Here is a 72089-nt window from a genome sequence, read left to right as displayed (position 1 = left end):
TAAAGGTAAATTTTTTGTGTCAATTGATTAAAACTGATGCTTTGTATCATTGTATGCCAATAGCTCAGAAGGTTTCTATTCAACAAGAATATAGAAGCTTGGATTTGTTTGTCTTCGTTTTTTGTTTTAGTTCTGTTTTTTAGAAAACTAAAAACAAAAAACAGGAAACCATAAAAAAATTGGTTTGGACTTTTGATAAGTGTGCAGGACATAAAGACAGACTAAAGGCATGGAAGGGCTGCACACTTATACAGAGCGCATTTTAACAGAGAATAATCAAGGCCTGAAGAAGAACGGAGCTTCAGGCAGTCGAATGGTGAAATGCAATGACTAGCCTCTATTTCCACCTTGATGTGCCCTCAATTCAGTGATGCTGCTTTATCTATACTCCCAGTGACGTACACAACTACACACTGTAAAATATAGGCAGTTAAAAAAAAATGAGATGAAAACAAAATGAATTAGGCCTATATTTCCACATTGGGTTTTATGCCAAATACTTACAAGGAAACAATTGTGAATTTTGGAATCTGGCTGATGGAACTATTTCCATGTAGTATTAAAGGAAGATGAAAACAACACCGGAATTAACATATTATATACTAGTACTGGGCTGCTTTCACAACTCGGCTAGCATAATACAGGGCGTACCTATTACAGCTAGGACAAAAAGAGTAATGCAAACAATAGTAAAGTAAACTACAGGCTACAAAACATAACATTTCCCACACAATTATAATTACATAAAAAAAATCCGCAATCATAAGTGTCAGGTCTTCATATTGTAGAATTGCCACATCCAGCAGTCAGTGCTAAATCTATTCACAATCTATAAGCTATAAGATACAATGTTGAAGCATTGTACCACGGTGCCAGTGCACAAGGATGTAGGACTGACTACTGCATAAATTTTGGGAGAAAATAGTAAATTGAAGCTTTTGTACGGTTGTACCATTGGGATTGCATCCTACCTGTCCAAAACTTGTATTCGACAAGTATAATGTCCACTATCACTTCTTCAGATGCATAACTTAGTCTAATTCTTTCTATAATGCAGGATTGCCACATAAAAGATGAGTTCATTTAGGTAATCCATCAATGTTGATGTATTTGGAAATGAGAAGTGCCCAAGTTAAGTTTGCTAAATTATAAAACTTGTAGTGTTGCACTTCAAGAATATGATAATTAATGGGAAGTTAAAATCCTACCCAAATATCAGTAAAGATCCATATGGCTGTCATTTGAGCATGTTTAGCCTTAATCTATGGAACTTCACTCCTTTTGTCCAGGGACTTAAGGGGGCAAAACTGCAAAAGAATGTATTCAATCCACACATTTGCAGTCTTAGCACTCTAACAAACTATAGCAATCAATTGAATTGTGAAGTTTTGATGCAGCAAATTAATCAATTGATATGATCAGACTCTGGTAATTGCTAGCTAAATTACTTAATCCAGATAATCGAATATGAGCAAAAGGAAAATAAAAAAAACCTCTGAAGTACTTATTTCAAAACCACTGCATAACACATTCTGAAGCAGTTTGTAAATGAAAATTTTCAGAGGTACTTATATATTTCGTCAGCACAACACAAAAATAAAAAGTGATCTAGTCATAATATGAAGTAGCAGCCAAATAAATATTTTAAGGAATTTCATGAAAAGCTTAGCTCAACATTATTGATCCACAAGTACATAGGTAAGATTCATCAAAGCCAAGACAAGAGGAACTTAGTAGGACATATAGAGAATTCCAAAATTTGTCTCCACTGGAGTGGTCTCATGGACCATGTTCAAATAGCTGATATCACTTATAGTTTCCATGTTATGAAGGTCTGTAAAACTTTCATCGTCATTGACATGATAGACTTTAACAGGCACCATATTGCGACCGTCAACATATTCACAAATTCTTTGTAATGTTTCATATCTTCAATGCTTGTCAATCTGATCAGCTAGTCAATAGTCAACAACTTTTACTTCACAAAGTTGGCGAAGCAGTTGCCTTATGGTGAACCAAATGTTTTACGGCCACATACATATTCCAGTGCCATCATTGCAAAGCTAGACATGTTATATAGCAACACTTTACAATTTCCAAGCACAACAAACTCACACAATAGCAAGAAATAGATAATAAAGGAAGACAAGATGATTGATTGATAGACAAAAGTTAAAGAGAATACAAGTGACCGTTAATGGATTTAGCCCATAACTCTCCAGGGGTTCCAATTACAAACTTTCAAAATGCTCTCTCTTTCCTACTCCCATACTATTTAAATGACTTGGCTAAGGTCGTACACTTCATTACTACATTTACTATATAACTAATACACCTTGTCTTTTCCATAAATGCCAAAGTGGCAGCTAATGAGCCAAACACAACAGTTGCATCTTTAGGATGGTGCTGCCCCATGTAGTGGAGTGGTGGTATCTCCCATTTGTTGTTGTTGTCCCCTGCTTCTACTGCCTTGTCTCCTGCTGCAGTTGTAGAGTATGGGTGGTGTAGCTTGGTTGTGAGTTGTGAGTAGTCCTCTTTGCTAGGGGTTGGGTGAAAGTCAACCTTATGGTTAATTAAGTCATTTGGGAGAAGTGATTGTGATTAATTTGTAATTAAATTGATTATATAACATTGATTGTTGGTTCACATTGATAGGAGTAGCTATGTTAAGTTTATGTGAAGATATGATAATTATGTTAAGATATGATTTGGTATAATTCATATAGCTTACAAGCTACCTTTGATTTTGGGCTTGATAACTTGATGGCATGATGTTCTTGGTTTGGCATGGGATTGTGGATTAAATTTATCATTACTTATTGCAACTTTGATTATTTATCTCCTATTGCTAAACTAATGAGATATTTAAGTTTAAAGTTCGAGTTGTATTCTTAATTGCATGAGGTTGGTCTTACCATAGGTGAGTGGATCCCATTCCCTAGTGCTTTTAATTATTTGATTTAGAATCCATAGCTTGTTTGTCTAATTGACGAACCTAAAAAAACCTAAGTCTTTAAACTAGCTTGTGTGTTAAGATCCTTAGCAATTATATTCCGTTCATTGTGCTTGGTTTGTGAGGTGTTTGTTTATAAATGTGTGTGGAATGTGTGACCGTTTTAGCACCGTTCAAAATGACGCCGTTGTCGGGCAGCGGTATTGTTAATTGCTAATTGTTTTGCTTGAGTCAAGTCACCATTTAAAAAAAAAAATTAAAAAAAAAAGAAAAAGATTTGTTTCTTTTTTGCTAGACTTGTAGCCTTGTTACTAATTGCAACGGTTGAATGTGTATGCGCAGAGTCCATAACGGGATATTGATACCATTCAATCAAGAGATGGAACGAATATATAGAAGAATGAATGCCGTCCCTAGACCATTGAGTACTTCCCCACCTAGGGAGAGTAAATTCGAGAAACAACAAGAAGAAATGGGCGAATAACCACCACCACCATTACCAGGCCACCACAAAGACCTTTTAAGGAGTTGGGAACTCCGAGAGCCTATAGAGCTTCAAGTGGGATTGTTCCTCCAACGACCCTGGCAATGATTTTGAGATTCAGCCCGCGATGGCAATGATTTTGAGATTCAGCCCGCTATGATAAATTTGATCGAAAGGAGGCAATTTAGCGGAGCAAAGCATGAGAGCCTCCTAGCACACTTCAACGAGTTTCAGAAGTGTTGTAACATGATCAAGGTGAATGGACTCTCTCAAGAGTTTGTGAGATTGAAGCTCTTTCCATTCTCCATAAATTTGAAGAGTCCTTGAATGGCTTGAAAATGAGGTGAGACCCAATTCTTTGAGTACTTAGGATGAAATCCCTATGGCCTTCCTAGGAAGATTTTACTTACAAAATAAAACGGGCGAGACTAGAACATTGATCCAAAGCTTTAGGCAAAGAGCTAGTGAAACCTTGAACGAAGCATGGGAAAGGTACAATGAATATCAAAAGGAGTGTCCTTATCATTGCATCCCCACCTACCAAATCATTCAAATTTTCTATGGATACTTGTGACCCAAGGTAAGACTAGGTTAGATGTGGGAGCCGGTGAACCAATAATGAACAAAACGGAGGAACAGAGATCATAGAAGATGTCGTGAGACATCAAATGGATTGGCAAGAAGGAGAAAGAGAGACCCCAAGGGAGGAAATACGGTTTACTCTATTGATAACCTTAAAGCCATCAACAATTTGACATCTCAAATCGCAAATCTTGGTAAGGAGATGACATCAATCAAATCTAAGCTTGAGTCCCCCTCTTCACAACCAGTTCGTCCTTCCCAACCTAAAGGGACATGTATGAGTTCTAATCCATCTACTTCTAATAATATGCCTAGTGGATGTGTCTTTTTTTTATAATTGTGGCTCTTATGATCATGATAATCCTTTTGTACTTATGCTTCTCAACCCCAACCCTAATATGAGCATGGTAACGAATTTGAAAATGAACATGTCAATGCTCAATCTTACGATCATAGGCCTAGACATGACAACCAAAGATACCAACCACCTAATCAAAGAGGATACGCGGGAAATTTTTATGATTAAAGAAACAATGATTATGATTATCATAATAAAAAATCAAGGAGGTAATAGGAACCAAAGGGACCAAAATCCCCAAGGTAACTACAACCAACAAGGTGGTTATGGTAAGTTGGTAACCATAACCATAGCAATCAAGAAAATCATCGTAATCAAAACCAATATCACCAAAGGGGGAATAATATAGGAACAATTGGTACCATAACAAAAATATGGGTCCTAATCATAATGCATCAACTTCCAGCGCGAGAGGCCCTCCTGATTTTGGTCCAAGAGCTTCCTCTCCCTATGATAATTTCTACGCACAAGCACCTCCACGTAGATCTAATTTAGAGGAAATGATAGAAAATCAAACAAAATATTTCAATACTATCATGGCCACTAGTAATAAGAAATTCAATGAGATAGTGACCCATAATAAGATACTTGAATCACAGATTTCTCAATTGACAAGTGCTTTAAAAGAAGGGGCTAGTCCTTCTAAACTCCCACCCCATCAGTTAGACCCAAAGAGACCTATCAATGCTATATCAACTAGAAGTGGGAAGGCTTTGGAAGAGACTATCCCCAAAAAAGCCATGAGAAAGTGAACATGAGTGAGCCTCCATTTGAAAGTGAGTTTGTCCATGACATTGGGGAATACCATGAAGAAGAGAGACCTTATGAAAATGAGACAAAAAAAGAGAATGAGAAAGAGAAAGGGAAAGAAACCATACAATTGCAAAAACTTTCATATCCACATAAGTTTGTGAGAAACAAAATTGATGTGCAATTTGAAAAATTTCTTGAGATGTTAAAACACTTCATCTTTCGATTCCCTTCACCGATGCTATTAAACAAATGTTCAACTATGCTAGATTTCTCAAAGATATTTGAGTGGAAGAAGGAAGTGTGATTTAGTTGAAATGGTGAATTTCATTAAAAATTGTAGTGCTATAATCATGAACAAAATGTCACCAAAATTGAACTATTTGGGTAATTTTTCTATCTCTTGTACTATTTATAAAATGCAAATTGATAACGCCTTGTGTGATATAGAGACTAATGTTAGTCTTATGTCATATTTCGTTTATCAAATACTTAAAATAGGGGAGCTTTTACCTACTAATATTACCCTTCCATTGGCCGATAAAATTTCCAAAGGTTAAGATTGAGAATGTTCCTTTAAGGGTGGGAAAGTTTGTCATTCGGGTTGATTTTGTAGTTCTAGAAATGGATGAAGATGCTTACATTACTACAATTCTTGGTAGGCCTTTTCTTGCTACTCTAGGTGCTTTAATTGATGTAAAAAGTACCAAGATAACACTCAAAGTAGGAGATGAGGTCATAGAGTTTAATTTAAATGAAACCATGAAATATCCATGTTCAACTTTGGAAAACTGCATGATGATAGATTCTATAGATCATATTGTGAATTTTATGCATGAGCACTTGCTTACTTCTAACAATGCCCAGGAGTTGTAGAGTAGTACCTTTTTGCCCACAAGAAATGTTTTTTTTTTTCAATTCTTTTGTCATGCCATTATTTTGAACGAATCTTGTAGGTGCTAGCACAATTATAAGCATCTAAACAAAGCTCCTAAGGTTCATGTAAGTCAAGCAACCGTTGCTCACCCGCACTAGCCAAGTTAAAATTAATCTACTTTATAGCGCATTGAGGGGGCGTTTGGTTCGCAAACTGGTATGGGGTTGGAATCAGGAATGAAACCATAGTGGAATGGGTTTGGAACTTGACTCTTAATACCATATGTTTGGTATGACTATAAAATGCAATTTTTTTTTCTTTTATTTAATGCCTAAATGTATGGGAATGAGCCAAACCCACCTTTTCCCCAAAGGTTTCTAAACCCCATACCTTGGGGGTTTGAGGTATGGGTTTGAAACTCATAAAATCATAAAATAAACACAAGGTATGAGTTTAAATCATTCTAAACCCATACCTTATACCTTAATTATGTGAAACAAACACCCCCTGAGTACGATGCTCAAGCTATACCGGGAGATGGCAAGACTTACCATAAACAAGGCAATAGGAAGTCGTACCGATTGGGGTCTTAAAGGCCCAATGAAATCAATTCCCCAAACATCAAAAACTTCTAGCTCAAGAATAGGACTTTGGGACATCTCATTTCTTCTTGAAGCATTTTCTGTTCTTTGACAACAATCACAAGATTTGACAAATCCCCATGCATCTCTAAAGGTATGAGGCCACCACAAACCACTTTGCAAGATTTTCAAAGCTGTCTTGTTGGTTCACATACGGGATCCACAAAGATCCGAATGACATGGTTTCAACACACTTTGTATCTATTTTAGGGACTACATTCTCAACTACGGTTATTCCCTCCATTTTAAGGATCACATGATAAGAGAAACTCATTTAGAACTCTAAATGGGGAGATGATGCCCGCATCAAGGGGTTGGTGATTTCTTTCTTCACCACCTTCCCCATTTGAAGATTGAGTTTCCTTTGCCTTTTAATAGAAGGTTTAGCACTCTCCTTAAGTGTTATGTGGTGCATACATGAAGCGCGATTTATACCTTTGAGGTTATCGATGGTATAACCTAAAGCACCTTGGTGGTTTCTTAAGACACCACATAACATTTGAGTTTGGCTTCATTCAAAGAAGAATTCACATACCTTAAGTGTGATGGTAGAGGTTTGAGCTTTACCATTGAAGCACCCTTACCTTCTATTGTTTTTGCCACTTCCAATGCATCTTGGCTTGTGATTCTCATGTAAACTTGCTCATTGCTTCCCTCTATTTTTCTTATAAGCATTTGTTCATACAATGTCATTTCCTTGCTTTGATCACCTATTTTTTCCTTGTTCAATAAGACATTCTCAAGGGCATAATTGGAAGTGAGCAAGTGCTCATGCATAGAATACACAATATGATTTATAGAATCAATCTTCATGCAATTTTCCAAAGTTGAATATGGATATTTCAAGCTTTCATTCAAATCAAATTTTATGACCTCATTACCTACTTTGAGTGTTATTTTGACACTTTTCACATCAATTAAAGCACCCGAAGTAGCCAGAAAAGGCCTAACGAGAATTATAAACTTGTTAGCATGTTCATCCATCTCTACAACAACAAAATCCATCGGAATGGCAAACTTTCCCACCTTTAAAGGAACATCCTCAATCTTACCCTTTGGAAATTTTATCGATCTATCAGCCAATTGAATGGTAATATTAGTAGGTAAAAATTCCCTTATTTCAAGTCTTTGATAAACGGAATATGCACAAGGCTAACATTAGCCCCTAGATTACACAAGACGTTATCAATTTGCATTTCATAAATAGCACAAGGGATCGAAAAGTTACTTGGATCTTTCAATTTTGGTGGCATTTGGTTCATAACTATAGCACTACAATTTCCGGTGAGATTCACCGTTTCAACTAAATCACACTTCCTTCACCGCTCAAAAAATCTTTAAAAAATCTAGCATAGTTGGTCATTAGTTTAATAGATATGGTCAAGAGAATCGAAAGGTGAAGTTGCTTAAACATATGAAGAAATTTTCCTAATTGCATATCAATTTTGTTTCTCACAAACTTATGGGGATATGGAAGTCTTTGCAATTGTGTAGTTTCTTTCCCTTTCTCTTTCTCATTCTCTTTTTCTTTTTCATTTTCATAAGCTCTCTCTTCTTTATGGTTTTTCCTAGTGTCATGGACAAACTTACTTTCAAATGGAGGCTCACTCATGCTCACTTTCTCATAGCTTTTCTTGGGGTTATCCTCTCCCAAAATCTTCCCTATCTAGTAGTTATAGCATTGATAGACCATTATGGTTTGCCACCCGGTTATACCAGTGGGTCGAAAACTAACCCACCCCCCAGGTTAACTAGGGCCACTCTTTGCCCTTACCCTTTCTTGATTGTTTTGCTTCACACCAAGGACGGTGCTCTATTCTATCTTAGGAGGGTTTTTTTTTTTTGTATATTTATGGGCTTAGGTGCATGATTTGTATGGGTTGAGAGTCGTTGTGGTGACTAGGGGTAGGTTTTTTCCTATTTTCCTTCCATTTGTGTGGGGTTGGATTTTGGCTAGCTTGGGGTATGGTGATGTGATGATGAGTGAATATTGATTCTTGGTGGTTGATTGTATTGTGTTTTTCTGTAATTTGAAAATGTTAATGAGAAATGATGTTGTGTTGAGTGGATGGTTTTTGCCCCCTCTTGAAGCATTAACAATTTTGAGGTTTAAACCTTATCCAATGAAGCACTAACAATGATCGAAAATGTAAGAAATTTATACCTTAAGTTTGATGGTTGAGCTCTGCACTTGGAGGTTCCTTTTCATTTCCTTTCTTGCATTCCTCTTCTACCTCCTCTTTCCCAAAACATTAAGGCAATACTACAATGGAAAGTAACACCACTACATACATCACGATAGAAGCTCCTTGAAAAGCAGCACAATGACACTGTTAGCTACTTGTATTTGTTGCATATTAAAGTGATTAGGCACAGAGAGTTTTATAGTAGCATTATGTCTATGTGTGGTGCATTCCCAGCTTTTGTTTCAGAAACCATACGTAGGAATTCTTAATAAAATTTAAGTAAATCAAAGAGATTTTGCCACCCATAGAAGAATCTGAAATAGGTTTACAATGTAGCCACATACCATAACACATACATGTTTTGCAAGATTTGTTATACTTGACAATGATCAGGCTTCAGAGAAACTCAAAATTAAAAAGCTATCAATGCAGATAAAAGGACACTTAATAAACACTCACATAGTACTGAGCTGCTTCCTCAACTCTGCCGGCATACACAGTGCATTACCCTTGATCATTGATACAAAAGAAAAATGCAAATGAATGAATAAACTGCAAAAAGCACCTGCAAAATAACATTATTAGAGTAAACAGAATTCAAGACAGATCAAAGTATTATACGAAGTATCCACAATTGTAAGGGACAGCCCCTTCATAAAGTAGAATTATCGTATCCTGCATTCCTTGCTTATTTTATTATACTAGCATGATTACCTTGGATGTTAAAGTTTAAAACTAATAGCATAAGCCACCGCTGAAACAATCGGGAAAACAACTGAGCAGTTAAACAAAGTCAGAAGACAGCCCTCAGGCACCGACACAGAATTAACAGCAAAGAGTCGCAAAGCACATCAGCACTAAGATAATCCGCAAACTATAGTGATGTTACTTGATTGTAAACAGTGCATTATATAAACTTCTAATAAAGTTTAAAAACATCAGCAGTGTAGTACAAAATGTATGTCTATCATTATTCAATCTTCTTCACATTCTATTGTTAAACAGTAATCATCAATCCTCCTTGAAACAGTTGTTCCTGAGCACTTAAAAATAGCAGAGGGGAAATTCTAAAAGGTAAAAAATAAATAAACAATTAGAAAATGGGAAATAGTTTTATCAAAGAAGATTATAAAAAGGTAGTTAAACATTTAAGGAACTATCAGCAGGTAGGAGAACAATGGAGGAAGGGGGGGGGGTGAAAATCATGAATGGAAAAAGATGGCGAAACACGTGAAATGCCAAAATAAGTTAAATTATTCAGACCCAAATACATGTGATTAGCCATCAAGCAATGCAGCCCAAATGTTATATAAAGTAATAAAGTTATACAGTGACACAAGAATTATCGAAGGAAGCTCAAGGAGTCGCAGTATATGGATTAGCTAAAGCATTGAAACATCATGGAAATCCAATAGCTCATAATTCGAGGAAATGGCTGAAACAGCTAATGTCCAAGAATTGGTGTCAATATAATTTCCTTTGGCTAGAATATTTACTACTTCAAACAACAATTCCAAATCCCCTTCTTCACACAGAAGGTTCATAAATTTGTTAACAGTCAAAAGATGAGGGGCATAACCCTTGAACACCATTTCATCCAAAATAAATGCCACTTCCTTCAGTTTCATCCCAGAAAGAAGCCCCTGAACAACTATCCGATAAGACACAACATCAGGTTTACATCCTCGCCTAGGCATATCTTCAAATAAATCAGTGGCTTCTCTTATTTTTCCCTCGTTGAAATAGGCTTTGATCAACACATTATAACTAATGACATCAGGTTTACATGTTTTCCCTTCCATCTCATTTAAAACCTCCAATGCTAAGTCAAAACGCTTCTCGGCACAATATCCACTAATGAGAGCATTATAAGTCACGGTGTTAGGCAAACACCCAATTCTTTTCATCTCCTCCAACACAACAACAACCTCATCCTTTCGCCCAACCTTAAAAAGACCACTAATCAAAGTAGTATAAATAGCCGAATCCACTTCAACGTTCTTTTCTAGCATCTCATCCTTAAGTTTAAATGCCAAATTCAACTCTTTAATCTCACAAAACCCCTTGATCAATGAAGCATAAACATAAAATGTAGGTTCAACATTGTAAACCCGGGTCATATCTTTCTTCAACCTAAGCGCCTCCTTCACCTTCAAACTCGCACAAAGCCCCGTAATCAACGTAGAAAAAGTCACCTCATTAGGCCGAACCCTTCTCTCACGCATTTCATCAAACATCTTCCATGCACTCTCCATATCATTCCGCACCCTATAAGAATTAATCATGATATTATAACTACAAACATCTGGGGAAGCAAACCAATCAATACCCACAAAAACCCTTTCCAATTTATCAAATTCCCGACAAATTAATAATCCATTTAACAGAGTATTCAAGGATTTCACCGTTCTTGGACATCGAAACGAGGGAATTTCATCGAACACATGGAGTGCTCTTTCGGGCAATCGAGCTTGAGCATAATAAGTAATTACATTGCAGAAAATGATTTCTGTAGGTGTAAAACGAGTTTCAAGCTTCAATTTTGACAGGATTAGTTCCAATTCATCGAACATTTTTGCTCGGCCAAGTTTGGTAATGATGAGATCATAGGAAAGGAGGGAATATGGGTAGGGTTTATTGTTAGAATTAGGGTTTAGGAAGAGATTGAGGGCAAGTTTTGGGTCTTTTTGTTGTCGAAGAAGAGCAGAGAGTCGAAATGGAGAGAAAGGTTTCAATTTCTCCATTGTTTGTTGGTGAACGTTGAAGGCGGGAAAATCGAAAATGTATTGCTTCTTCCTCAAATTTGGGCTTATTGAAGTAAATTTTGGGAAATCAGCGGATTGAGGCAAATCCACTAATTCCTATCCGCTTATTCCGCTCCCCCACCAAACACAAAAAAATAGCTTATTGGTTGGTCAAGCCTCTAAGAGCTAGGGGTGTACAAAAAATAGACCGGACCTGAAACCCGACCTGAACCGACCTGAATCGGACCGAACCTGGACCGGACCTGCTGATTCAGGTCCGGTCCCGGTCCTTGAAAATAAGCGATTCCGGTTTTCCGGTCCGGTCCGGGTAAAACCCGGAAAACCCCGGTCTGGACCTGAAACCCTGAATTAATAATTTTTTTATATATATATATATAAAATAGCAACTCAGCAAAACCCTATAACTAATATCCTATATCAGAGTTTCTGATGGTTGTATCTCAAATTCTCTCCTCTCCTCTCTCTTCTCAAACCCTAGATCTAATCTCCTCTCCTTTCCCAACACCGACAACCACCACAAGAAAACCACCGGAGTAGACCAGCAGCCATTATTGCAACTTCCGGCAATTTGGCGTCAACCACAGTAGCCGTTAGCCTGTTACCACCATTTAGCATCGCAAGAAAACCACCGCAACAACCTCTCCTTCTCCTTCATCTCGGACCCAAGAAAACCATTGTGATGGGTGGTTTTTATTTTTTAATTTCAGATTTTTATTTTTTGTTCATTCGTTCGTCAATTTCCAGATTTTGATTTCTTATTCATTCATTCGTCAATTTCCAGAATTTTTTTTTTCGGATTTTAATTTTTCTGTTTTTGAATTTGTATTATTCAATTTTTATTATAGATATGTTTTTGTTCAATTTGTATATTAGATCTATTTTTTTTTGTTAATTTGTGTATTCGATATTCTGATCTTCTTTTTAAAGTCGTGAATTCTCGACTTGTCTGCAAATTCAGACCACTTGTGTGGATCGTGTTTTGCCTGTGGATCGTGTTTTGCCTTTTGTATTCTTAGTTCTCGGAATATGATGAAATTAAGAGTGCATAAGTGAAATATTAGTGGGCTTTTGTGGTTGAATATTAGTATACCACTAAAGGCACTAGTCTTCATTTGTACATAATTGAAATGTAAGTTCTGTGTACAGATTATATTTTTTAGTTTTGAGTTACTCTCGATAATCAATATATATATACAAAATAGGTCCATTCAGGTCTAAACCCGGACCGGACCTGATTTTTCAGGTCTGGCTCGGAACCGGACCTGTTAAATCAGGTCCGGTCCCCGGTCCTTAAAATTACCTAATTCAGGTCCCCGGTCCAAACAGGTCCGGTCCAGGTCCGGTCCGGTTTTGGACCGATGTACACCCCTAGTAAGAGCATACCCAATGGATGACCCAAAATATTTGGTCATGGATTATTATATAATTTCTTTCTCTTTCCACTTATCTATGACCAACTCACATGACCAAAGACTCCCAATGATTGCCCAACATTACTTTGGTCATGATTTTCTCTCTCCTACTTTTACTATACCCCACCATATATTCTCTCTCTTCTATCCCACCATATAATTAAAATTGTTGTTAAAAACATAATAATTCCTATAATTGTTGCACATAATTAAAATTTAAAATGCTTAATGATAAATATAATTATACAATAATTGTAATCAATGATGTATTATTGAAGCGCAAATGTAAAATACATGGACACTTAATTTAAAAGCTCGTTAAGTAATAATAATACACGATAGTACGATAACACATGCATGATTAGAACACATTATTTAGCATTAGCTAAAACATACACTAAGCATAATTACTTAAATAAAATACTTTTAAAGGCCTAATAATATGTCATTACTGCCTATTATAAGACTCCCCATATCTAAGCCATAAATGTTCCACTAAATCTGACTTCAAGGCTCTATGGGTAACTTCATCACGAACTCGAGCTCTATTAGCCATGTAAGTCTCCAAATTAGCGGTCGGTTACTACTGTTGCTAAATTGAAATGGTCCTTGAGAGTTTCTTCTACTTGAAGACGGGGGTTCAGCTTGCTCATATTCATTTGGATCATCATACCTTGGATCATAATATCTTGCGTATGTATCTCGCTCATCCTCGACGATCATGTTGTGTAAAGATGATACAAGCTATCATAATTTTTCCAAGCATTGATACATCACGAGCCACAGCAGGATGCCGCACAATGGCAAAACGAGCTTGTAGTACTCCAAATGCACGTTCGACATCCTTTCGCTGACCTTCTTGCTTTTTGGCGAAAAGACCCTCTTTTTCATTTTGAGGGAGGGATATTGTGGGAATGAATGCCGCCCATGTAGGATATATACCATCAGTGAGATAATATCCCATATTGTATTGGTGGCCATTAACAATATAGTTAACCGAAGGTGCACGACCTTCGAATATATCATTAAATAATGGAGACATGTCAAGAACATTTATATCATTACACCTACCTAGCGTCCCGAAAAAAGTGGTACGTGTCGTTTACCGTATATTACGGAAACTTTTAACTCTTTAATCAAGGTTTAACTAGATATATTACGGAAACTTACATACTATACATTTATTCACATATGTACATAGAATGGGGGGGGTTTGTTTAAGATAATACTAAACTAAAAAAACTAATACGGAACTAAACTAATAAACTACTATTGACGACACAACTAACCAATTCCACTTCGGCACTACTCATACTAAACTATTGATAACAACAATTGACCGACTCTGCAAAATACTCAATTTAACGATTAGACTAATCGTAGAGACTATAGTAACAAAGACTCCCTATCTCCCTTACTTGAAACCAAATTTGGACTAAGCCGAAATTGACTCTAAACGGATATAAGTAACACAAATATTTCGCAACTTGCATGAGTTAGATACGGAAGCATTAACAACTAGGAGACCTCATTAGTCCTAATTAAACTAATCACATAAATGCTTAGAATAATTAGATTGAAAATGCCCTCTGATTTAAACCAAACCATAATCGCAGACTTGATAAAAATTAGATACTACTTCACTATATAATTCAAACTAAGCCAAATCATATAGATAGCAATAATTCACAACTAATAACATGATAGATAACAATCAATGTCAAATTGCAAATTTAATAATCAAGAACGAGCAAATTTCAAATACCCATTAAATCGAAAAAATAATACTATCAAGAATCAATTATAATATCAATAATCCAATAAAAGTACTTCATCAATTTAGCAAAGAACATCAAATAAATCAGTAGTATTGAACAAATAAGTTCAGAAGAAGACTTATAAAATATACTCTGAAGAACACCCGAATAAACCCGGCTTCGACCCCGCGATTCACCTTCGTTCTTGTTCTACCTTGGATTCGAGACTAAGCTGCCCTCCAATGGCTATCTTCTCTTCACCAATTGCCCAATTACGGACTCACTCGAACTCTCGTACTCTTTGTATAATTATTGGCTAAGTTGTGTGTCCTCTGAGATGATTGTTTTGGGGTTTTTATAGCCAAAAACAACGGCCTCCCATGATTTTCTAGGTTGGAAAGATAAAATTTAAGATGGAAATTCATCTTCTATTTGCTTGAATTTCGGATGATATTGTTGAAGATGAACCTTAATAAGATTTTGGGGTATCTTTGGTTTTCACGCTCCTTTCTTTACTTTATTTGTTGCTGCTTTCTTATCTTTTCTTTCTTATTGTTTAATGTTGCTAAGTCACGTGCCTTTTTCTTCTTCCCCTTTTTTTTATATTTGCTAGTCTGCTTTGCTATTGGGCTCGTAGTGCTTGCGAATATTTTTCTTCCTACCAAAAACACACAACATAAAATTAAGTATCAATTATTATAAAAATAACTATAAAATAAAATAATGAATAAAATAAAATCTAAAATAATAAAAGTAAATAAAATCATAAAATAACCAATATAAAGTGGCCATTGGACTAATATTAGGGACTAAAATTATAGTATATTATGCATTTATCAAATTCCCCCAAACTTAGTCTTTGGTCGCCCACGAACAAACTAAATAAAACTAACCAATAAAAGCAATAAACCTAACTCACTGTCGTAGGAATCACGGTTACACTTAGCACGTGCAACAAGCCCTTTAAACCCCTAAGTTCCCCCTAGAGGACGAGTACGGTCTCGTGAGGGTTTGCAGTAGACATACCCACAAAGTCTGTTATTCAGAAATTTTCAACTAAATAGCAATAAACAATTTTAAAACACAATTCATAAAAGTTTCTCCAATATAACTTGACAACTTGGTTGGTTAACTTTTATCATTTTTCACCCTCCTTGCTTATACCAATTTACATGTCTCAAATCATTAGGACTTTTAATTTTAAGGTTATCATGGGGGTTTAGGTAAATGAAGGATATGGCAATAATTATGGGATTGTGGTGGTAATATTCTATAAATTAGTAGAGCATAGTATGATTACAACCAAATCAAATATTCCTCATAACAAATATTTCTTGAGTGCACATTGAACTTTTATGTACACTGCCCCCTTCTTCTTTTTTTTTCTACTTTTTTTTTTTTTTTTTTTTTTTTTAAGACTCTTAATGTTCAATCTCTGTTGAGTAGTCCACGTAACGAGTGTTCGACCAGTGGCTCCCGGTCCAGTTGGTCCAAGGCACTAGGCTTTAAGATTCCCCTAAGGATCTACTTACTCAAACTACACAAGCAAGAGATAGAAACATCACACGTACATAACTGGGTTTGAAATATTTTTTTTTTTTTTTTTTGTAATTCACTATATGTGAATTGATTAACACATATACCCAATCATTGGTACGAAGAGCCTTATATTGAAACTTTCACTTTATAGTACTGTATGTATCACCACTGAATATCAACAACCATTTTTACATCACACTTTAATATGCTCTACTAATTTCAAAAAGGTTAACCATTTGATGTGTAAGTAGAGGTACATTTGTGATTTATTCATGGAAAATAACAGGGATAGGCTTTTTGGTTGATGTGGCGTAGAAACTGTTTTAAATGCCTAAATCATTTTCAAAACATGAATTAGTTGCAGTTTCAGAGGGAAATGACAAAAGCTTAAAGGATAGGTTATCAAGAATACCGGAGAATAAAAACATTTTTTTTTGTATATTACTGCTATTAGCTCAAAATTTCCAATATTTAAAAAAAATCGGCAGCATCTCCCCTAAAAATGGTCATAGTCAAACAACTTTTTGTTGCTAAAATTGTAACCCAAACTAACATCCCAACATCCAAAATATAGAAAACAACAGTGGCCCCCCACTTAAACTTTTCATTGTCCTCGATGAAAAAGAAATGAAGAAAAAGGAGAAGAAACTTAGCTGGTTCTGTTCTCTGTTTTGATGACTCAGGTTGGTCTGCCTTTATTTTCTTTATTGTTGTGCTTCTGCTCTATTCATTGAGCAACAGATTTTAAAGTATCGAAGATTTATGAATATGTCCAAAGTTGCAGCAGGAATCTACCATTTTGTGAATCTGGTACACAGCACAAGAAGAAGCAAATTCCTGGAAAGGCATAATTAAGGCAGAATGTCAGTGCACTTTATAATAAGATTGTGATGATAAGAAAGGTTGCAATTCTGGACAGAACATTGACACCAAATGAGATATTCTAAGCCACAACTAAACTAGCTAAGCTCTTGCAAACCGACTAGCAAAACTCAGTGTATAGTGAATTTCAGTTGTTAAAATATATACTATTGTAACTAAAATATTCTGTGAGACAGGAGTGAATTAGTGCAGCAATTGCAACTCAGTTATAAGCACAATTTAGCGTAAATATGTAGGGAGTGAATGCTGAAAAATAAAATAAAATGAGTAAAATAAATAAATAAATAGAACTGTAAGGAAAGAAATAATTAATCTTGGGTTGCCTCCCAATCATCGCCTTTTGTTTACGTCGTTGGCTCGACATTTCTCTCTTCATGCTTGTTCAAAAAAAAATGTGTTCAATCATGGTCACATAAGCTTGATCATAGAATGGTTTTAACCTGTGGCCATTAACCTTGAAAATTTTGTTAGTATTGAAATCTTTGATTTCTATTGCACCATGAGGAAAAACATTAGTAACAACAAAGGGGCCAAGCCATCTAGTTTGTAATTTTCCTGGAAATAATTTCAATCGAGCATTAAATAAAAGGACTTTCTGGCCAACCTGAAATGATTTTCTATCTATATTTTTATCATGGAAGGCTTTGGTCTTGTCTTTATAGATTTTGGCATTTTCATATGCCTCTAACCTCAATTCTTCCAACTCAAGTAACTGTAATTTCCTTTCTTTCCCAGCAAGATCATAGTCTAAATTACATTGCTTCACTGCCCAATAAGACTTATGCTCAATTTCCACAGGTAAGTGACACGCTTTTCCAAATACAAGTCTAAATGGAGACATTCCTAAAGGAGTTTTATATGCAGTTCTATATGCCCATAAGGCATCACCTAAATGAAGGCTCCAATCCTTTCTACTTGGGTTAACCATTTTTTCCAAAATACCCTTTATCTCCTTATTCGACAATTCAACCTGTCCAGTTGTTTGGGGGTGGTATGCAGTGGCTACTCTGTGAGTCACGTGGTATTTTTCCAGAAGGGCACCAAATGTTTTATTGCAAAAGTGGGTTCCTTTGTCACTAATGATGGCCTTAGGCATGCCAAATCTATTAAATATATGACTCTTAACAAACTTAACAACCGTTTTAGCATCATCGGTTATTACAGCTTTCCCCTCTACCCATTTAGACACATAATCAACAGCAAGAATGATATAAACATTACCAAAAGAAACAGGAAAGGGACCCATAAAATCAATGCCCCACACATCAAATATTTCACAAATTAAAATTCCAGATTGGGGCATTTCATTTCTTTAGACAGATTTCCAGATTTCTGGCAGCGTTCACAAGCCTTACAAAATAAATAAGCATCCTTGTAAATAGTAGGCCAATACAAACCACATTCTAAGACTTTATGAGCAGTCCTTTGAGGACCAAAGTGTCCTCCACTTTCAAGACTATGGCAAAATGTTAGTATAGAATCATGTTCAGGTTTATCTACACACCGTCTAATTACTTGGTCAGAGCAAGATTTCCACAAATAAGGATCATCCCATATGTAGTATTTAGATTCCGACTTTATCTTTTCTCTTTGGACCTTAGTTAGAAAAGGGGGAAACGTCCTAGTTACTAAGTAATTAACCATATCGGCATACCAAGGAGTTTCAACATGATATAAAGAAAGCAATTTTTCATCGGGGAAAAAATCACTTATCATAGGCCAATCTTCTCTAGGGACAATCCTACTCAAATGGTCAGCAACTTGATTTTCAACACCTTTTTTATCCCTAATTTCTAGATCAAACTCTTGTAATTGAAGCATCCACCTAAGTAACTTAGGTGTTGAATGACTCTTCTTTATCAAGTATTTTAGAGCCGCATGATCAGAATAAACAATCACATGAGTACCAAGTAAATAAGTTCTAAACTTTTCCAAAGCAAATATCACAGCATACATTTCTTTTTCAGTCACAGTGTAATTGCATTGGGCAGGGTCAAGTGATTTAGAAGCATAATGTATCACATAAGACTCTTTACCCTTCTTTTGGCCTAAAACAGCTCCTATGGTTTTATCACTAGCATCGCACATTATTTCAAAAGGTAACGACCAATCAGGGGGTCTAATAACAGGAGCACTTGTCAGCTTGGCTTTTAAATCATCAAAAGCTTTCTTACATTCATCATTGAAGTCAAAAACAGCATCTTTAGCAAGCAAAGCACATAAAGGTGAAGCAATTTTTGAAAAATTCTTTATAAAACGCCTATAAAAACCAGCATGTCCTAAAAATGATCTAACTTCGCGAACACATTTAGGATAAGGCAGAGAACTTATCACCTCAATTTTAGCTTTGTCTACCTCTAAACCTTTAGCGCTTACAATATGACCAAGAACCACGCCTTGTTCTACCATGAAATGACACTTTTCAAAATTCAAAACAAGATTAGTTTCAACACATCTCTTTAGAACACGAGTTAAAGCATGAAGACATCTATCAAATGAATCACCAAAAACAGTAAAGTCATCCATAAAAACTTCCATATCATGTTCTATTAAATCAGAAAATATGCTCATCATACATCTCTGAAAAGTTCCTGGAGCATTACATAAACCAAAAGGCATTCTTCTAAAAGCAAATGTACCAAAAGGACAGGTAAAAGTGGTTTTATCTTGATCTTCAGGGGCAATGGGTACTTGTGTGTAACCTGAATAACCATCCAGAAAACAGAAGAAAGATTGTCCAGCAAGTTTTTCTAACATCTGATCAATAAATGGCAGAGGAAAATGGTCTTTTCTAGTAGCTTGATTAAGCTTCCTGTAGTCAATACAAACTCTCCATCCATTAGAAACTCTAGTGGGGACAAATTCTCCTTTATTATTTTCGACAACTGTTATTCCACTCTTTTTAGGTACCACATGTATAGGACTTACCCATTGAGAATCGGAAATAGGATATATCACTCCTGCATCTAACCATTTTAGAATTTCCTTTTTAACTACTTCCATAATTGAAGGATTTGATCTACGTTGAGCCTCTCTAGTTGGTTTAGCATCTTTTTCAAGAAAAATTTTATGCATGCACATGGCGGGACTAATGCCTTTTATGTCAGCTAAAGTCCATCCTAAGGCTTCCTTGTGATTTTTAAGCAAATTCAATAACTTAGTCTCTTGAGATTCATTTAAAGAACTTGAAATGATCACAGGTAGAGTCTCATTATCACCCAAATAAGCATACTTCAAATTAGAAGGAAGGGGCTTCAATTCTAATTCAGGTGGCTTAACAGTAGAAGGGATCAATTTAGGCACAATAGAAGGTAAAGATTTTTCACATCCATCACAAGCATCAGGTTCAATCACATCAGATGAAACTACAAAAGAATCAACCATTTTTGTTTCCTTAAAATCACCAAACACACCATTTTCAAACAGATTTTTACACCACTCATCAAAAACATCCTGAGCCATCCAGTCACATGCATCAAATGAATCTATAGAACTAACATTACTGATATCATTAGGGTATTTCATAGCATCAAATATGTTGAATTTAATCATTTCGCCATCAAATTCCATTGTCAAATTACCTTCATGAACATCAATTTTAGTTTTGGAAGTCTTTAGAAAAGGATGACCCAACAATAAAGGAACACTATCAAATCTATCACCCATATCAAGCACATAAAAATCAGCAGGAAAAACTAGTTCATTCACTTGAACAAGTACATCTTCCAAAACTCCCATATGAAATGCATTAGATCTATCAGCTAATTGGATAACAACATTAGTTTTAGACAAAGGACCCACATTCAAAGTATCATATACAGATTTAGGCATGACATTAATTGAAGCACCTAAGTCTAACATGCATCTTTCAAATTTAGTGTTACCAATTTTACATGGGATAGAAAACATGCCAGGATCTTTGCATTTTGGAGGAAGTTTCTTTTGAATTACAGCAGATATGTTCTCACCCATTCTTACCTTTTCACGAGGCTTGAAGTTCCTTTTGTTAGTACAAAGTTCTTTTAGAAACTTAGCATACTTAGGTATCTGTTTAATAGCATCAAGAAGAGGGATATTCACTACAACCTTCCTAAATGTTTCAAGTATTTCATTGTCAAGGGCCTCCTTCTTAGCTTTAGCAAATCGATAAGGAAAAGGGGGAATATCTTTAAAACGAGAAACATCATAATTCACATCAAAATTACCCTTCTTTTCCAGTTCTTTCTCACTTTCTGTATCATGTTTTTCCTTACTCTCACCAGCTACATCATCCTTAGGTCTGACTTCTACCTCTTTCTCTATTTCTCTATTCTTTATTTTAGGTTCCTTTAACTCTTTACCGCTTCTAAGTGTTACAACTTTAGCATGTTCATTTGGATTGGCAAGTGTTTGAGAAGGAAGCCTATTCGAAAGCTGAGATTCCAAATTACTAAGGGAAGTGCTAATTTGACCTATTTGAGTATCTATGTGATGTAGGTGAGTGTCAGTTTTCTTTTGATATTGAACACCTTGACTATGAACTTGTCCAATTTGGGTAGTCAATTGTTTCACTAAATCCTCTAATGATGAACCAGATTGTTGTTGTGAATTTTGTTGAACAAATGGCCTAGTTTGATTAGAATGAGAAAATGGTGGTCTAGGTCCATACCTAAGGTTAGGGTGATCTTTCCAACCTTCATTATAAGTATTAGAAAAAGGGTCATATTTCCTTTGAGATTGACCAGGAAAACCTCCTAAGGCATTAACATCTTCACTTTGTAAAGTAGGACATTCATCAGTAGCATGAGAAAAATCAGAACAAACACCACATACTCTAGCTGTAGACTCATTACCAGGAACAATTTTAGACACTAAGGTGGTTAAAGCAGCAATTTGTTGAGCATTTTCTTGTAATTGATTTTTAATTCCACTTAAGTCCACATCATTAACTCTTTTAACATCATTTCTACTGCCAAATTGTTGAGTATTTTGAGCCATATTAGAAATTAACTTTCTAGCTTCCGTTGGAGTTTTATCTACTAATGCCCCCCCACTTGATGCATCTATCATACCTCTCTCATTAGGTAACAACCCCTCATAAAAATATTGAATTAACAATTGCTCACTTATTTGGTGTTGGGGACAAGATGAACAAAGTATGTTAAAACGTTGCCAATACTCATATAAAGATTCGTTATTATTTTGTCTAATTCCACAAATTTCCTTATTAATAGAACCAATACGACTCGCAGGAAAGAATCTTTCAAGAAAAACTTTTTCCATTTCTGCCCAAGAATTAATAAAACTAGGTGAAAGTTGCTCATATAGCCACTCTTTGGCAGGATCTTGAAAGAAAAAGGAAAAGCATGCAATCTAATATGTTCTTGTTCTACGCCTTCTGGATTCATGGAAGAACATACAACCTTAAATTCTTTTAAGTGTCTATAAGGATTCTCACCTGCGTTCCCATAGAATTTAGGGAGAAGATTAAGGAAACCTGAATTCAGCTTTAGAGGATTCTCTAGCTCTGGAAAGACAATGCACAGAGGGTCTTCTCCTGTTCTCGGTGCTCCCAATTCCTTCAGTGTTCGTTCTGCCATGTTCTTGTATTCAATCGGTAATGGATCTTCTATTTCAAGTTCCGGTTCAGCACTGAAAATGTGAAGCAGCTTCTCTGGTTCAGCCTCGTTTAGGAAGCCTACGTATGCTTTAATGCGCTGAAGTCTAGCTTCTTTATCGTACGCGTACATACACCTATAAAGAAAAACAGAAATTAATGGAAAGATGAGCTTGAAATTTTAGTGTAGAAATGTAGAGTTCAATAATCACCTTCTGGTCAGAACTTAGCAGCTAATAACTAGGCAGGATTTATAGCTTTAACAGATACGCTGTAATGAGATCAATTACTTAGACATGCATTTTAGATTTCATGTAGCTAAATTTCCAATAGCAAATCAACATCAGGCAAGCTAAAGAATTATCCGAACCTAGCTTGGCAGACCAAGACATTATGCAATCCCATTAAATCAGTTGTCATATATATATTCTGCTCAGTTTTTACTCAAAAAGATATGAAACTAGTACACACTGGTCTTCCTGAATGTAGGAGTAGGCATACTAATACTCATGCATTGTCAAATTCAACATATAAAGCTAACTGATTGCCAATCTTATTCAGCCAGATTGGTTATAAACTACTTTTACTTCTGATTTTGAGATTATAATAGCACAAGAGAAGCTTATATTTGGACACTAACTCGTTAAATTTTACTACTAAAACACTTTATAGCATACATAATTCAGCTTCTTTTACAGTTTTTTTTTTTTTTATTTATTTATTTTTTTTATCAGAATTCTCATAAGAGATTAAAACTTGCAAAGAAATGTAATTGGAACAAGAATCATTTTGAGCAGTCTAAGCAGAACATGAACTAAACATGAATCACAAACATATAATTTGAGTTAATTCAGATGCACTTGAAGCAAAATAATCCTAACAGAACAAATTTGTCCTTAATACTATTTTGCATCTAAAATATACTCTACCAACAGTTTTAACTACTGTCAATCAGTTCATTTCAGAGTTTTTATAACTCAACTTAACCATTTATCTCTTGACCTTTAATAGCAATAAAATAGTGACAAATCTATTCAGCAATGCTACTAAAATTAGTGTTCATTATCTGACTAACCCACAGTTAGGCACGAAATCATATATATGCAAGCACGTTAATAGCAAATCAATATAAGTCAACTTAATTCGAGAGTGACTTTGAGCTACCTCAGCTACTTAATCCTACCAAATCTTATAAAGATCATTAGAAAGTAAAATGTTCAGTATATTCCACTAATACTTTATTAATGGCAAGGATGACTTAACTAGTGAAGTGCTCAGTACATACCACTCTTAAGTTATATGTAAGAGCAAAGTGTAGGACAATAGTGGCTTATTAGTTACTTAATTCCTGAACAGAAACTCAATGTAAGATAATATCTAATGACAACTCCTAGTAACTGTTTTAATTCCCACTACCATAATACGAGTGTGTTACTTATTATCATTAGTTGTGATCAGATTAATACCATAGTTCAATTATCATAAGGAGAACAAACATATGTGTGCAAAAATAAAAGTATTATGCAACTTGAAATATACTTATCCTGCACCCATGCACCAAAATATTAAGAGAGTTAATCAATAATCATTACTTGCAAAAATTTGGCCAAGAAACAAGCAATGCACTAATTACTACTCCTCTACATACCGTTTCCAAATAGGTTGGGCTAAATTAAGAATTAAACGAAAGTGTACCCAACCTCACCTAATGTATGTTTATTTTGGCTTTAAAAGAAATTAACAACTAATGAAGAAAATTGACACACTTGAAGGCATGAACATGATGTTAAACGAAAGTATATGAAAAGCAGACATTACTTCTAAAAATTGATCATGTATAAAAGATTTTATATGAGTGGAACAGAGTAACTAACACCTCTAACAGTAAGCATGAAGGCTATAATTAGCTAATTCATTCTCCGTATATGAGTAACAACTTATCACACAGATATATAATTAGAAATACAGATTAAATCTTGATTTTAAGAGTTAAAATTTATCTCCCCGACAACGGCGCCAAAATTTGGTACGTGTCGTTTACCGTATAAAATTAAATATTTATTTTCCTAACTTAACCTTCAAAAATATTAACAACTAGTAAAAGGGTAAGCAACGGTCGATCCACGAGGAGACTTTTAACTCTTTAATCAAGGTTTAACTAGATATATTACGGAAACTTACATACTATACATTTATTCACATATGTACATAGAATGGGGGGGGTTTGTTTTAGATAATACTAAACTAAAAAAACTAATACGGAACTAAACTAATAAACTACTATTGACGACACAACTAACCAATTCCACTTCGGCACTACTCATACTAAACTATTGATAACAACAATTGACCGACTCTGCAAAATACTCAATTTAACGATTAGACTAATCGTAGAGACTATAGTAACAAAGACTCCCTATCTCCCTTACTTGAAACCAAATTTGGACTAAGCCGAAATTGACTCTAAACGGATATAAGTAACACAAATATTTCGCAACTTGCATGAGTTAGATACGGAAGCATTAACAACTAGGAGACCTCATTAGTCCTAATTAAACTAATCACATAAATGCTTAGAATAATTAGATTGAAAATGCCCTCTGATTTAAACCAAACCATAATCGCAGACTTGATAAAAATTAGATACTACTTCACTATATAATTCAAACTAAGCCAAATCATATAGATAGCAATAATTCACAACTAATAACATGATAGATAACAATCAATGTCAAATTGCAAATTTAATAATCAAGAACGAGCAAATTTCAAATACCCATTAAATCGAAAAAATAATACTATCAAGAATCAATTATAATATCAATAATCCAATAAAAGTACTTCATCAATTTAGCAAAGAACATCAAATAAATCAGTAGTATTGAACAAATAAGTTCAGAAGAAGACTTATAAAATATACTCTGAAGAACACCCGAATAAACCCGGCTTCGACCCCGCGATTCACCTTCGTTCTTGTTCTACCTTGGATTCGAGACTAAGCTGCCCTCCAATGGCTATCTTCTCTTCACCAATTGCCCAATTACGGACTCACTCGAACTCTCGTACTCTTTGTATAATTATTGGCTAAGTTGTGTGTCCTCTGAGATGATTGTTTTGGGGTTTTTATAGCCAAAAACAACGGCCTCCCATGATTTTCTAGGTTGGAAAGATAAAATTTAAGATGGAAATTCATCTTCTATTTGCTTGAATTTCGGATGATATTGTTGAAGATGAACCTTAATAAGATTTTGGGGTATCTTTGGTTTTCACGCTCCTTTCTTTACTTTATTTGTTGCTGCTTTCTTATCTTTTCTTTCTTATTGTTTAATGTTGCTAAGTCACGTGCCTTTTTCTTCTTCCCCTTTTTTTTATATTTGCTAGTCTGCTTTGCTATTGGGCTCGTAGTGCTTGCGAATATTTTTCTTCCTACCAAAAACACACAACATAAAATTAAGTATCAATTATTATAAAAATAACTATAAAATAAAATAATGAATAAAATAAAATCTAAAATAATAAAAGTAAATAAAATCATAAAATAACCAATATAAAGTGGCCATTGGACTAATATTAGGGACTAAAATTATAGTATATTATGCATTTATCAAAAAGCATGCCAGATCTAAAGGTCTTGTGATGCCACAGCTTCTAAAATCCAAGTGGGCTTATTAGCTCTCCCAGAAAACATGCCCTTCAATCTTAAAGGACAATCCTTCCATCGCCAATGCATATAATCAATGGATCCCATCATCCCTGGAAAGCCTCGACGTTCTCCATCTCGTAGGAGTCTGGCCATATCCTCTTCATTAGGTCTTCTCAGATAGTCGTCACTAAAATAAGAGACAACTCCTTCAACAAAATGTTGTAAGGAGTCTCGCGCAAGAGATGCACAAATCCATAAGTAGTCGTCAACGGAATCAGCAGCAGTTCCATATGCAAGTAATCTTAAAGCCGCGGTGCATTTCTGCAATGCTGATGCTCCAAATCTACCAGTAGCATCTTGCCGTTGTTGAAAGAACTGATGACCTTCATCTAAAGTATGCACAATACGGAGAAAGACGTGCTTTCTCATGCGAAATCTCCGACGAAACAAGTTTGGAGGGAACACTGGAGGATCAGTAAAATAGTCATTCCATAAACGGTTGTGTCCGTCTTCATGATCCCTTTCGAACAACGTCCTTGGTGCCCTTGGAACTTGATTAACCATTTGAAAGAATTCAACTAGATTGGTCATTATGAATTCATCCATCATTCGATCAACAAGACGAGTTGCTTGCCTCCGTCTCTCATAACGTTGGTTGTAGTCATCATCGGAATTTTGATTTGTGTTTGTAGATGAATTGGAAGAGTTAGAAGATGAGTTGGACAAATTAGAACTCTCAGACATTTTCAAAGCTAAGGAAGCTACTTTGATGAGAGAGCTAATAGATTATTGGTTGAGTGAAACCAAATTAAAACATATAGCAATATATAGAACAATGTACGAACTTTAATAATAGTGTGTTGTTGTAATGCTATCATTCACCATAAAAAATAATGTACTGAAAAGAAGCTTCAATGTGATTTCATATCAATAGGTTGTGTGGTCATTTTTTATGACTTATCAAAATCAATAATTGCTTCACTTTTTCGGAATAGTAAGTCTTTGGTTTTTCCAGTGAACAATCACATCAAATTATACACCATCATTTATCAGAAAAATACAAATACGTAAGTTCATGTGAGCAATGCACAATTTATGTTATTGTTACATCTCATCAATGTCAGTAATGCCGTTAATGCACAACTTTTTAAGAATAGTAAACTATTTAAATATGACAGTCATACATCACATAATAGTACAACTATATTAGAGCTATTTAAAAACAACATAATGACTACACATTAATTGATAATAAATAACAACTTAAACAACATGATTACAACTTCAAGTACAAAAGCGGTTACTAAACAACAAACTAATCATTCTAGAATATAACACTACTACATTTTGAACAAATAAATTAATTGGATGGGAATAATATCTTCACTAAATTGTTCCTTCGTTCTTGATCCTCTTCTGATAAGTATGGCTTTGCTTCAAGTATCTTGAACAATTCCAAGTTGATTTTCCTTTGCTTTCGTGCTTCTCTCTCCCTTTCTAGCTGAGCATTTTCAGCTTCTTTCTCTCTCTCGAACCTCAACTTCATCATCTCCATCTCAGTTTCAGATTGCCTTGTTATGTTCATGTTTTGAATAGTAAGCAACCATTGCTGAGAATTTTCCGTCGCCATGTTCATAACTTTGTTCTTACCTTTATTTTTGGTACAATCATCAATAGAGGGGAAGCCTGAACACCCAGCATCACCACTGGTCGGTGTATCTGGGTTTGTTGAAGACGAGTAATTACCAGCTTCATTAATTCGAGATCTCTTTGAAACACTGGACTGGGTTGCTGTCTTCTGCTTACATGTCTCGACTGGATCTTCATTTTTCGCCCATATTTGTTCATTTTTCAGAATATCCCAAGCATGCATATCTTGGAAAACTCTACTGGTATTTTTCCTAGTTTTGTCATCTCTATAAATTCTATGCGCAACCTTAATAACATCGTCGTTAGAGTGACCACTTCCTCTCCTTGATGCAGCATGTGCATACGCACCAGAAAATTTTGAACAATTAGCACTTAACCTTTTCCACCGACATCTAAGTGGCTCCAAAGCCCTTACTCTTAGCAAATCATCCTTCTTAATCTCTTCAGTACCTTGTTCAAATTGCCTCTCTCTAAATAATCTAACATTATTAAACATTGCCTCAACTTTTGCCCTGAATTCATTCCCCTTTTGGTTGGTATTTGTTTTTTTTATCTTTACTTACCTCAAGCCAAGCTCTCACAAGGACCTCATCTTCAGCGTGCGACCAAAAATTCCTTCAATCCGTATTGCCTCTACCTCCGCCTCCTACATCCCCACCTTCATTTTCTTCAGCTTCGTCATCATTATCGTCATCAGAGTCAGCAGTTGATCAAATATGACCAATTAAAATTTGAATTTGCACCTTCACCTTATGACATGTTAAAATGTTGCGACATAGGGAAGGATGTTTCATTTTCAGCAAATTGACAATTTTGAAAAGGTGAGTGTCCTTCAGATGGAAGAACATTTTGAGACTATGAGAAGTTAAGAACTTGTTGTGGTCGTAAAGGGAATTGTGATATAGAACTTGGATTTGTGAAATTGATGTTATTCATTCCATAATTTGGAAACTGTGGAAAAATTTGTGAGTTTGGTTCCACTTGAGAGTTGAGATCTATTTGATAATCAGAAAATGAAGGTTGAGTATTTGAATTTTTTTTCGATTTTGAAGGATTTTTTTTCCGATTGGATTTATCCATATTCAATAGTTTTTTGGATTTTGTAGATAAAAAAAAATTACTTTAAAAGGAATGAATTGAGCTAAATGAAGAAAATGAGCTAAATGAAGAAATTGAGCTAAATGAAGGAATTGAGCTTAATGAGAAGTTGTTCAAAAATACCTCAATATTGGTCTCTTTTTATAGAGAAAAAAAAATAAAGACGTTGGTAATTTTTTTTTATTTGTATTTTTTAATTTATTACCGTTGCAAAAATTTGCAATGATAATAATCTAGCCGTTGTATGCATGCGTGGTGTCATCCAACAATATTTCCGTTGGTGTCATATGTTGCAAGTACATGCAACTTTTCCTTTTTCTTCCTCCAATTATAACCCGCCACTTGTCATTTACATTTTCATGACCATATTTCTAGTTTGGTCATCTTTAAGACTTGGTCATCACTTTTTTCCATCAATTTTTTCTTTGTTTCATTTTTTTTAATATAAAAACTCTACTATCTCTCCTCTGACCAAAGACTTGGTCATCCATTGGCCTCACTCTAAGAGCATCTCCAATGGTTTGATTGTAAGGACTTGCTTGCAATATAAATAAAATTCCTAGCTACATGATTACCATTGGAGAATAAAAAATTGAGCAACATGCTAGCAATTGTAGCCTAACCAAGCTACATGCTTGAATGAAAAAGAGATAACTAAACTCCACTCATATTGTAACATGTGTACAATTATTTATTTATTGTTTAATATTTAATTTTTACAAACTAAAAAATGTTGTAGCTTACTATTGGAACACTTTATTGCTAAAAAGTGTTGTAGCTTAAAAATTAATGTCAAAAAGCAAGTTACTAATTGTTCGATCCTCTAATTTTACTACAATCTGTTGAGCATAGCTTATAGGGAAATCTTAGAGCCTCACTGAGTCACTGTGTTAGATCTATAGTAATATATTGGGTTAGATTCCGTGCGATGCACAATTTATATAAAATTTATTTTTATAATTTGTACATTTTTTTAAAAAAAAATTGGATAAATATAAATAAGAATATGCACCTTGTACAAAATATCTGTATTTTTATAATTTTAGATTTTTATCAAAATTATGATATAATAAGTTCAACTTTGCCTAGTACTCCCTCCGTTTTTAAATAATAGCTCTAATTCTCCATGCGCGGAGTTTTAGGAGAAATTGGAGAAAATAATAAAATAGGGAGGTAGTGGAGTAAGTGGAAGAATAAAAAATGCTAAAAAACAAAAGTAGTGGGGATAATTAGAGGAGATAGAGCATGATATTAATAAAATATGATTAATGGTGGGTCCATTAGGTGAGAGAAAGTAATTAAATATTATAAAAGTTTTCTAAATAAGGAAATGGAGCAAGTATTTAAAAACGGCAGGAAAAGGAAAGTGGAACAAGTATTTAAAAATGGAGGGAGTACATATTTAATGTAGGAGTATATTTATTAGTGTAAAACTTAAAATTATTTCATTTTTTTAAGGATAAATTGATAGGTGTGAGCACAAAATTGAATCCCTACGAAACCTAAAATTTATATTTATTAGTGTACAACTTAAAACTATCCGGGGATAGAGGTCGCACTTTCTTAAAAATGAAATTTGTAATATAAATTTCACTATCCCCAAATTACCCATTTCAATTTTAAAAATTACCTCACAAGTAAATTAAAAATTAAAAAATAAAATATAAAATTAACTACCTTATCAGATCAAAACTATTTTTTTTATAAGAATAAAAAGGAGAATATAGCTTAATTAGTTTCTTATATACTATGTATATATATTTTTTAAAACCAAGTTTCTTATATTGCACACACAAGCAATGAGTGTGTGTGTGTGTTTTTACCTGTTCATATAGTACTAAATAAGGTCCCGTTCACTCCATCTTAAAATAATAATATTTTGTAAAAATAATTTTAGTTCAGTAAAATTAATTTTAGTTTTATAAAATAATTTTAGGTCAGTAAAAATCAGTAACTTTTAAAAAGAATATATAATAGAAAATCTGTTAAAAAAAAATTAGTTTAGTAAAAATAATTTTAGTTTAGTAAAAATAATTTAACTTCAGCAAAAATAACTTCAACTCAGTAAAAATAATTTCATTTCAGTAAAAATAAAGTGAAGTGAACAAGTTTTAAGTGCATTTTTCGTATTGTAAAGAGAACAAATATTTTTTTACCCAAATATGAAGTATGTGGTTTTGGTACCCTAAATTTTTTTTTTGTACCAAAATATGCGATTTTGGTAATTGTTTGGTACTGCGTGATATTTATATTTTCGCACACAGTGTGGCGCCCCGACCTACTCTTTAAATCACTATCGTGAACTCTCACTTTTTTTTTTTAAAAAAAAAACCTCGATTATTCCCGAGTCATGCTCGAAATTTTAAAATTGAATAATAATTAAAATATAGAAGTTTGTAGAGAATGTAAATCAATAGTCCATTATATAATAACAACAAGACATTTTGGTTACATTACACTACTAGAATCCGGGCAAATAACGACAATTTTTTACGACAACTAGAAAAACTGTCGTAATATTTTAATTCTACTATAGTTTTTGTAACTATCGTAATAACACGATGGTGTTGAGTTACTACAGTTTTTAGCCAATAAACTGTCGCAATAGACACTAAATATAATTATTAAAAATTAATATTTACGACAGCTCTAAACTGTCGCAACTTACGACGGTTTTCAAAACTATCGCAATTTGCGACAACTTATGACTATCATAGAGATGATTATTTTTAAAAATAATGGCATTTAAATACCAATTCAACAAGCCCACACCAAACCCTAAATCTAATACCAATTCAACAAGCCCACACCAAACCCTAAATCTTCTTCCGTTGTTTCTCCTCTTTATTGCCTTTCACATTTTCTCTCTCCTCTCCTCCCCTCTCCTTTTCTCTGGTTCGCTCTCCTCTTCTTCGCCTTCTCTCGGTTCCTCTCCTCTTACAGGTTCTATCTCCTCTCTCTTTATTGGATCATTTCCCCTCTTCTCTTTCTCTATTTCTCGATCTACTCTTTGTTTCTCATCCTCTTTCTTTCCTCTCGTTCTTGTCCTCCTTTCAGCTCTTTCTTGTGTCGCGAATTGAGGTTCAATTTTGTGACATTGAGGTTTTATTTGTCAAATTTGACCATAAAAATGCCAGATTTGGAGTTTTTATCATCGAATTTGACAATCAACACCCAGAAAGGAGGAAATTTTCGAAGGTATATTTAATTTTTTTTGTATTTTTCGTTTTTTTTTTATTGTGGTTTTTGTTTATATTATGATATTTTTTGGTCTAATTTCATTATTTTGTGCTTGTACTGCCTTTATTTTGTTATTCGTTTATTTTCCTTTGATTTTTTTTATTTTTCGTCTATTTTCGTGTTGATTTTCATTTCAATTTGTTATGTTTCGTTTATTTTCTTTGGATTTATTATGGCTTGTTTGTTCGAATTTTGTACTGTTTGGATAAAAACTGTTTTTTTGTTCGATTTATATATTATGGGTTTTTGATTGGTTGATGTATATTTGTATATCTTGTTTAATGTTTTGTTATTTTTATGTATTTTTTACTTTATATTTTCATCTATATGTGCTTATTATATTTTGGGTTTATTTTGTTTAAGTTTTATTTGTTGCGGTTTAATTTTTATATATTGTGTAAGGTGGTGATGGGAATGAGATTTGTCGGTGGTTGACAGGGTAAAGTCGTATCCCCTAATAAAAAATAATTCCTAAATCCTCTAACTAATGTAGATAGGGAAGTAGGGTCGAATCCACAGAGAAACGAGTCTTTCTATTCCTAATCAATTAAAGTAATCTAAATTATAAAGTAACCAATATGTGAATTTGAATATGAAACTAAACTACGAAGATTAAGAGTGAGGAGAAAATAATATATAAAAAGATCTAGGGCATAGGTTCACCAATAAATAATATTCCAGAGTAGAATATAATAATCATTCATCAATGCATACATTAATCAAATTATAAAGGGCTTTCGCTACGTATTACAATCACACAATTAATTTACCGGTATTAAATCTCATCTTTCGAATCTCGACTTAACCATTTATAAATTAACCTGCCTATTGAAACTAGACCTAAACATTAATTCTCATCTGTCGAATCTCGAATCAATATTGTTAAACTCATGCATAAAAGATCTGCGCAAATCTAGTCACAGAGCATTAAATCAATCAATAGGAAATTAATCTAGCATTGACAATAAACAACAATAAATTACCCCTTCATATTATTTATGAATCCCCATAAACCCTAGAAATAGAATTATTCACATATAATAAAAACTAAACTAATCAAAGCAATAAAACAAGACATGATCAAAGGAATAAAATAAACAACTAAGATTAAGAGAAGAGAAATAGTTACCAAATAAATCTGGAATTAAGAATAGATTAAGAACAAAAGGTATAAGAGAGAGAAAATCCAAGAAAATAATTAAGAGAGTAAAGAAAGGTTAAGAAAAGTTACTAAACTCGTTTTACGGAGAAGTATTTATACTCCGTAAGAATCCTAAACTAAAACAAACTAAAACAACGCTAATCGTCCCCTAACAATAACCCGCGCCCGATCGGACGCGCCTTTTCCCCTCAGGTATGAATCTCGCGCCCGGCCGGGCGGAACTCTGGCGTCAGCCTTTACTTCTCTCGCTCGGCCGGGCGTGCCTCCGAGCGCCAGCCTCTTTGGCCGGGCGGCTCTCTTAGGCCACTATTTGGACTACATTTGGGTTCAATTTCTTTGGGCTAATCTGGTCCTCTTCGGGTCTTGAATATTCGGTCCAAATGCCCCGGTATCACATATACCGTGCCCTTAATCACCGGTTCGATGGCTCTAACCGTCCCTGGGCTATAGAAACCAGTCCTGTTTCTCCAATGCTCGTGATTACTCCATAATATCTCGGGAAAATGCTACAAAAGTGCAAATCCCTGCAAAAGTCAACCAAATCTACGAAAACACTAGAAAACACCAATTAGTAATAAAAGTGGCTCTAAAGAGCCAAAAACAATACTAATTACGACCAAGGGACGGGGTAAAATACTATATAAAATAGACACATCAAACTCCCCCAAGCCAAACCTTTGCTTGTCCCTAAGCAAAGATCTCATCAATGAATAAATAAATATGCTTCACCCCAAAAAGTAAAAATCAAGCACAAACAATTCAGGGTAAATCAAATAAACATGCTTCAAAATCAACCAATCAAATCCATCCAATTACCTTTTTTCCCTAATAATAGTCAAGCAGAGCAAACCACAAGAGCATTAAGAATTCAAGACTAGTGCTCACACACTCAACTCTCATTTATGTGGCGAGTAAAGATGTACTCGATCGCTCTCCAACCAACCCCTTTATGTGAACAATTTCCTCCCAACTCACACTCTCGTGTGTATAAAACAATGAACGCTCAACCTACTAGTCGACTCGAAATATGTCAAATCATAATAACTTGCATTGATAAACAACACTTTCACATTCATACAACTCTATGCACAAAGGTCGGAAGGTCTTTAAAGCTTGTAATGTAAGGCTAGGGTAAAGGGTAGGAATCATTTGGGAACAAGTGAGAGAAAATCTATGCTTAAGGGAGAAAATCCTAGTAGAACCCATGATCAGAATAAATAATGATCAACATCTCCTACATAACCAACTCTAACATCAACCAAATATACTCCAATCATAATAAACAATCCCGACACTAACAATTTCACTCATACGATATAATAATGAAGAAGTGGAGTGAATAAACAAACTTTATTTTCCAAACTTGAATTTTTCATTGAATTTCAATTTTTTTTTTCTTTCCGATCAACCTCCAACTAGAACATTTGAACATTGAACACTTTTTTTCTTTTCTTTTTCTATTGAAGTTCACTTTTTTTTTTCCTTTTTTTTTTCTTCATAACATCATACTTTATTTTTTCAAGAAGATATACTTTTCAAACTCATAAAAAATAAACATGATCAAGAACAAAATAACTTTTCAAAAACCCACCCAAATTGTGCAAATAATAAGCACACTACAAACTCCCTCACCTCACTCACTAAAAGCTCCTCCAAGCCAAGCTTGGGACTAGTAACCTGTAGGGAATATTTCAAGCATTACCCCTAGCTTGAACCCCACTGTGATCGTACACTAAAGTATGGTGGCGTTCAAAGGGAAAGAAGATAGAGCAAAAGAGTCGCCAACAAGTTTTAGGAACTTGGAAACCGTTCACGAGGTGAAGGTTACACCCCTTAACGATCTAGGAGATCGTCAACACCAATAGGTCTGGAACCATGACTGGTAGTTCGGGGATGAAGATACAAATCCAACCTAAAAGAGATTGAACCTGCCCTAATAATAGGCCTCTACTTTATTCTAATCGTATTCATGTGCGCTTTCTGACTAACATGCAATCAATAGGTTAACCCTAAACCTGTTTAATCTATGTTGGTTGAATATTAATGCACAAATAAATCTATTATTGGTGATCACTTGAATTATAATCATATTAACCCTAAAAAAGATTATTAATTATCTTATTAAGCGTGATTACAAGTACCAATTCCCTTTAAACATGCATAAAAGGTGTGATCAAGCAATAACAATAAATATCAAGCAACATAATCATAATCAATAATAAAAATAATCATAATCAAAATAATAATTAAAATAATCATGTTAAAGCATAATAATAATAGCAAGATCCTAGGCATGATACTAACAAGATTAATAACAAACCCTAGCATGTCACTAAATATTAAGAATCAAAGCTATAGCCCTAACATGATACTAACAAGAATATTAGGAAGAGAACATAGGAAGCATCATACTTTTAATCATACTTGACATTAAAATTACCCTAGACATGACACTAGAAAGATCAAAACACCCTAACATGACGCTAGGAATCATAATGACAACCTAAGCGTGATTTCTATATCATAATATCAATAAAACCATTAAAGCACTTACTTGGATGCCTCGTACCTCTTTCTAATAACAAAATACACACGTTAGTAACTTCAAGGAAAATAATAAAATCATAGAAAAAATAATTGAAATAGAGATTTGGGACCAAACCCTCAGAAATTAAAATCTTTCACGTTTAGGGCGAAGGCAACTTCGAATTATGCTAGGTGTGTCTAGTGCTAATGTATGAGGACTTGTGTTTGTAAAAGGCTAGGCTAGAAAGAGAGAGAGAATCAAGAATTTCTTGATGAGAGTTGGTGAGAATTGGTGATTGAAAAAGGGAAGATATGACCTCTATTTATAGAGAAAAAAGAGGGTCGAAAAATAAGAAAAGAATTCGAATTCGAATTCGAATCGAAATAGAACTCGATGGACAACAGTTTTTTCAGATTTTGTTTTTATCATATCTTTTGATCTAGAAATCCAAATAAGGCATATAATATGTCGTTGAAAATCTCTTGAAGTCTACTTTCCAGAACAATTAGAATCAGATTAAAATATTTTTTAGATAAAAAGATATAGCCGAAATAGTGGGACGGTGTCAGTTTTGGATAGAGTTTTGTATCTAATTCATATCTTTTTCGTTATAGCTCGGATTTAATATTATAATATATCATTGGAAAGATAATTTCAAGATCTATCCAACCATGTAAAATTTGGATAAATATTATGAGGCAGAAAATAAAATCTGACTATCTTTGAACATCTCTAAATTTGAATAAAATTAGGATTTAAGAAAAAGGAAAGTTTTAAAAAAAGAAAGTTTTTATTTAACTCAAATTCTTTGATTTTATCTTTTCAAGAAGGATAATTAAGATCTTTTAGAAAATTATAGAAGCTTATAATTAATCCTAATTAGTTTAGGAATAGGATTAAACCTTTGGTCCCTCCACATGATCATTGGGTTGTAGGTAAAATCCGGTTTGGGCCCAGTTTAGTATTTTGGCCATAACTTCATCATTATTCATCGGAATTGGGCTTATAAAATATAGTTGGAAAAGTCTTTTCAAGCCTCATCCAACTACACCATTATTGGACCCATATCATGGACCAAACTAAAATGGAATGCACGTTTTTCAAAATAAGGTAAGAAAATAAATATTTTCAAAAACAGAAAGAAGAGATATTTTAATAAAAACATCCTCATCACTAGACATTTCACACTTTTGCTTTGTTTTATAATCAAATGACATGAAAGGTATTTGTTGAGTCCTTTAGGTTTTGATTGATAGTTTTGAATGATGACAAACAGCTAAGGGAAACAGGTCTTTGAAAGTGTTCAATACAGTTGGGGAAACCAGCTAAAATAGAACACTGTTTCCCTAGATAAGTTATTACTTATATGAGATATTTGTTGAACTAAATTATCTTTATACAGGGAACAGTTAGATGATGAATGAGCTATGCACTGGTAGGAAACCAGTATAAACTGTTTTCTCAAACTGCTTTTATGAAAGGCAGTTACTTATTTAGTATTGTACATTAACTTTGTTAAATGTGCATTATCTAAGTTGATTTCTAAGACTGGAAGCTTGAAAGGATTTTCGATCAACTTAAAGGAAGGTCCTTTGGTCAATAATTGAGTTCATTCATGGAAGCTTTCAAGACTTAACGAATGCATGAAGGAAGACTACACTCAAAGAGTTATTTAGGAACTTCATGTAAATTCTCCGTAGTATAACTTATATAATTGAGTATATAAAGTGCTTTTAGTATATTAAATATCGTTATGAAATTTGGTACAAGGTTTGGAACAAATTTCATAACATATTCAGTTCAGGGAACCAGGCCAGGGAACCAGGTTAACTGAACAGATTATTCAAGCTGCCGTTTTTACAAAGATTTTATAAAAAGATATTTTCCGAAAAATATTGATTTAAAATATATCCAAGCAGCTAAGAATAAGATGATATTTTTAGTTAGCTAAAAACTAGGAAGTATTTTATCTTAAATTGATTTTATCTTGTGATCAAATCAATTAAGATAAATACTTACCATAAATCGTATATATCTTATATGCATGATTTAAGGTAACTAGGGTTTAGCTAACTAACCTATAAAACACATCTTATTCTGAATAATCAGACACGGCTCTCACGCATTTTAATAGAGTTTTATTTTTGAACGCTAAAAGCACTAATTCAATTATTAAGTGATACACAAGAGCATAATAGTGTTTTAACGTTTTTCTCTATTTGACTTTTGAGAGTTAGATCATTAGAGAGTTCTTGATCTTGTATTAAGTCTTTGACAGAGGGGTTGAAGACTTGGTGAGTGTTTGTGAGTTCAAACACACTAGGAACTTACGAGGGTAAGTTTAGAGCACATTCGGAGTAGAGTGTGGGGTTTACTGGTTCCCGGAGTAGGGAAACAGTAGAGTGTTCTTTGTCTTTATTTTTTGGAGTAGATTAATAAAGGACTTAGGATAGGAGGACGTAGGCCAGAGTTGGCTGAACCTCGTTAAATCTGTGGTGTTCTTTATTGCTTTGTTTTATTCCGCTGCATAAGGGAACCAGCACAACTGGTTCCTTACACATAATCCGAAAAGAAGCAAAAATCGCTAACGATTACTTAACACTCAATTCACCCCCCCTCTTGAGTGCCCATTGAACCTTCAGTATTCATCACTGGTTTGGTTTTGGGGAGACACATTTGGGTGTCTACATAAGCTCCCACTTTGACTGAGTTTGGAGAAACGCAAGTTTTGAAAACAAAAGTCAAAGTATCGATAGGGACGAAGAATGATTCAGAACGTTCTGCGATCCTAAATCATTCTTGTAACGCCGATACCTACAAACTGGCATTAGTTAAACAGATAAATGAGTTAAGAAACGCGTATCTTGCACCGTCGAGCACACGTCTCTGAAGGTAACTGATTTGTTGTTGTTGTATATGTCGTGATAACCTTCCACAATCTAGGGAACGCCATCTTGATGCTTGTTTTGACGATCTTCCGCAATCTAGGGAACCCCGTCGATCAATGTTGCTACATATTGAATCTTTTCTTGAATCATAGTGACAACCTTTCCAATCATAGCAAAAGTCGTCGAAGACCACCTCATCATGAACCGTCCTTCTCATTAAAAAAAAATAACCTCCACAATCTTAGCGAATGCCGTCGAAGACCGCCCATCTCATGCTATCTTCTCAAAACTTGGTGACAACCTCCACAATCTTAGCGAATGCCGTCGAAGACCGCCCATCTCGTGCCATCTTCTCAAACTTGGTGACAACCTCCACAATCTTAGCGAATACCGTTGAAGACCGCCCATCTCGTGCTATCTTTTCAAATCTTGGTGACAACCTCCACAATCTTACGAATGTCGTCGAAGACTGCCCATCTCGTGCCATCTTCTCAAATCTTTGGTGACAACTTCCACAATCTTAGCGAATGTCGTCGAAAATAACTTTGCTTGAAGTCATTCTCAGTTGTTGCGATAATATTCCGAAGAAAATCACCGAAGACCAACGCTTGTCGATCCTTAAAGCTCGCTTGAACTTTGCTTTCGCCGGTGCGTTGGCGCTTCTGTTGCTTGTAAACCAGTATGTCGGTGCTGTGAACCATTACGTCGGTGTTGTGAACCATTATGTCGGTGCTTTATGATGAGCCAACGTTTAGGCGCTTTAAGCTAAGTGAGACGATCTTTCGTCAGGTCGATCACTTATTTGCGGTTGTAATCAAATCGACTACTCAATCATGTCAAATTGCTTATAGGGGCTAACTAGCGTACCAAGGAACCCGAAATTGCTGTTCTGAGAGGATTCGAGCTCTGTCGCTGCTGAAATATCTCTGGCGCCGCGATTTTGCTCTGTCGCCAGACGCTGGGATCTAGCGCCAGGCGCTGAAATCTATTGCCAGACGCTGGATGTTGTCGTCTGGCGCTGGAGTCGGGTCTTCCCTATTCTGCTCTTGCTGCCGATGTTGCTTGATTTCGCTCTGAACTTTGAGCTTGGTCGTTTCCTTTAAACCAAATCCGCTCAAGTCTTTTGTAAATTAAAGCTTTTCATCTCTAATTTACCGATCAATGTAACTCCTCTTATCTTGGAGGAATCTCCTGTGGTCATATTCGCGGTTTTTCGAAAAAAATACGTGAATGTCCTCGCTTGCTGGGATGCACCTGCATTTATATCTTTGACTATAGGACTTTGCTTGTCTTTCTTTAGGGTTGACCTAAGACTTAGTCTTGACTCAACTCATTGACTTGGCATGACTCAAGGTATAAACTTGACTCGTTGTGATTGACTCGAGGTTGACTCGACTCAAAGTGTTTGACACATGTGTTAGAATCAAATCAAGGTGTTATGACACGACATGACTCAATGTGTACATGAATCGTGTGTGCATTGTAATGTGATAGCGCGGCTCGAAAAATGCAAAAAAGAAAAAAATTTCCGTCATTTTTGTGGAGGGTACCGACTTTCTCCCGAAAAAGAAAGACACGAAAAAGAATCGAAGTTTTCGAATGCATGTTGAATGAGCTTAGTCAAATGTTGTTTGATACTATCTCTCAAGGTGCAAGGGTTTATCCATCCTAGGCTATCTCAGTGGTTGACTCAATGATGAAAGTATTTGGGTAACTTAGGAACGGAGGCTAAGCACTTCATATTTCGTGATGCAATGACAATTATGATTGATGAGTGATGTTCATATGACAAGGCATGCTTCAACGTCGTGTTAAGATTCCATGACAAAAGGGTTCCTAAGGGAATTATGTTTGGTCATGTATCTGTGATGTGTGTGATAGTGACACTAAAGTTAGGCCGCAAGGGCTAAGTGTGTGGAAAAAATATTTTTAGAAGAGTCAAATAATGGTGACTCTTTGGCTAGGTAAGCTAATGATGTAAGGATCAAGCCCCCAAGTCCAGCTCTAAATGAATAGGGATGAGCACAGGGGATCCCTTGATATGATCATGGTGTGAGTGTGTGAATGTGAATATGAATGCATTTTTATTACGGCCGCACCTCGATGTGAGGTTGCTTACGTATCCGTTAGGAATCAGGTCGAACGTAGCTCTAGCCGAACCTCGCATAAGTGTGTTTATACCTCAAAAAGGTCTTTTTGAGAGTTGTAACGTGGTTAGGCTAAAGGTTGAAGAACAAAAGGGATAAAGGGTCAAGACCCTAAATAAGCCCCCTAGGTGTGCAACCTTGCTTTTGAATCTTTATACCTTTATGCTTGAGGTTTAGTCATTTTTTTATTGCTTTATTTTTTTTTGCTCTCTTCTTTTTTTGCTTTTGCATTTTTTTTTTGCTTTAATAAGTGTGGGCAATCCCGATCATGCGGTCTATCACTCACTTGGCATTCATGTTTCTCAGGCACGGTACCGAGCACTCGATAAGAGGCGCAATCTGAGACGTGTTCATATCAAAGACATGTTCATGTCAAAGACATTGGAACACTTTCCCTTTGTTACACTTTTTTTTATTTTTATTTATTTTGATCTTTTGAAATTACTCAAGCTTTTTAAAATTGCATAAGTTTCACACTGCCCCATCCCAAGGTTAGGTAGATATGGGTTGAAAAATGAAAGGTCTATCATTAGACGAAGCTCAAAGTGGTTTATCAAAAAAGGATTGTAAATTTGAAGGGTGAAAGGTGATATGATGTGGCTACAAGGGGTGCCTCAAATCATTGGTATACCTTGTGCTTAGTGTTTTTTTTTTTTTTTTTTTTTTTTTTGCAATGCAATGATCATATGCAAGGAAATAAAATGCTCATTTTATTAAAAGGGAAGGGTAAAAATCAAACTCTAAGAAATAAATCCAAGGAGGATGAAGGGTACCTATGCTAGACTTATTGGGGAAAGGGTTTGAAAAAAGAAGAAGAAAGCATGAAATCTTGGTGAGAAGCTTGCCTTGTGTATTTGTTTCATTATTACCCTCATTTTTTTTTGTTTGTCAATCACATGACTCAAACTCGATTCAACATGCATGTATGGAAGAAGGTAGGAAGAATGAAGGTTGTGATATGGAGAAAGCATGTAGAGAATGGAAAGATGAAGTAGATGGAGAGATAAAAAAAAAAATTAGGAATAGAATGTACCCCCAACTCAAATGATGGAAAAAACCGACTCATGCATGAACCTAAAACATGGTCATGGTGACATATATATTAGTGGGTGCTTTATTGTGAGTGCAATTGACATGTTAAGACTCATTTCATGACCATGTGGCTAGACTATGTGACTAGACTCAAGCAAAAACTAAATTAAGACTTCATGTATATGCATTCAACTGGACAGGCTGTGGTATTTTAGTCATAATTTTTGATCTGTGACTCTAATTTGGATGAAACCAACGCCAAATTAAATATAAAACTCCGGGCTACAGATCCATAGGTTGTACGACTCGTAGTTCTTCCTATAACTCCGGATATGACCAAAAAAAGTTGACGTTTGTGCAGTAAACGGGAATAAAAATCCGGGTTGACTCAAAAGAATTATGACTCGATTTTAGACATATTTATTAGCTCAAATTAATTAATTAATTAATTAAGAAAATTCATTTAGTCATTAATCAATTTATTTAATCTTAAACACAATTCAAACAAACGGTTAGGAAAAACACATAGAGTATGCACAACAAATAATGCACAATTAAGCAAGTAGGCACAATATGATGCAATGAGTTTGCAACCTAATCATGGCTCTAATTCTCTAAAGTTCGGGATATGGGTTAGTCAAAGAGGGTCCATGGTTAATTGTCCGGATGCACCGCGCGAAATCCTAACCGTGAAGGGTTGGCGCGAGTGGATGGGACACCGCGAGTTAAGATAAACTCGCTTCCATGGTTAGGTGAATTCAACATTCTCGGATGTACCCTTTGTTGCACAGAGCGTTCAATCATGTAGATGGAGTATGAATTCCCATAGGGTTACTTCCATATGTAGAACACATATGGGTTTCAGAAAAGTGAGAAAAACTCAATCAGGAAGTAGGATCGAGCAAACAGTGCTAAAAACTGGTCAAAATTAGAACGCATATTTAATTTCTGGCTCGGTATTGGAAGAACTTGGCGCCAGCAAACAGAGGCCGGCGCCACAATTTGGATTTAGCGCCTGGCGACAGAAGCTGTTGCCTGGCGCTAAAGTCAAATAATTGGCGCTAGACTTTGTTCCCTCACTAGTAGAATAAATGTGATGGGAAGCGGTTATAGGCAAGCGGTTTACAAAATCCGCTTCCCATTAGATTAATAAAAAAAAAAAAGAGGGAAGTGTAATGGCAAGCGGTTTTGGCGCGAACCGCTTGCCTTTTAACTAATGGCCAGCGGTTTGGCCTTGAACCGCTTACCATTAGTGAAATTGGCAAGCGGTTCAAGGCCAAACCGCTGGCCATTTAAAAAAAAAAAAGCGGGATACCCTTTTCTTCTTCTCCCTGCGAAATTTCAGCGCATCCACTTAGCTTCTTCGTTCTCACTTCACTCCTCCTCTTTGTCTCCCGCCTTCACTCCTCCTCTCTGTCTCCCTCGTCCTCCCCTCTCTTCTCACTTCTTTAGATTCCGGCCACCACCACCACCACTCCATTCATATTCAAATTTTTTTTTATTTGGCTATTAATTGAAGCTGCGTTTGGGGGGTCGTGGGTCGAGGCTGCTGCTGGTGGTGGGTCGAGGCTGCTGGTGGCTGGTGGTGGATCGAGGCTGCTGCTGGTGGTTGCTCGAGGCTGCCGGTGTTTGGCGGTGGTGCATGTTCGAGGGTGTTGTTCAACCGAGCCCAAGCACGCATTCTTCAATCTTCAATCTTTGTCTTTCTCACTCTCAAATTAGGGTGAGTTCTTGCTAAATTTTAGTTTCATATGTATTAATTAGTATTAATTGTTTGGTATTCCAAAATTTCAAGTTAGGGTTTCAAGTAGTTAATCCAAGTTTCATATGTATATATATATTGTTTGAATTTGAGTAGCTCTGAATGAAATTTATGAATAGAATATATATTAGTTAACATTTTAGTTTGTTAAATGTGGTTAGTAAATTGCAATGTATGAATATAATGGATTGCTATATATATATATATATATATATATATATATATATATATATATATATATATATATATATATATATATATATATATATATATATATATATATATATACATATATACATATATATACATATACATATATATATATATATACATATATACATATATATATATATACATATATATATATATCTATATATTTTATATATACATATATACATATATACATATATATACATATACATATATATATATATACATATATACATATATATATATACATATATATATATATATATCTATATAGATATATATATATATATACATATATATATATATATATATATATATATATATATATATATATATATAAGTAAACTTAGTTTGATTTTGTATGTATGTTAATTTAATTATTAGCCCTATTTAAATTAATGAATTTGTTTATTGTTGAATGTCAAATAAATGCAAATAATAATTAAATGCTTGCATCATCATTAGCCTAGATACCCGTTCGAGTCTTTCTCAATAGGAGAAAGTCTTGAATAGTCCCCAGTTGGGACTGTTCTTGGACGTTTAATCTCACTTAGGTAGTGAATGTATGTCTCTTTTTCGATTTTAAGGAATATCCGGGCTTCTCATTTTCTCACCATGTTCTCTGGGTACATATGTAGGTAAGTTATTACCTACATCGTGTACTTGGAGAATTGGGGGGAAATGCTGTCGGATTTTCCTTAAAATTGAAAAGTTGACATACATTCACTAGTGAGATTAGACGTTCAATGATGGGTTAGGTTGGAGTGATAAGGACCTTTTGGGAGCATTCATTTTTACGATTTATGGATGATATATATGCTATGTACTTTGATTACATAATATATGTTACATTTATCATTGTTTGAAATGTGTTGGTATGTTTAAAGGCAATTTAAATCGTCAATGGATTGCGGTTGGATGTATGGTAGACGTGATACATTGGAATTTTTTAATGGGGTTCAAGAGTTTTGCAAGAGTGCTTCACAGTATCAGCTTAGAACGGGTGTCAATTACCTTTATTGTCCTTGTGTCAATTGTAATAATGTCATAAGGGTCAATAGTGTGGATACCATCATGGCTCATGTACAATGTCATGGGTTTAGGCCTCAATATCATGTTTGGGTTTGGCATGGTGAGAAGGGATCGTATAGGGAGAATGTTGTTGGCAATGAGACGCATGTTGAAAGTGCCGAGATTCATGTTGAAGAAGAAAATGGGAGTGATGATGGTGGTGAAGGGGATGACACCGAGGATGGTGGTGGTGATGATCACTTGGATGAGATGATGCGTGATGTTGAAGGTAAATTTGGTGACCGACCTGATGTATTTGAGTCATTATCAGAGGCTGCCAAAAAGCCTTTGTATCCCGGGTCCAAAAATACACAAAACTCTCAGCCGTGCTTACACTATTTAACATTAAGTCTAAGCATAACTGGAGTGACACTAGTTTCACTTCTTTGTTGACTGCGTTATGTGATATGTTGCCAGATGGGAATGAACTTCCTAATTCCTATTATTATGCAAAGAAACTAATGTGTCCATTTGGTTTGGAGTACAAAAAAGATACATGCATGTCCTAATGACTGTGTTCAGTATCGAAATGAATATGAAGAGTTGGAGGAGTGTCCACGTTGCGGTAAGTCGCGTTACAAGCGATCAAGCTGCAATGCTGGTAGTAAAGGACCTCCTGCCAAGGTGTTGTGGTATCTTCCTATTATTCCAAGGTTAAAGCGTATATTTTCAATACCAAAAGACGCCAATAACCTGAGATGGCATGCTGAGGGAAGAAAGAAAAATGGTTTGTTGAAGCATCCTGCTGACTCTCCACAATGGAAGAACATCGATATGAAGTTTAGGGAATTTGGTGGTGAAGTCAGAAATTTAAGGCTTGGGTTGTGCACGGTCGGTATGAATCCATTTGGCACTCTTAGTACTAAACACAGCACATGGCCGGTTATTTTAATGATTTACATCTTGCCTCTGTGGTTGTGTATGAAACGGAAATATATAATGCTTTCACTTTTGATAACGGGGCAAAGGCAACCTGGAAACGACATTGATGTTTACCTTGAGCCCCTTATTGATGATTTGAGAAAGATGTGGGACGAAGGTGTTACCGTTTATGATGCCCATAAGAACGAGATGTTTCTTTTGCGTGCTGCCCTTATGTGGACCATCAATGATTTTCCTGCATATGGAAATCTGTCCGGGTACAAGAACAAAGGGCATAAAACATGTCCCATTTGTATTGATGACACACCGAACGTGTACCTTGACCACTATGGCAAAGATTTCGTAGGCGCGATCATCCGTATCGTAAGCAGAAAAAGGCCTTCGATGGGAAAGTTGAGGAGGGGGTTGCTCCTAGGCCATTGAGTGGAAAGGAGGTTTGTGAGAGAATGAAGGGTATTCCATGTGTTTTTGGTAAAACAACGAAACCAATTGACCCACACGCTCTCTTTAAAAAGGAATCAATCTTTTGGAAGCTTGAGTACTGGAAAGAACATGATGTTAGACATTGTCTCGATGTGATGCATATAGAGAAGAATGTTTGTGATGAAATTTTGGGGACAATTATGAACATTCCTGGAAAAACGAAGGATGGCAAGAATGCGCGGTTAGATTTGCAAGAGTAGGGTGTTCGTCCGGAGTTGTGGGTTCAAGCTAAGGTAGGGATGGCGAAGGTTAAGGAAAAGAGAAACAAAGATTACTATGGAAATTCATTCCGCTAAAAGGAAGAAGGTGAAGGAGCAAAAATCCAAGGAAGAAGGTCCTCCTAAGATGGAACAAGGACAAGTGTCGAAGAAGAGTTCGAGAGCTTCATGTACTCCACTAGTAGAAGCCAAAGTCCTTAGGTCGCATTCGAAAGCGTGTACTTTTCTTCACAACCGTGTTAGTGAGTTGCCTACGGGTACACATATTCAAGTGAACTTGCCTAAGGCATTGTTCCACTATGATGAGGATTCGATCGCATACATTTCTAGAGAGGATGTGACGGAATTTCTAACCGGTTCCATGCTTAACATTTCCATCATTCAAACATTCATGAGGTAAATTAACGAGACTATTTCTAAACATATTGTATTTTTGATATTTTCGTACCAAAACAATGCAACTAGTAATTACTTGCACACATTACTTTCTTGAAGGTCACTACAGGAGCTCCTTGCTAGTAAACCCGATGGTGAAGCAGCAGTTGGGTGGTTATGCCCCGAGCAGACCTCCGTAACCAAATTCTTGCATAACCCTCGTGATGTGATAGATTACCTTGAGCGGGGTATTAGAGAATCAATGCGTGCGGGAAACAAGTTCTTATTAGCCCCTTGTTTTGAGGAGTAAGTTTAAATATGTCACTCTTAATTTTTTTGTTAAGTATAGATGTTGACGCATAACAATTGATGGATTGATATTTGCTTTAATATACATGTAGTCTACATTGGAGCCTTATGGTGATTTGTGTTTCCAATAACACAATCTACTACTTTGACTCGGCTCGTATATGGCCACTAAGGAAGTTGCTAGTGAATAACCTATTGAATAGGTACATACCGCTTTATATATTTTGTTTTGTATCATCACCTAAGTGATTGAGTGGCTATGTTCCTAAATCGTTTGTTTTTTATTTTTTTGAAGTGTTATGAAGAAGTTGAACTGTCGTTCGGTTGCGGGTCCCACGTGGAAATATGCGAAGGTAAAGCCTTGATATATTGATTTATTTAATAAAATTGCCTTGAGTTTTATCATAGCATGACTATTTTAACTTTGTGTCATTTTAGTGTGCGCAACAAGACAACGGTGTTGACTGTGCCCTATACGTGATGAGGTTTATGCATGACATAGTCAATAGGTGCACTGAAGCCCAGCACATTGAGGAGGTACTTGTTTTTACTTTTTTGCGATTCGATTTCGGGTAAAAGTCATCCTAAGACTAAGTATAATGATAATTTGCTATGATTCCAAACATTAGACACCTAAGACAAGTTGTAATTGACATGTTATGATAAAGAAATAGCTCATTAGATAAAAATATAGAAATCGGGCAACGTAGTAGTGAAATAGGCGATTTCGGGTAAAAGCCGTCCTAAAACTTAGTATAATGGTAATTTGCAATGATTTCAAACATTAGACACGTAAGACTAGTTATAATTGACATGTTATGATAAAGAAATTGCTCATTAGATAAGAAATGTAGAAATCGGGCAAAGTAGTAGTGAAATAGGCGATTTTGGGTAAAAGCAGTCCTAAAACTTAGTAGAATGCTAATTTCCTATGATTTCAAACATTAGACACCTAAGACTAGTTATAATTGACATGTTATGATAAACAAATTGCTCATTAGATAAGAAATGAAGAAACCGGGCAAAGTAGTAGTGAAATAGGCGATTTTGGGTAAAAGCCGTCCTAAAACTTAGTATAATGGTAATTTGCAATGATTTCAAACAGTAGACACGTAAGACTAGTTATAATTGACATGTTATGATAAAGAAATTGATCTTTAGATAAGAAATGTAGAAAACGGGCAAAGTAGTAGTGAAATAGGCGATTTTTGGTAAAAGTCGTCCTAAAAATTAGAAGAATGCTAATTTGCTATGATTTCAAACATTAGACACCTAAGACTTGATGTAATTGACATGTTATGATAGACAAATATCTCATTAGATAAGAAATGTAGAAAACGAGCAAAGTAGTAGTGAAATAGGCGATTTCGGGTAAAAGCCATCCTAAAACTTAGTAAAATGCTAATTTGCTATCATTTCAAACATTAGAAACCTAAGACTAGTTATAATTGACATGTTATGATAAAGAAATTGCTCATTAGATAAGAAATGTAGAAATCGGGCAAGTTAGAAGTCAAATAGGCGATTTTTGGTAAAAGCCGTCCTAAAACTTAGAAGAATGCTAATTTGCTATGATTTCAAACATTAGAAACCTAAGAATATTTGTAATTGACATTTTATGATAAACAAATTGCTCATTAGATAAGAAATGTAGAAAACGGGCAAAGTAGTAGTGAAATAGGCGATTTTTGGTAAAAGTCGTCCTAAAAATTAGAAGAATGCTAATTTGCTATGATTTCAAATATTAGACACCTAAGACTAGTTATAATTGACATGTTACTATAAAGAAATTGCTCATTAGATAAGAAATGTATAAATCGGGCAAGTTAGAAGTTAAATAGGCGATTTTTGGTAAAAGACGTCCTAAAACTTAGAAGAATGCTAATTTTCTATGATTTCAAACATTAGACACCTAAGACTAGTTGTAATTGGCATGTTATGATAGATAAATAGATCATTAGATAAGAAATGTAGAAAACGGGCAAAGTAGTAGTGAAATAGGCGATTTTTGGTAAAAGCCGTCCTAAAATTAGAAGAATGCTAATTTGCTATGATTTCAAATAATAGACACCTAAGACTAGTTATAATTGACATGTTATGATAAAGAAATTGCGCATTAGATAAGAAATGTAGAAATCGGGCAAGTTAGAAGTCAAATAGGCGATTTTTGGTAAAAGCCGTCCTAAAACTTAGAAGAATGCTAATTTTCTATGATTTCAAACATTAGACACCTAAGACTTGTTGTAATTGACATGTTATGATAGATAAATAGCTCATTAGATAAGAAATGTAGAAAACGGGCAAAGTAGTAGTGGATAGGCGATTTTTGGTAAAAGCCGTCCTAAAAATTAGAAGAATGCTAATTTGCTATGATATCAAACATTAGACACCTAAGACTAGTTATAATTGACATGTTATGATAAATAAATTGCTCATTAGATAAGAAATGTAGAAATCGGGCAAGTTAGAAGTCAAATCGGCGATTTTTGTTAAAAGCCGTCCTAAAACTTAGAAAAATGTTAATTTGCTATGATTTCAAACATTAGACACCTAAGACTAGTTGTAATTGACATGTTATGATAGATAAATAGCTCATATGATAAGAAATATAGAAAACGGGCAAAGTAGTAGTGAAATAGGCGATTTTTGGTAAAAACCGTCCTAAAAATTAGAAGAATGCTAATTTGCTATGATTTCAGACATTAGACACCTAAGACTAGTTATAATTTACATTTTATGATAAAGAAATTGCTCATTAGATAAGAAATGTAGAAATCTGGTAAGTTAGAAGTCAAATAGGCGATTTTTGGTAAAAGCCGTCCTAAAACTTAGAAGAATGCTAATTTGCTATGATTTCACACATTAGACACCTAAGACTAGTTGTAATTGAAATGTTATGATAGATAAATAGCTCATTAGATAAGAAATGTAGAAAACGGGCAAAGTAGTAGTGAAATAGGCGATTCTTGGTAAAAGCCGTCCTAAAAATTAGAAGAATGCTAATTTGCTATGATATCAAACATTAGACACCTAAGACTAGTTATAATTGACATGTTATGATAAATAAATTGCTCATTAGATAAGAAATGTAGAAATCGGGCAAGTTAGAAATCAAATCGGCGATTTTTTGTAAAAGCCGTCCTAAAACTTAGAAGAATGCTAATTTGCTATGATTTCAAACATTAGACACCTAAGACTAACTGTAATTGACATGTTATGATAGATAAATATCTCATTAGATAAGAAATGTAGGAAACGGGCAAAGTAGTAGTGAAATAGGCGATTTTTGGTAAAAGCCGTCCTAAAAATTAGAAGAATGCTAATTTGCTATGATTTCAAACATTAGACACCTAAGACTAGTTATAATTGACATTTTATGATAAAGAAATTTCTCATTAGATAAGAAATGTAGAAATCGGGCAAGTTAGAAGTCAAATAGGCGATTTTTGGTTAAAGCCGTCCTAAAACTTAGAAGAATGCTAATTTGCTATGATTTCAAACAGTAGAAACCTAAGACTAGTTTTAATTGACATGTTATGATAGATAAATATCTTATTAGATAAGAAAAGTAGAAAACGGGCAAATTGGTAAAAGCCTTCCTAAAACTTAGTTCGTTGAATGCTAAATCGGGCAAGTTAGAATGATGTTTGAAATATTTAACATATATATATTATTATTTTTTAATTATTAGTTTGAATTTTATGTAATATATGAATGATGTTTAATGTTTGGTATTTTTTTCTTTTCAAGGGTTTGTAAGATTCAAAGGGAAGGCCCTTTGACAAAGGAAGAAGTTGATTAAATTCGCGACATGTGGGCTTTTTTTGTGACATTTGATGGCATCTAGGTAGAATATATAATATATATGTGTTAGTTAGATAATGAATTTGATTGAGTTTTTATTTTTAGTATGTAGTAAATCCATATGTACATTATATTACTTATTTGTAATTAGTACTATACATTATTTATGAGTTTTATATATGTTATTATTATTATGCATTTTATTGTTATTGAATTATTATTATTCCAAAATTTGTAATATTTGTAATTAATTATTATTAATTATTAATATTAATTAATAATATTAATTAATAATAATATTAATAATAATAATAATTTTCAAAAAACTGGATTAATGTGCATATCAAAACAGGTCACTAATAATGTTATTATTATTAATTATTATATATATTAAAATAAAAAAAATATACAAATGGGAAGTGGTTTGGCGCCAAAATTGCTTTCCATTTGCACTGCACATAATCTAATGTGAAGTGCAAATGGCAAGCGGTTTTGGCGCCAAATCGCTTGCCATTCCCCCCAAATGGGAAGCGGTTCTGAACCGCTTGCCATTTACATGGCAATTGGGAAGCCCCCTAAACCCATGCGGTTCAAAACCGCTTCCCATTTGGGGTTTTGAACCGCTTCCCATAATGTTTTTTCTACTAGTGCCTGACGCTAGTTCCTACATGCCTCAGCAGCTTTCTGTGCTCGATAAAAATTTCCAGTTTCGCGCAGCATTATTTCGGTCCTAGTTGTGAAAGATATTCCTCAAATTTCCTACGTGTAAAAATCCTATGTTTTTAACTCATTATGGATGGTCTTTCCAATGAGATCTTTTTTATGCATATGACAATAATGTTAATCAAAATTACGCACATGAAATACTTAGAACTTTTCGAGTCTCATCTGCTCATTCTAAATCATTGCCGAAATGAATTTCAGGGATTAAAATAGAAATCCTCCCCAGTGGAGTCGCCAAAAAACTGTAGGGAATATTTCAAGCATTACCCCTAACTTGAACCCCACTGTGATCGTACACTAAAGTACGGTGGCGTCCAAAGGGAAAGAAGATAGAGCAAAAGAGTCGCCAACAAGTTTTAGGAACTTGTAAACCGTTCACGAGGTGAAGGTTACACCCCTTAACGATCTAGGAGATCGTCAACACCAATAGGTCTGGAACCATGACTGGTAGTTCGGGGATGAAGATACAAATCCAACCTAAAAGAGATTGAACCTGCCCTAATAATAGGCCTCTACTTTATTCTAATCGTATTCATGTGCGCTTTCTGACTAACATGCAATCAATAGGTTAACCCTAAACCTGTTTAATCTATGTTGGTTGAATATTAATGCACAAATAAATCTATTATTGGCGATCACTTGAATTATAATCATATTAACCCTGAAAAAGATTATTAATTATCTTATTAAGCGTGATTACAAGTACCAATTCCCTTTAAACATGCATAAAAGGTGTGATCAAGCAATAACAATAAATATCAAGCAACATAATCATAATCAATAATAAAAATAATCATAATCAAAATAATAATTAAAATAATCATGTTAAAGCATAATAATAATAGCAAGATCCTAGGCATGATACTAACAAGATTAATAACAAACCCTAGCATGTCACTAAATATTAAGAATCAAAGCTATAGCCCTAACATGATACTAACAAGAATATTAGGAAGAGAACATAGGAAGCATCATACTTTTAATCATACTTGACATTAAAATTACCCTAGACATGACACTAGAAAGATCAAAACACCCTAACATGACGCTAGGAATCATAATGACAACCTAAGCGTGATTTCTATATCATAATATCAATAAAACCATTAAAGCACTTACTTGGATGCCTCGTACCTCTTTCTAATAACAAAATACACACGTTAGTAACTTCAAGGAAAATAATAAAATCATAGAAAAAATAATTGAAATAGAGATTTGGGACCAAACCCTCAGAAATTAAAATCTTTCACGTTTAGGGCGAAGGCAACTTCGAATTATGCTAGGTGTGTCTAGTGCTAATGTATGAGGACTTGTGTTTGTAAAAGGCTAGGCTAGAAAGAGAGAGAGAATCAAGAATTTTTTGATGAGAGTTGGTGAGAATTGGTGATTGAAAAAGGGAAGATATGACCTCTATTTATAGAGAAAAAAGAGGGTCGAAGAATAAGAAAAGAATTCGAATTCGAATTCGAATCGAAATAGAACTCGATGGACAACAGTTTTTTCAGATTTTGTTTTTATCATATCTTTTGATCTAGAAATCCAAATAAGGCATATAATATGTCGTTGAAAATCTCTTGAAGTCTACTTTCCAGAACAATTAGAATCAGATTAAATATTTTTTAGATAAAAAGATATAGCCGAAATAGTGGGACGGTGTCAGTTTTGGATAGAGTTTTGTATCTAATTCATATCTTTTTCGTTATAGCTCGGATTTAATATTATAATATATCATTGGAAAGATAATTTCAAGATCTATCCAACCATGTAAAATTTGGATAAATATTATGAGGAAGAAAATAAAATCTGACTATCTTTGAACATCTCTAAATTTGAATAAAATTAGGATTTAAGAAAAAGGCAAGTTTTTTAAAAAGAAAGTTTTTATTTAACTCAAATTCTTTGATTTTATCTTTTCAAAAAGGATAATTAAGATCTTTTAGAAACTTATAGAAGCTTATAATTAATCCTAATTAGTTTAGGAATAGGATTAAACCTTTGGTCCCTCCACATGATCATTGGGTCGTAGGTAAAATCCGGTTTGGGCCCAATTTAGTATTTTGGCCATAACTTCATCATTATTCATCGGAATTGGGCTTATAATATATCGTTGGAAATGTCTTTTCAAACCCCATCCAACTACATCATTATTGGACCCGTATCATGGACCAAACTAAAATGGAATTCACGTTTTTTAAAAATAAGGTAAGAAAAGAAATATTTTCAAAAACAGAAAGAAGAGATATTTTAATAAAAACATCCTCATCACTAGACTTTTCACACTTTTCTTTGTTTGATAATCAAATGATATGAAAGGTATTCATCACTGGGTTTGGTTTTGGGGAGACACATTTGGGTGTCTACATAACCAATGGGGAAAAATAGGCTTGTAATGTGGCTAATAAACAACAAAAAGTCAAGGCAACAACATGGGTAGCAAGAAGGGAACAAATGTGTCTACAATCATCTTGAGGCTACCTAAAAGAATGAACGCCTTCATCCTCCTCAATGTGCATAATAATGAATCATATAAACATTACTTATAGTTGCAAACCATTACTCAAATTCATTGACATACCAGGAACTAACACACATTCCTAACCAAATCAACTAGTCAAGCACTATATTCACAAGTAGTTGGGCAAAATTGACGCATATTAAGGTTTCAAGGCAATCAAACACCAAATCATGATCAACTAATCCACAATGCTTATCATTAATAACCAAGAATCAAAACAAATTTTCTCAAGTATGGGGCACAGGGAAGCATGATTTACAATTCATTGGTACGTATTTTTGGATTTTTTTATTTTTCAATTTTTTTGTATTTTTCAAATATAAGAAAGCAAAAAAAAAAAAAAAAAAAAAACTAACCTTGAAAGCAATAAATCTAAACTAAGAAAACACACCAAAAATAAAAGAAATGAGAAAAAGAAAGATACCAAATCCAAAATCTCCCCCAAGCCAGAATCAAACAATGTCCTCATTGGCTCGGGAACTAGCCCAGCATATCTAGTCCTGATCATCCTCCTCCATGGAGCCGAACCCTGCACCTCCACTGCCAACTGCACCATCTGCACCAGAAGAGTTACCTCCAAAATAATTAGCATGAAATGTCCCCCCGCCGGTCCCCCGAAAGGAATGTCATAGCCGTACCCATGGAAGGCAGAATAGTTAGTATAAATTCCATGGGCAGTGGGATCCCTATCGTATCCTTAGGGTGGAGGCTAAAACCAGTCAGGGTAAATAGCATCATTGGGAATGTTTCCCCAACGAGCATAATCATCGTACATAGGGTAAAGAGCTCTACCCTGGTTCCTCTCCAGGTATCCTAACCTCTGGTCTATAGAGCCTACCATCTTCCTAAGGTCAGTGTCGAGAATGCTGAAAATGTCCTAAGGCCTGACCTATACTCTGAAGGTCCTAAACTGGGTCAGAGTCAACATGGGGGACGGAGTGAGACATGCGAGGTGGAGAAAATGCTACCTCAGGCTGAGGCTGAGGCTGGGGTGGTGGAGCTGGTGGTGGTACTGGTGGTGCTTGCCCCCTAGCGTTGGCAACTAAAAGGTCATATATGTAAGATGCTTGCCCGGGGGGAAAGGCGGTTAAGTTAGGACTAGGTAGGGAAAAGATGGTCAAAGGCTGCTCGGTCCCAGTCCTAATACACCAATGGGGTGTCTGCTCACTGTCGGGTCGTACCCACCCCAACTCCTCAAAATACCTAGCAGTCATATAGGTATCTGGTCCACAGTTGGTCAGTTGGTGGGGTCCACCCTCAACAAAACCGGCCTTTTGCACTGCTATTCTAGTGATAAGGCCTCCTATACGAATCGGGGTGTGAGATTGGGTACTGGTTGTGGCATGTCTGCTCAAATGGTGAGTAATGTACCTACCTATGTTCAATTTCCCAAACCCATACACATAGTGTCCTATAACAGCTAGTTCGTTAGTTTGGGCGTTATGGGGCTCGTTCCTACCTAAAAATCACAAACCCGCAAATCTTTGCTAGATTTTTGGGATAGAGTGATGAATAGGTTTGGTACTAGCATGTTGGGTGTCGGGAGTTGGCATACCAGTTAAAACATAATAAATGTCACCCATTTTATATTCAGCATGCCATTGGTGTGGTAATTCAGAATTTAATTCAAACAATTTACAAAATTCCATATAAGTTAAACTAATATTCCTATTGTTCAACCTAAAAATAAAATTCGGTCCATTTCTACTATTTACAACTTTTAAAGAAGACAAGAATTCACAAGTCAATTCACGGTATGTAGGATAGTGCATATCAACGAATTTTCTCATGCCTATGTCATTTAAAAATTGTTTCACAAAATCATACAAACCATACGATTCTAAAGTAGGGCGGTGTAACCACCGTGAAGGAATTACCTCACGCCCAACTAGGTGTTCTAGCCGCTCCTTTTGCTCCTGGCTAGCAATACGGATCGTTGGCCAGTACGGGAGTTGTAAATCCGGGTCATACTCCTCCCTCGAGCTAGAACTCCTACTGAAAATAGATCGATCCCTCTTTGAAGCCATGGTAAAAATGGGTATGTAAATTAATTCGAATGGAATTCAAAAATTTTTATATAGAAATGTAGAGGGTGAAGAGAGGATTAATAATATGTAAAAAGTTTTGGATTTGGGTGAGAAATGAAGAGAGAATCTTAGAGAGAAGGTAGAGAAAATTTGAGTTTTAGAGAGAGAAAGTTATGGAGGAAGGAGATATAAATGAGAAAAACGAAGAAAGAAGAAGAAGAAGAAGAACTAGGCCGGGTGTGTCGCGCCCGGTCGGGCAGGTGGTCGCCCGGTCGGGCGATCTGAGTATTAAATTCTGCTATGCTCTCGCGCCCATTCGGGCGCCCTTCGCCCGATCGGGCGATCTGATGGTGCAATTGTCGTCTCTTCTTGCGCCCGGTTGGGAGAACGAATTTGTCCGTATACGACGATTTTCGTGCCTGGTCGAGCGCCCATCGCCCGGTCGGGCGAAAACACCTGATTTTTTTTAACCCAACTCTCGCGCCCGGTCGGGCGAGCTTCTCCCGGTCGGGCCCGAGGCTAATTGTTGAATTTGTTGCTTTCTTCTTTTCTTCAATTTTTTGGCTAACTCTTTTCCTTCAAAACTGTACAAAAACTCAGAAAACTCATTAAATTCCCTCATCTCTCCTCTCAGAAGAAAAAGAAAGAAAAACTAGTCTAAAAAGCATTAAAGATACGGGTTGCCTCCTGCAAAGCGCTGGTTTATCTAAGTCCCGCACGACCTTCTTACCAAGTATAAGAACTAGGACCCTTGGCCTAACGCTTGGTCGGGCGATTTCTCACCCGGTCGAGTGGTGTTTTGGCTACGACGCGACTTCCTGACATGCCCTATGGGACGCCAATGAACCTTATCTGGTGGATCCTCCTTGACTTGGATTGGGGGTTCTTCAATGCTACGCACCAAAGATCCTTCTTTGATCGAGGGTTGCTTCAAATTGTCATTGCATTTAACACTTGCAACTCGATCTAGCGGAACACTTACCGTAGGCTCAATTTGCACAACCTGCTTGATTGATTCCACCTTTTCGTCCTCAAAACCAATACCGACAGTGTAGAGGGCTCTTTCTATTGCATCAACTTCCTTCTTCCAATTGTCTATCTCATCTGAAAGGGATGCAACACAAGATACCGCCTCCAAGGGATCTTTTTCAAGAGCTTAGGGCTTGTTAGAATAATTATGAACCACATTAACACTAAAGCACTTCTCCTCTATCATGGGGCTTTTAGGGGTATTATTAACATTAAAAATAAGTTTATCGTCCCCTACTGATAGTGTTAATTTGCCACTTCTCACATCTATTATTGCTCCCTGCAGTGTTAAGGAATGGTCTACCCAAAATAATTGGGGTTTGCATATCCTCAGCCATATCAAGAACAACAAAATCAACAAGTATATAAAATTTACCTACTCTAACTGGGACATCCTCTAAAACACCTAAGGGGTATTTGAAAGAACGGTCGGCCATTTGTAGGGTAATATTAGTAGCTTTTAATTTACCCATATTCAACTTGGAACACACAGATAATGGCATAACACTAACGCTAGCACCCAAATCACACAATGCATTATCAATCATTAGATTGCCTATATGACAAGGGATAGAAAAACTACCCGGATCTTTTAATTTAGGTGGAGATTTATTTTGAAGTACGACAATACACTCTGCGGTGAAAGCTATTGTCTCTACCTCACTAATAAACCTTTTTCTTGTCAATATTTCTTTCATAAATTTTGCATATGAAGGAATTTGTGTGATTAATTCAGTGAAGGGAATTGTTACCTTCAAATCTTTTACCATCTCCAGGGACTACCAAACTGCTTATCCAAATTTGTTTTCAGTTGACGATTGGGGAATGGAAGTTTGATAATTTGCTTTGGAGCATTATTGCTCTTATCTGAAGTGGCCACCTTCTCTGGAGTCGTACCCTGCAATGTAGAATTAGATATATTAGTACCATGCTTTAGCCCTGCAGGGCTATTAGCTACATTGTCTGATTTAACGGAATTAAGATTAGCATTATTTATTAAAACAGGTTCATCAACTCTGGGCATAGGAGGTCGTTCATAGTTTGATTTACTCTTAGAGTAATTGCATAGGCTTGATCTGTAGGCCTGGTCGGCTGTGCTGGCAGAGCTCCATGTTGACGGGCTTGTAGAGTAGCGGAAAGTTGCGCAATTTGATTATCTACAATTTTATTATGTGCTAGAATTGAATCATTTTGTGCATCTCTACTCTCCATGTGCTTCTGCATATTAACAACATCGCTATAATTTCTACCAAAGCAGGGTCGGAAGATGAGGAGGGTTGTTGTGGTTGGTTTTTCTGGCCAACATTGGGATGGTAATATTTCTGCTGCTGTTGCTGTGGCGCCTGTGGTTCTTGTGGTGGTGGATTTTGAACATTAGTACTCCGGTAGGAAAGGTACGGATGATTCTGATACCCAGGATTGTAGGTGTTGGAGTATGGGTTATTCTGCCTATAAGCTTGAAAGGCATTAACTTGCTCCACGGAACTCCTGCAATCTTGTTCCCAATGACCTATAATTCCACAATTTTCACAGAAAGCCTCATTAGCATTATTATTAATTGTAGAAACATTAGCTATATTAGCAGTGCTAAGATTATCTAATTTTTGGCAGATAGAGGTCAATTGAGCTTGCAAAAAGGATACAGAGTCAACACTATGCTTCCCCTTGTTAGCAAAGCCTCTAAGATTCCCATATTGGTAATTATTATCGCCATATCTTCAATAACCTGACCTGCATCATCAACATTAATATTCATAAATCTCCCACTAGCTGCAGAATCTAAAATTATTCTAGATGAATTTACAATGCCGTTGTAAAAGGCTTGGATTAACTGCCATTTTGCCAAATTATGGTGGGGGAATTCTCTTTGTAGGTCCTTGAACCTCTTCCAAGCCTCATATAAAGTTTCGTCGGCTTCTTGGGCAAAGTTCTGAATTGCACTCCGTAGTACGACTGTTGTCTCTGCAGGATAATACTTGTTATAAAAATTCAAAACAAGAGTTTCCCAGTCAGTTATACCAAGTGCAGTTCTATTTAATCCATTAAGCCATAATTTAGCTTTTCCAGTTAAAGAGAAAGGAAAGAGAATCTCCCTGATTTGGTCTTGTGTGACCCCGACTTGCCTGATGGTATTACAATATTGACAATAGTATGCAATGTGAAGATTTGGGTCTTCACCCTTAGCTCCACTAAATTACTTCCTCTCTATCATCGTTATAAATTGAGGTTTAATCTCAAATTGTACCCCATCAAGAGCCGGAGTGGGAGTGAGATGTGGAAAATCTGTAAGCTTTGGTTGTGAGTAATCACTAAGCTTCTTTGGAGCCGTCATCTCTGATTCTGGATATGATGATACCTCTGAATCGCTAGAACTAGTTGGAGGATCGCGGTGATTATTATTATCACCAGAGTCCGCTTGAATTTGCTTGTAAAGGTTCTCCTGTCTATAAAAGGATCGTTCGATCTCAAGATCGAATGGGATGTACCCTGATCAGGAACACCTGGGCATAAACAAAAAAACTGAAAGCAAATATGAGATTTGCCTCAAAGAAATAACGTTCTCTGAGACAAAAAGAAATAACCTAGACTACAAAAATAATCAGAAACAAAAATAAAACTGTTTCTCCGGCAACGGCGCCAAATTTTGACAGGGTTGTAGACACCCATTTGTGTCTCCCCAAAACCAAACCCAGTGATGAGTACCCTTCACGTCGAATCATAATCGAATGAAACGAAAGTGTGGAAAGTCTAGTGTTGCGGAAAGTTTTTATTTTCTTTTCTCTTCTTTCTGTTTTTGAAAACTTATTTTTAAGAAAACAGCCAATCTAGTTTGGTTGGTCCATGATATGGGTCCAATAGTAGTGTAGTTGGATGGGTCTTGCAAAGACCTTTCCAACGATATATTATAAGCCCAATTCCGATGAATAATGAGGAAGTTATGGCCAATTTACCAAACTGGGCCCGATTTGAGCTTTATGTATGGCCCAATGATCTAGGGGAGGGCCTAATATGATTTATCATTCCTAATGCAATTAGGATTGGTTTTAGTCTTCTAGAATCTTCTAGAAGGTTCTTTTCATTCCTAATTCAATTAGCATTGATAAATTGACTTTTGTTGACTTTTCAGAGTTTTAATCAAAATCAAATAGCATTTTTGAGGAAATTATATTATTTTATGTTCCAGTACGGTAAAATTATCGGATTTTCAAAAACGTGTTGGTATCAGGCTTGGCGCCTAACCCCAGACCTTGGCGCCTGGAACCAGGCCTGGCGCTAGCCATTGGCGCCTGGCGCTAGTTGGTGGTGCCTGGCGCCAGCTAGCCAGGGTTGGCGCCAGCTCTGTTTTCTGAGCGTCGGACTCTGTTTTGTTAATTTATTTTTTTTGGCTGATTTTCTCTATAAATATCATATTAAAAACTCCGTTTTCATTCATCATCTATATCTATAATTCACCAATTCTCATCATTCACGAGTTCTCATCTACAATAAGTTTTAATTAGCGTTCTCTTAATTATTCAATTCTTTCTTCTTACTTTGCTTTTCATACAAAATTTCGCATTCACAAGATCTAGAAACACCTAGCCATATTCGAAGTTTCCTTTGCCCTAGACGTGAAAGGTTTTAATTTCTGAGGGTTTGGTCCCAAATCTCTATTTCAATTATTTAATTTAATTGCCTGATTGTTATTTTCCTTGAAGTTACTAACGTGTGTATTTTGTTATTAGAAAGAGGTACGAAGCATCAAAGTAAGTACTTTAATTGATTTATTGATGTTATGATGTAGAAATCATGTTTATATTGTTATTATGATATTCCTAGTATCATGTCTAGGGTAATTTTAATATTAAATATGATTGTTACGATGCTTCCTATGTTCTTCCTAATATTTATGATTGTTAGTATCATGATAGGGCTAAAGATTTGATTTTTATTGCTTAGTGACATGCTAGGGTTTGTTATTAATCTTGTTAGTATCATGCCTAGGATCTTGCTATTATTATGCTTTAATATTAACATGATTATGATTATGATGACTATAATTTATTATTATTATGATTATTATTATTATTATTATTGTGATGATGATTATTTTTATTTTTATTGTTATTATAATTATAATTATTATGATTTTATTATTATGTTGCTTGATACATTATTTATTGTTATTGTTTGATCATACCTTTTATGCATGTTTAAAGGGAATTGGTACTTGTAATCACGCTTAATAAGATATTTAATAATCTTGTTTAGGGTTAATTTGATTATAATTTCAAGTGATCGCCAATAATAGATTTATTTGTGCATTAAATTCAACCAACATAGATAAACAGGTTTAAGGTTAACCTATTGATTGCATGTTAATTAAAAAGCGCACATAAATATGATCAGAATAAAGTAGAGGTCTATTATTAGGGCAGACTCAATCTCTTTTAGGTTGGATTTGTACCTTCATCCCCGAACCCTTATTTGGTTCTAGACCTTATGGAGTTGACGATCTCTTGGATCGTTAAGGGGTGTAACCTTCACCTCGTGAACGGTTTACAAGTTCCTTAAAAAACTTGTTGGCGACACTTTTGCTCTATCTTCTTCCCTTTTGGACGCCACCGTACTTTAGTGTATGATCATAGTGGGGTTCTAGCTAGTGGGATAAAAGCTTGAAATTATTCCCTACAAGGGTAAAGTCGTATCCCATAATCAAAAGTAATTCCTAAATCCTCTAACTAATGTAGATAGGGAAGTAGGGTCGAATCCACAAAGAAACGATTCTTTCTATTTCTAATCAATTAAAGTAATCTAAATTATAAAGTAACCAATATGTGAATTTGAATATGAAACTAAACTACGAAGATTATGAGTAAGGAGAAAATAATATATAAAAGGATCTAGGGCATAGGTTCACCAATAAATAATATTCCAGGGTAGAATATAATAATCATTCATCAATGCATACATTAATCAGATTATAAAGGGCTTTCGCTACGTATTACAATCTCACAATTAATTTACTGGTATTGAATCTCATCTTTCGAATCTAGACTTAATCATTTATAAATTAACCTGCCTATTGAAACTAGACCTAAACATTAATTCTCCTCTGTCGAATCTCGAATCAATATTGTTAAACTCATGCATAAAAGATCTGTTGAAATCTAGTCATAGAGCATTAAATCAATCAATAGGAAATTAATTTAGCTTTGACAATCAACAACAATAAATTAACCTTTCATATTATTTATGGATCCCCATAAACCCTAGAAATAGAACTATTCATACATAATAAAAACTAAAATAATCAAAGCAATAAAACAAGACATGATCAAAGGAATAAAATAAACAACTAAGATTAAGAGAAGAGAAATAGTTACCAAATAAATCTAGAATTAAGAATAGATTAAGAACAAAAGGTATAAGAGAGAGAAAATCTAAGAAAATAATTAAGAGAGCAAAGAAGAGAGTAAAGAAAGGTTAAGAAAAGGTACTAAACTCGTTTTACAGAGAAATATTTATACTCCGTAAGAATCCTAAACTAAAACAAACTTAAACGACGCTAATCGTCCCCTAACAATAACACGAGCCCGATCGGACGAGGCACCTCCGGATCGGGCGCGCCTTTTTCCCTCAGGTACGAATCTCGCGCCCGACCGAGCGGAACTCCGGGCGTTAGCCTTTACTTCCCTCGCCCGGGCGGGCGCGCCTCCGGGCGCCAGCCTCTTTGGCCGGGCGGCTCTCTTAGGCCACTATTTGGATTACGATTGGGCTCTAATTCTTCGGGCCAATCTGGGTTTCCTCTTCGGGTCTTGAATATTCGTTCCAAATGCCCTGGTATCACATATACCGAGCCCTTAATCACCGGTTCGATGGCTCTAACCGGCCCCGGGCTATAGAAACTGGCCGTGTTTCTCTAGTGCTCGTGATTGCTCCATAATATCTCGGGAAAATGCTCTAAAAGTGCAAATCCCTGCAAAAGTCAACCAAATCTACGAAAACACTAGAAAACACCAATTAGTAATAAAAGTGGCTCTAAAGAGCCAAAAACACTACTAATTACGACCAAGGGACTGGGGGTAAAATACTATATAAAATAGACACATCAGTGGTTGACAGTGGTGGTACGGAAGGTTGTTATGGGGTAGGGACAGGGAGGCCTGGGTAAGGGGGGCAGGAAAAAGGGCGTTTTTTACAACAGTTTTGTTTTCTGTCGCAATATATGACGGTTTGAAACTGTCGTAAAACAATTACATCGAAAAAAATAAAAAACAGTCGTTAAAATTAGTAAAACCGTCGTAATAACTCTTTATGACAGTCAAACTGTCGCAAAATAAAATTTTACGATGATACTGACTGTGACAAAATGTCTACGACATTTGACTATCACACCTATTTTTTGCGACAGTTTTTGCTATTTTTTGCATTAGATTTTGGCTTTCACCAAATATCTTATTTCTTGTAGTGGTAGAAAGGCAATTAGTACTTATGGAACAAATAAAGCTAAGAAACAAAATGTAGTCATAATTTATAGAAACGTTGATCAGATCACAACTATGGTAGATGTATTTAGAAGATAGTTTAAGTAACATATGAGTTAAAAGCATAAAAACTCCCTTGAAAGAAAGGGTTCTCTCGCTCGAAAAAAAAGTGTGTGCTCTCTCTATCCATGGATAGAGCACTACCGAATTCCGGTGTTTCTACAATTCTTTGTTTGCTTGTTTAATTTCTTGTGCAATGTAGGATGAAATTGCGACTATGTTGTTCTAATCTCCAGTTTTATGAAGAGGGAAATACAACAATTGATTTTTGAGATATAAACCCTAACGATGAGGAGAAAAATATGTCGCTTATGCTAATCGGCAAACTCCTTACGTGACAGGCTTATAATGTTGATTCTTTTAGAAAACTATAACAAACATCTGGGCTCCCGCTAATGGTGTTGCGATTAGGCTTCTTGGCCCTAATTTATACGTCTTCCAATTTTTCCTTTATTGGAATGATATGGAGAAGGGCTTGAAAGGAAGGTCGTGGTGCTTTGATAACGTGCTTGTAGTGCTGAAAGAAATTGACGGGAACGAGCCGGCGGACAAGGTTATTCTCAATCAATCTCCCTTCCGGGATCGAATTAAAAATCTACCATTCAATTGTAGGATTGATGCTCATGTTAGGAAGCTTATGGAGGGCATGGGTGAAATTCTGGAATTGGAGGAGGATACTTTGGGGGTTAGTCATTTTCGTAGAGTTAAAATTATGTTGGAGACTCTTCTCAAACACCCTCCCTTTGAAGCGTCTGATGTATTACCGCCATCTTAATACTGATGCTTGCTGCCCTTGGTGTAATTATGAGACTGATTCTGTGAGCCACGCCTTTGTGGACTACTGTTGTGCGCAAGGTCGTTTGGAGGACTGCTCATGCTCAGAGATGAAGAACAGGGGAGGGTTTAACACTATGTGTGACTTTGTGATAAGCTGAAAAAATATGGATCCGATTATCCGAAGATAGTCCAATGAGGTAAGTTTTTATCATGGTGTATAATATGGGGTGACAGAAATTATAAAGTGTTCCAAAACAAAACAACACCGAATGTTGTGACTATTGGACTTATTGCAAGACTTATTAAGGAAGAAGGGAATTATGTAGCTCGTATCTATGGGGATGTTGGACTTCGTCCCATTCCCAGCCCAAAATCAATGTTGATGCTTGCCTCATTGATGAAGGGTGGTTGGTCTCGGGGTAGTTTCCAGAAACCATGAGGGGCAAGTCCTGGTGGTTGCCATGAGAAGATGTCAAGCATTCTAGTCCCTATAGATTGCCGAAGCAAAGGCCTTACTCTTTGCGCTAAAAATTGGAAATAGGTATGGCTACTGTTATGTAATGCTAGATTCGAACTGCAAATTAGTTATTGAGAAGCTCTCAAAGAACTCGCTGACAGTGAAGGTTGATGCGGGTCTTGGTGATATTCTTGCTCTTTGTTCGGAATTTATGTCTATTGATTGGTCTCAAGTTAAGCGTGATGGTAATGCCGTTGCTCATAATCTAGGAAAACTAGTTCTTTTTTGCTATGAACAAACTTGGGAAATCATTGTCCCCAGGATGTTTCTCTGTATATATGTACTTATGAACGATTTGTCCCTTAATTAATTGATGGTGCTAGTTTGTTTCCAAAAAAAAAGTAACATATGAGTTAGGCCCTGTTCACTTCACCTTATTTTTGCTGAACTGGAATTATCTTTACTAACTAAAATTATCTTTGCTAAACTGAAATTATTTTTACTGAACTACAATTAAGTTTACTGAACTGAAATTATTTTTGCTGAACTAGAATTATTTTTACTGAGGCCTCGTTCAGTTCACCTTATTTATGCTGAACTGATATTATTTTTACTGAAATGAAATTAATTTTACTGAACTTATTTTTTTTTTGATGACCATAAATTATTTTTGTTGATTCTTTGTTATATTTTCTTCTTAAAGATACGAATTTTACTGAACTGAAATTTTTTTTATTGACCTGAAATTATTTTTACTGAACTGAAATTACTGAACGGATATGGATCCACGGATCCGGGTCGGATACGGATCCATTGTCATTCCTAGCTCGAAGTCGCGCTATCTTTTTATAGATAGGGAATCACTAGGTGAAGATGCTAGTTGGATTCGTTGCGGATGGCGCGGCGGAGGTATTTTCCATATTTCTCGTCGCTTTCCTTGATTTAGCTTTTTGACGAATGTCCTTATGGCTTGTTTTGGTGCAGAGATCGACGCTGCCGTTGTGAATTTCAGGGAGAAGAGTCTGCGTAAAGTGGAAGCTGTTATGAGCATTGCCAAGGAGTACCAGACTTTCTTTCGTCCTGTTATAATCAAAGAGGCTGAAGAAGAGAAGGAAGGGGATGAAACGAAACATGAGATGGCTTTTGGTGAGTGACTCTTTTCTTGCGATTGTTTTTCTTTGGATGTCTTGACTTTTCTTATTTCGTGCGATCTTTCTCTGTGTAGAAACTCAATCTGGAAAGACCAAGAGGGCAACTTTATCTTATGTAGAGATGTTGGAACGGGTTTCAAAGAAGAAGAGACAGACTGCTGTTGCCGACGTGGTTTTGGATGTCCCACCTCTCCAATCGCGGCACTCACCACAAAGTCCAATGTCGCCTCCAAAGGGGTCTAGGAACGTTGATCATGTGGTGCGAGTTCCAACTGACTTTCTTTCTAGCCCTTCCATGTCGTCATCTCTCTAGCCTTTTGCTGAGAAGCTCCTTGTTTTGGGTGTTTTTGTCCCTCGGGAGAGTTACGTCACGAAGTCTGGTCCGGCTGAGTTTTACCTGCAAAACAACGGAGACTCCGGGTAGTTGGAGCTCCGCCTCCGACGATCTAGTTAGTAACTTGAAAGGGAATAAAGAATGCGGAAATTTAGGTGGGGATCTGCTTGGATTCCAAGCTCAGGTGTTTCTCTGATGAGAGAGAATGTGGGTGTAATAAATGATTGAATCTCTCAAAAGTGGGGAAATATCTCTCTATTTATAGGGTTATTGGAGAATGTGTCCCTATCTAGGTCACTTGACCTAGATTTTAGTGGGTTGCGCCGTTTTACGGCGCTTTTTGGGATTTGGGCCCTTGAAGGCTGCATTTCAGAGATGTATCCAAGGGGGCCATGTGTCAAGAGGATATTAAGCCACGTGGACCATCCCGAACTCGACACGTGGCCTCCTCTCATTGGTCCATGTGTCTAGGGTATTTTTACCCTAAACATTTGCTCCTCACAAGGCTCACGTGCGTATATCACGTGAGGCCTGTGACACGTGTCCACCTATCAAAGGTGAACGGTAACGGGTAGTAAAATTTTAATTTCAAACAAGAATTTTCCCCCGTTTTCACTTTCTATAAATAGAAGTTTACCTCCCCGTTTTTCCTCACCTTATTCACATTTGACTTTTTTAGAGAGAGAAAGAGAGAGCTTCTAGAGAGATATTCTCTACCTCCGTCTGCATCAAAGCAGTTTCAAGTTTCTGTGTGCTAGAAGTTCAACACCTGGTTTACCGGTTGTAGCGGTTATCAGATTTTTCAGAGTTAAAGTAAGGTAACCGCCTGTACCATTTTAGCTTTTCTCCTTTTCAACTTGTATACAATTTTTTCTCCGCCTGTATACATAATTGTAGAAAATAAAAAATGAGTTCTCAATCCACTCACTCGACACTGCCTAGGACACTCAGTCGGTCTCCCGGAACGGCTGAGTCTAGAACAGGGGGTGCCTTTTCTGGACTGTCAGAACCGATGTGCTCATCTCTGAATTCCTCTCTCTCTGTGTCTATGCAAGACACAATGGCCAGAACAAAACAGACGGCCAGAAGGCCTAGGAGCTGGCGCACTATTGCGGAACAGAGGGATTTGGAGGAGAGTGGTTCTGATGAAGAGGCTCCCTCTACTTCCGGGAGCTCAAGTGTACGAGAGGTAGGCGGTGAGGAAGCCGCCTCCTCTAACGGAACCGGCGATGCTGAGGCCAGCGAAGGGTCGAGGGCCGAATCTTCTGGCTCTGACCAAGATAACTTTGCAGCTGACTATCAGCAGTCGCCTAAGGTCGCCGACCTCCCCAATCCCAAACGGACTAGAATGCTGCCGGGTAACATTGCCCTACTCAAGAGCGACTTTAGGGACTTTAAAAAAAAGCACCCCTTTGGAAGGGTCTGGGACATCATCGTTCCACCGGCTGATGCAGTAATGGCCTGGAGCGATGACATTGATAACGCAGACCATTACTTTGTCTGCTACGAGGCAGTCATTGAAGTCGGCCTCCGGTTCCCCCTCCACCCCGGGATTAGGAAAATCCTAAAGGGGTACGAAGTAGGAGTTTGGCAGCTCACCCCCAACTCGTGGGTGAACATTCTTAGTTACATCGCCGCCTGCGAGTTCCAAAATATAAATCCAAGCTTTTCCGCCTTCGCTCACATGCATTATTTGAGTAAGGCCCCAGGCGGCTATGGGGCATGGTATACTCTGACTACCTTGCCCCAATATTTGATGACTTTGGACAAAGTGTCCAAATGGTCCGGGTGGAAGGACAAGTTTTACTTGATTTCTTCCCCAACTCTAAGGCATAACCGGACACTACGCCGGTACAACATAGAGCCGGCTCTTCTAGGCAGGAAGTGCCCTCTCCTGGAGCTGTCTACTAAGGCCCGGGAGCAAATAATAGATCCGGGATTTTTTGAAACAACAACCAAGCCCATGGGGGATGGGACTCACATTATAGTTCCCAAGAACTGGATCCCCCATCCGGACTTCTTCAAAGACGAGTGCTTCTTGTCCGCCTGCAGGCTGAGTACCATGTTTCCCAAGGGTAGATTACCTTACATCCGGAGTGTATGTTATTTTGTTATTCATACAAGTTTTCCATAATTTCTTCTAACTTGAATTCTATTCATGCAGCCGATGCCTTGAAAATGGTTGACCCAGCGAAGACTCCGGCTAAGTCGGCGGCGCTGCTGCGCAAAAAGGCTGCAATCGCCAAGAAAGCATCCATCGATGCAAAAGAATCTAAGAAAGGCAGGGTAAGACTGCTTGACTTTATATGTGTATATATACATTTTTGTTTTTTTTACTAAGGCAATTTGCCGGTTGGGTATACTGACCCTTGTTCATTTCTCAGGACTCTGCAAAGCGAGTGCCACGATCCTTCTCCAAGATTCTCAAAAGGCAAGGAGAAGATCTGGAGAAAGCTCTGGCTGCGAAGGCCGCCAGAAAGGACCCCCCTCCCCGAAAAAGCTCTGCTGCCAAATCCGATCGTCCAACGACCGGAGGTAAATCTCCTTCTGTTATGAAAATTCTGAGCGAAAGCTCGGAACGTTCGCAACAGAAAGCGTCGGATGCCTCTACGATATCAAAGGGTGCCGAGCCACCTAATGTTGCATCCGGTGCGGCAACAACTGGGGAGGAGCAGACGCCTAAGCCCCATCCGGACACACAAGGTAAGGGAAGGATTGGAATACCTTGGCCACTTGACTTCATGAGAGTCAAGACTAAGGTTGATCCCTCTGGGGTTCAGTCAGCAGCCAGCAACGGATGAGTGCCAACTATGCTGCCTCTTTCTCACAGAGTACTACTTTTGATGCAGATCTGACATCCGACGAGCCAGATCTTGTGGGCTTCGCAAAACGGATGGTGAGGACCCTCACCCGGTCAGAGAAGAACTCCATACCTGATCTGCAGGTTGTGGACTTCGACGGGTAATGGGCCAGCTGGCTGAGGTAAGGAATCCCACAACCCTGATATCTTTTCCTTTAATTTTACTAAGTAACTCATAATCCGGCTGCTCTTCTCTCAGGTAATGCTGAGGGTGGATGGGCTCCGTAGCCTCTTCAGGCGGAAGCAAGAAGAGGTAAATGACGTCAAACGGAGGGCCCTTGAAAACCTCAACTCTGTTGAATATGCTAATTATATGTGTGATTTAAAGATTAAAGCAGTAGAGTTGAAACAGGAGGAGCTGATCCGGAGCTTAACGGCTGCGAACGATGAAGCCAACAGCCAGGCTGATGACCTTGAGCAAAAACTGAAGGATGCCAAATTTGAGCTCAAGGCATTAGAGGATGCTGATCAAGAAAACACTCAACTCCGAGCAGACGTTTCCCGCCTGGGGGTTGAGCTTGTCACTCTGCGAAACAAGTAGTCGGACGAGCTCGCCCAAGAGAAAAAGCGGCCGATGGAGGAGAATGAGCGTGATAATCTGGCCCGGCTGAAGATCACTTGGAGCCTCCTCTACCCAGATATAGACTTTGAGCTCTATAAGCTAAGGTATGATTACGCCATTGAGGTGTATGATGCCCAAGTACTGGGTGAGGCTCCTCCGCCTCGTTTCAAAGATTGGGCTACAGAGCAGGAATATGAAGTCTCTGATAACGAGGAGCCGGCGGCTAGGGGTGTACACCGGTCCAAAACCGGACCGGACCTGGACCGGACCTATTTGGACCGGGGACCTGAATTAGATAATTTTAAGGACCGGGGATCGGACCTGATTTAACAGGTCCGGTTCCGGGCCAGACCTGAAAAATCAGGTCCGGTCCGGGTTTAGACCTGAATGGACCTGTTTTGTATATATATATTGATTATCGAGAGTAACTCAAAACTAAAAAATATAATCTGTACACAGAACTTACATTTCAATTATGTACAAATGAAGACTAGTGCCTTTAGTGGTATACTGATATTCAACCACAAAAGCCCACTAATATTTCACTTATGCACTCTTAATTTCATCATATTCCGAGAACTAAGAATACAAAAGGCAAAACACGATCCACAGGCAAAAAACGATCCACACAAGTGGTCTGAATTTGCAGACAAGTCGAGAATTCACGACTTTAAAAAGAAGATCAGAATATTGAATACACAAATTAACAAAAAAAAAAATAGATCTAATATACAAATTGAACAAAAACATATCTATAATAAAAATTGAATAATACAAATTCAAAAACAGAAAAATTAAAATCCGAAAAAAAAAAATTCTGGAAATTGACGAATGAATGAATAAGAAATCAAAATCTGGAAATTGACGAACGAATGAACAAAAAATAAAAATCTGAAATTAAAAAATAAAAACCACCCATCACAGTGGTTTTCTTGGGTCCGAGGTGAAGGAGAAGGAGAGGTTGTTGCGGTGGTTTTCTTGCGACGCTAAATGGTGGTAACGGGCTAACGACTGCTGTGGTTGACGCCAAGTTGCCGGAAGTTGCAATAATGGCTGCTGGTCTACTCCGGTGGTTTTCTTGTGGTGGTTGTCGCTGTTGGGCAAGGAGAGGAGATTAGATCTAGGGTTTGAGAAGAGAGAGGAGAGGAGAGAATTTGAGATACAACCATCAGAAACTCTGATATAGGATATTAGTTATAGGGTTTTGCTGAGTTGCTATTTTATATATATATATATAAAAAAAAAAATTATTAATTCAGGGTTTCAGGTCCAGACCGGGGTTTTCCGGGTTTTACCTAGACCGGACCGGAAAACCGGAATCGCTTATTTTCAAGGACCGGGACCGGACCTGAATCAGCAGGTCCGGTCAAGGTCCGGTCCGATTCAGGTCGGTTCAAGTCGGGTTTCAGGTCCGATCTATTTTTTGTACACCCCTACCGGCGGCGGATGATCAAGATGAAGGCCAACCCATCCAGGATAAGCCGGAGCAGCAACATCCACCTCAGCCTTAGGCGGGCCTCCCCACTTTCTGCGGCAGTATGCCATCCTGTTTCTTTACCGGCTTGTATGCCGTGTAATATTGTATCTTTACCAACCATGGGGTTGGGTTAACAATTTATTTTTTTGTTTCTTCACCGGATGTAACTCCGGTTAACACAACTTCTGGCCTTTGAGCCATTTTAAATATTTAATGAAGTATTCTGACTCAGTCGGTTGTTTACACCTGTTTGTGTTATTTGAATTTTGCGTATGTTTGCAATTCTTTAATATTTTGCTTAACTTAAAGAAGCATGCGACAATTTGCAATCTTGGTGCTCTTGCCATTGGACGGTTGTGCGGTTGGT

At 36.2% G+C, this 72089-nt stretch overlaps 4 protein-coding genes across 4 annotated transcripts; all 4 read right to left on the bottom strand.

Annotated features, from left to right (window-relative positions):
* Window positions 1-10067: 10067 nt before the first annotated feature.
* On the bottom strand, window positions 10068-11783 carry LOC110734017 (putative pentatricopeptide repeat-containing protein At1g53330). Its single transcript, XM_021914073.1, has one exon. The coding sequence runs from the start codon at window positions 11573-11575 to the stop codon at window positions 10214-10216; it is 1362 nt and encodes a 453-aa protein (XP_021769765.1). The 5' UTR covers window positions 11576-11783; the 3' UTR covers window positions 10068-10213.
* A 6547-nt stretch (window positions 11784-18330) lies between these two features.
* Window positions 18331-25922, bottom strand: LOC110734016. Its single transcript, XM_021914072.1, has 2 exons — window positions 25703-25922; window positions 18331-22919 (listed from the first exon to the last, which is right to left on the bottom strand). Exon 2 carries the CDS (start codon window positions 22446-22448, stop codon window positions 18468-18470), a length of 3981 nt encoding a protein of 1326 aa, XP_021769764.1. The 5' UTR covers window positions 22449-22919; window positions 25703-25922; the 3' UTR covers window positions 18331-18467.
* A 482-nt stretch (window positions 25923-26404) lies between these two features.
* Window positions 26405-27169, bottom strand: LOC110734076. Its single transcript, XM_021914138.1, has one exon. The coding sequence runs from the start codon at window positions 27167-27169 to the stop codon at window positions 26405-26407; it is 765 nt and encodes a 254-aa protein (XP_021769830.1).
* Window positions 27170-27785: 616 nt separating this feature from the next.
* On the bottom strand, window positions 27786-28571 carry LOC110734075 (glutathione S-transferase T2-like). Its single transcript, XM_021914137.1, has one exon. It carries the CDS (start codon window positions 28569-28571, stop codon window positions 27786-27788), a length of 786 nt encoding a protein of 261 aa, XP_021769829.1.
* Window positions 28572-72089: the final 43518 nt, after the last annotated feature.

This window comes from Chenopodium quinoa, unplaced genomic scaffold, assembly GCF_001683475.1.
Source record: "Chenopodium quinoa cultivar QQ74 unplaced genomic scaffold, ASM168347v1, whole genome shotgun sequence".
NCBI classification, from domain to species: domain Eukaryota; kingdom Viridiplantae; phylum Streptophyta; class Magnoliopsida; order Caryophyllales; family Amaranthaceae; genus Chenopodium; species Chenopodium quinoa.
The sequence above is the reverse complement of the archived record's forward strand: the minus strand, read 5'-3'. Positions and strand labels throughout refer to the sequence as shown.

Coding starts and splice junctions, on each gene's coding strand:
- LOC110734017 (XM_021914073.1), bottom strand. CDS start 11,575: ATGGAGAAATTGAAACCTTTCTCTCCATTTCGACTCTCTGCTCTTCTT.
- LOC110734016 (XM_021914072.1), bottom strand. CDS start 22,448: ATGGAAAAAGTTTTTCTTGAAAGATTCTTTCCTGCGAGTCGTATTGGT.
- LOC110734076 (XM_021914138.1), bottom strand. CDS start 27,169: ATGTCTGAGAGTTCTAATTTGTCCAACTCATCTTCTAACTCTTCCAAT.
- LOC110734075 (XM_021914137.1), bottom strand. CDS start 28,571: ATGTTTAATAATGTTAGATTATTTAGAGAGAGGCAATTTGAACAAGGT.